Source organism: Cervus elaphus, unplaced genomic scaffold (assembly GCF_910594005.1).
Source record: "Cervus elaphus unplaced genomic scaffold, mCerEla1.1, whole genome shotgun sequence".
NCBI classification, from domain to species: domain Eukaryota; kingdom Metazoa; phylum Chordata; class Mammalia; order Artiodactyla; family Cervidae; genus Cervus; species Cervus elaphus.
The window spans coordinates 1040222-1111605 of record NW_025316691.1 but is presented as its reverse complement, the minus strand read 5'-3'; the positions used below and the strand labels follow the sequence as shown (position 1 = coordinate 1111605).

The 71384-nt window shown below is 48.7% G+C and overlaps 2 protein-coding genes and 1 non-coding gene across 3 annotated transcripts; 2 read left to right on the top strand and 1 right to left on the bottom strand.

Moving 5' to 3' along the window:
• The first annotated feature begins 54997 nt into the window (after window positions 1–54997).
• On the top strand, window positions 54998–55450 carry LOC122691264 (14-3-3 protein beta/alpha-like). The gene has a single exon (XM_043897917.1). It carries the CDS (start codon window positions 54998–55000, stop codon window positions 55448–55450), a length of 453 nt encoding a protein of 150 aa, XP_043753852.1.
• Window positions 55451–55554: 104 nt separating this feature from the next.
• On the top strand, window positions 55555–57626 carry LOC122691258 (14-3-3 protein zeta/delta-like). The gene is made up of 2 exons (XM_043897912.1): window positions 55555–56148; window positions 57486–57626. The coding sequence occupies exons 1-2, from the start codon at window positions 55555–55557 to the stop codon at window positions 57624–57626; spliced, it is 735 nt and encodes a 244-aa protein (XP_043753847.1).
• Window positions 57627–63856: 6230 nt separating this feature from the next.
• Window positions 63857–63928, bottom strand: TRNAC-GCA. Its single transcript has one exon. It is a non-coding gene; the product is annotated as a tRNA-Cys (tRNA).
• Window positions 63929–71384: the final 7456 nt, after the last annotated feature.

Below are 71384 nucleotides of genomic sequence, written 5' to 3'. Positions count from 1 at the left end.
CGCCCCAACTCGAGAACATACCCAGGTTCCTGCCGCAACTCCAGAAAAACAATGAGACTTTCCCCTCGCCGGGAGATGAGGCCCGATTCCCCAGCCATGCATGCAGAGTAAGTCCGTGTTCTTCATCAATCACAAAAGGAGCCTTGACTTCCTTGATGGAACTCCAGAGAGACCCCAAGAACACTGTCACAAGTCTAGAGGGACCCTTAGGTACCCGCAGCAAAAAGGAAGGACTCCGTGTACTTGAAATTAACTTGAGATGAGGCCCGATTCCCTGCATTGTCTCCAGAGCCATCATGCATTCCCCATCAAACAAGATAAGTGTCTTGGCTTCCTTTATGCAACTCCCGAGATGATCTGAAATAACCGTCTCAAGTCTAGAGGAACACCAAGTTAGGCACAGCAACTCGAGAAAAGGTCACTGTAACCCAAATCATCTCGAGATGAGAGCTGATTCCCTGGTTTCGACTCAAGAGGAATGCCAACTTTCCACAAGCCCCTCAAGAGGAAGCTTCTCTCAGCTATAGGTATGTGAGAGGGACCCTGAGTTTGCTGCCTCAAGTGGAATGGTCACCGAGATGCTGTGACTCGAGATAAGGTCAGATCTCCCTGCAGTGACTTGAATGCAAGCTTGTCTTTCATCACACAGGATGAAGGAATGTCTGAATCCCATGGAAATACACAAGAGAAAGCCCTAGTTCCCCGGCTCATCTAGACAGGAGGCCGCACAACCTTTTGAAACCTCCAGAGGTATGCAAGTTAAATGCTTCAAAAAGAGAGGATGGCTGCCTCCTATTGAAAATTGATAGGAATCCCAAAATTCTTGTGTCAACTGGCATGGACCCTGGGTCTCCCCCTCACTTTGAGAGGGGTCCCTATTTTCCTCCCAAGCCTCGAGGAGAATTCCAAGGTGTCCCTCGCAAGTAGACAGGAGTCCACACATCGCTGAACAAACACGAGTTTTGAAGGGCCATCCCCGCCGTAACTCGAGAACAAAAGCAGGTTCTCGCCGCAACTCCACAAAAACAGTGAGACTTTCCCCTCACCGCGAGATGAGGCCCAATTCCCCTGCAATGCATGCAGGGTAAGTTCGTGTTCCCCATCAAACAGGAAAGGAGACATGACTTCCTTGATGGAACTCCAGAGAGACCCCAAGAACACTGTCACAAGTCTAGAGGGACCCAGAGTTCCCGCAGCAACATGAAAAGTCTCCCTGTATTTGAAATCAACTCGAGATGAGGCCCAATTCCGCAGCACTGCGTTCAGAGCAAGTGTGTGTACACCATCAAACACGAAAGGAGCCTTGACTTCCTTGATGGAACTCCAGAGAGACCCCAAGAACACTGTCACAAGTCTAGAGGGACCCTGAGGTTCCTGCAGCAACAAGAAAGGGCTCTGTGTACACCACATCAACTCGAGATGAGGCCCAATTCCCCTGCACTGCATTGAGAGCAAGTCCGTGTTCCCCATCAAACAGGAAATGACCCTTTACTTCCTTGATGAAACTCGATAGCGTCCACAGGAACACTGTCACAAGTCTAGAAGGACCGTGAGGTCCCCGCAGCAACATGATAATGCACCGTGTACTTGAAATCAACTTGAGAAGAGGCCCGATTCCCCTGCACTGCATGCAGAGCAAGTCCATGTTCCCCATCAAACACGAAAGGAGCCTTGACTTCCTTGATGAAACACCACAGAGTCTCCAGGAGCACTGTCACAAGTCTAGAGGGACCCTCAGTTCCCCGCAGCAACATGAAAGCGCACCGTGTACTTCAAATCAACTCGAGATGAGACCCAATTCCCCTGCATTGTCTCCAGAGCCATCACTCGTTCCCCATCAAACACGACAAGTGGCTTGACTTCCTTTAGGCAACTCCAGAGATTACCTGAAAATACCGTCTCAAGTCTAGAGGAACAGCAAGTTCAGCACAGCAACTCGAGAAGAGCTCCGTCTACCCGAAATCACCTCGAGATGAGAGCTGATTCACCGACTTCGACTCAAGAGGAATGCCAATTTTCTACAAGCCCCTCAAGAGGAGGCTTCTCTCAGCTATAGGTGTGTGAGAGGGACCCTGAGTTTGCTGCATCAAGTGGAATGGTCTCTGAGATGCCGTGACTCGAAATAAGGTCGTATCTCTCTGAAGTGACTTGAATGCAGTCTCGTCTTTCATCACACAAGATGAAGGGATGTCTGTATCCCCTGTGGAGATCGTAGAGAATACCCTAATGCCCCGCCACATCTCGACAAGCGGCCTCACATCCCTTTGACAACTCGAGAGGCACGTGGAGTTCAATGCTTCAAAAGGAGACGAAGCCTGACTCCTCTTGAAAACTGACAAGAGTCACAGTATCACTCTGGCAAGTGCAAAGGGAATCTTGGTCTCCCGTCTCACCTTGAGAGGCATCCTTATTTTCCTGCCAAGCGTCGAGGAGAATCCCATGGTGTACCTTGCAACTAGATAGGCGTCCTGACGTTGATGAACAAGCACTAGTTTTGAAGGGCCATCCCCGCCCTAACTCGAGAACATTTCCAGGTTCCCACCGCAACTCCAGAAAAACAATGAGACTTTCCCCTTGCCGGGAGATGAGGCCCGATTCCCCTGCCATGCATGCAGAGTAAGTCCGTGTTCCCCATCAATCACAAAAGAAGCCTTGACTTCCTTGATGGAACTCCAGAGAGACCCCAAGAACACTGTCACAAGTCTTGCGGGACCCTTAGGTACCCACAGCAACAAGGAAGGGCTCCGTGTACTGAAATCAAATTGAGATGAGGCCCGATTCCGTTGCACTGTCTCCAGAACCATCATGCGTTCCCCATCAAACACGACAAGTGTCTTGACTTCCTTTAGGCAACTCCCGAGATTACCTGAAAAAACCGTCTCAAGTCTAGAGGAACACCACGTTCAGCACAGCAACTCGAGAAAAGCTCACGGTAACACAAATCATCACAAGATGAGAGCTGATTCCATTGCTTAGACTCAAGGGAATGTCAACTTTCCACAAGCCCCTCAAGAGGAGGCTTCTCTCAGCTATAGATATGTGAGAGGGACCCTGAGTTTGCTGCCTCAAGTGGAATGGTCACCGAGATGCTGTGACTCGAGATAAGGTCAGATCTCCCTGCAGTGACTTGAATGCAAGCTTGTCTTTCATCACACAAGATGAAGGGATGTCTGAAGCCCATGGGTATGCCCAAGAGAAAGCCTTAGTTCCCTGGGTCATCTCTGCAGGAGGCCGCACAACCTTTTGAAACCTCCAGAGGCATGCGGAGTTAAATGCTTCAAAAAGAGAGGATGGCTGCCTCCTATTGAATATTGATACGAATCCCAAAATTCCTGTGGCAACTGGCATGAACCCTGGGTCTCCCCCCTCACTTCGAGAGGGGTCCCTATTTTCCTCCCAAGCCTCGAGGAGAATTCCAAGGTGTCCCTCACAACTAGACAGGAGTCCACACATCGCTGAACAAACACGAGTTTTGAAGGGCCATCCCCACCGTAATTCGAGAACATACCCAGGTTCCCGCCGCAACTCCACAAAAACAGTGAGACTTTCCCTCGCCGCGAGATGAGGCCCAATTCCCCTGCAATGCATGCAGGGTAAGTTCGTGTTCCCCATCAAACAGGAAAGGAGACATGACTTCCTTGATGGAACTCCAGAGAGACCCCAAGAACACTGTCACAAGTCTAGAGGGACGGTGAGGTCCCGCAGTAACATGAAAGGGCTCCGTGTACTCCAAATCAACTCGAGATGAGGCCCGATTCCGCTGCAATGTGTTCAGAGCAAGTGTATGTACCCCATCAAACACGAAAGGAGCCTTGACTTCCTTGATGGAACACCAGAGAGTCCCCAGGAACACTCTCACAAGTTTAGAGGGACCCTGAGGTCCCCGTAGCAATATGAAAGTGCACCGTGTACTTGAAATCAACTCGAGATGAGGCCCCATTCCCCTGCACGGCACGCAGAGCAAGTCCGTGTTCCCCATTAAACACGAAAAGAACCTTGACTTCCTTGGTGGAACTCCACAGAGTCCCCAGGAACACTGTCACAAGTCTAGAGGGACCCTGAGGTCCCAGCAACAACATGAAAGCACACCGTCTACTTGAAATCAACTCGACATGAGGCACAATTCTCCTGCATTGTCTGCAGAGCAATCACTCGTTCCCCATCAAACACGACAAGTGGCTTGACTTCCTTTAGGCAACTCCTAAGATTATCCGTGAATACCGTCTCAAGTCTAGAGGAACACCAAGTTCAGCACAGCAACTTTAGAAAAGCTTCGTCTACCCCAAATCATCTCGAGATGAGAGCTGATTCCCTGACTTCGACTCAAGAGGAATGCCAACTTTCCACAAGCCCCTCAAGAGGAGGCTTCTCTCAGCTATATGTATGTGAGAGGGATCCTGTGTTTGCTGAGTCAAGTGGAGTGGTATCCGAGATGACGTGACTCGAAATAAGGTCGTATCTCCCTGCAGTGACTTGAATGCAAGCTTGTCTTTCATCACACAAGATGAAGGGATGTCTGAATCCCCTGTGGACACCCTAGAAAAAGCCCTATTTCTCAGGCTCATCTCGACAGGAGGCCTCACAACCTTTTGAAACCTCCAGATGCACACGGAGTTAAATGCTTCAAAAGGAGAGGATGGCTGCCTCCTATTGAAAATTGATAGGAATCCCAAAATTCCTGTGGCAACAGGAATGGAAGCTGGGTCTCCCCCCTCACCTCGAGAGGCTTCCCTATTGTCCTGCCAAGCCTCGAGGAGAATCCCGATGTATCCCTCGCACTAGAAAGCTTTCCTGACGTCGCTGAACAAACACGAGTTTTGAAGGGCCATCCCCGTTGTCACTCGAGAATATAACCCAGGTTCCCTCCGCAACTCGAGAAAAACCATGAGACATACCGCTCGATGACAGATGAGATCAGATTCCCCTGCATTGTGTGCAGAGCAATTCCGTGTTCCCCATCAAACCATAAAGGAGTCTTGACTTCCTTGATGGAACTCCAGAGAGTCCCCAAGAACACTGATACAAGTCTAGAGGGAGCCTGAGGTCACCGCAGCAACACGAAAGAGCTCGGTGTACCCCAAATCAACTCGAGATGAGGCCAGATTCCCCTACATTGGCTCCAGAGCCATCCGGCATTCCCCATCAAACAAGACAAGAGGCTTGACTTCCTTTAGGCAACTCCAGAGATTCCCCGAGAACACCGTCCTAAGAATAGAGGAACACCATGTTCAGCACAGCAACTGGAAAACAGCTCCGTGTACCTCAAATCATCTCAAGATGAGAGCTGATTCCCTGACTTTGACTCAAGAGGAATGCCAGCTTTAAACAACACCTAAAGAGGAGGCTTCTCTCAGCTATGGGTATGTGAGAGGGACCCTGAGTTTGCTGTCTGAAGTGGAATGGACACCGAGATAAGGCTGACTCGAAATAAGGCTGGAATTCCCTGCAGTGACTTGAATGCAGGCTTGTCTTTCATTTCACAAGATGAAGGGATGTCTGAATCCCCTGTGGAGACCCTAGAGAATACCCTCGTTCCCCGCCTCATCTCAACAGGAGGCCTCACATCCCTTTCCAAAACGAGAGGCATGCGCAGTTCAATGCTTCAAAAGGAGACGAAGCCTGACTCCTCTTGAAAACTGACAGGAGTCACAGTATCGCTCTGGCAACTGCAAAGGGAAACTTGGTCTCCCGCCTCACTGCAAGAGGCGTCCCTATTGTCCTGCCAAGCCTTGAGGAGAATACCTAGGTGTCCCTCGCAACTAGACAGGAGTCCTGAGGTCACTGAACCAACACGAGTTTTGAAGGGCCATTCACACCATAACTCGAGAACATACCGAGGTTCCCACCACAACTCCAGAATAAAAATGAGACTTTCCCTCGCCGTGAGATGAGGCCCAATTTCCCTAAAATGCATGCAAGGTAAGTCCGTGATCCCCATGAAACAGGAAAGGAAGCATGACTTCCTTGATGGAACTCCAGAGAGACCCCAAGAACACTGTCACATGTCTAGAGGGACCCAGTGTTCTCGCAGGTACATGAAAAGGCTCCGTGTATTTGAAATAAACTCGAGATGAGGCCCGATTCCATAGCACTGCGCTCAGAGCAAGTGTATGTAAAACATCAAACATGAAAGGAGCCTTGACTTCCTTGATGGAACTCGAGAGCGTCCACAGGAACACTGTCACAAGTCTAGAGGGACCGTGAGGTCCCCGCAGCAACATGATAACACACTGTGTACTTGAAATCAACTCGAGAAGAGGCCCGATTCCCCTGCACTGCGTGCAGAGCAAGTCCAGGTTCCCCATCAAACAGGAAAGGAACTTTGACTTCCTTGATGAAATGCCAGAGAGTCCCCAGGAGCACTGTCACAAGTCTAGAGGGATCCTGAGGTCAACGCAGCAACATGAAAGTGCACCATCTACTTCAAATCAACTCGAGATGAGACTCGATTCCCCTGCATTGTCTCCAGAGACATCACTCATTCCTCATCAAACACGACAAGTGGCTTGACTTCCTTTAGGCAACTCCAGAGATTACCTGAAAATACCGTCTCAAGTCTAGAGGAACAGCAAGTTCAGCACAGCAAGTCGAGAAAAGCTCCATGTACCCCAAATCACCTCGAGATGAGAGCTGATTCCCTGGCTTTGACTCAAGAGGAATGCCAACTTTCCACAAGCCCCTCAAGAGGAGGCTTCTCTCAGCTATAGGTATGTGAGAGGGACCCTGAGTTTGCTGCATCAAGTGGAATGGTCTCCGAGATGCCGTGACTCGAAATAAGGTCATAAATCCCTGCAGTGACTTGAATGCAGGCTCGTCTTTCATCACACAAGATGAAGGGATGTCTGCATCCCCTGTGGAAACACTAGAGAATATCCTAGTTCTCCGCCACATCTCGACATGGGGCCTCAAATTCCTTTGACAACACGAGAGGCACATGGAGTTCAATGCTTCAAAAGGAGACGAAGCCTGACTCCTCTTGAAAACTGACAAGAGTCACAGTATCGCTGTGGCAAGTGCAAAGGGAATCTTGGTCTCCCGTCTCACCTTGAGAGGCATCCCTATTGTCCTGCCAAGCTTCGAGGAGAATCCCAAGGTGTACCTCGCAACTAGACAGGAGTCCTGATGTCGATGAACAAACTCGAGGTTTTAAGGGCCGTCCGCGCCGTAACTCGAGAACATACCCAGGTTCCCGCCGCAACTCTAGAAAAACAATGAGACTTTCCCCTCGCCGGGAGATGAGGCCCAATTCCCCTGCCATGCATGCAGAGTACGTCCGTGTTCCCCATCAATCACAAACGGAGCCTTGACTTCCTTGATGGAACTCCAGAGAGACCCCAAGAACACTTTCACAAGTCTGGAGGGACCCTCAGGTACCCGCAGCAACAAGGAAAGGCTCCGTGTACTTGAAATCAAATTGAGATGAGGTCCGATTCCACTGCATTGTCTCCAGAGCCATCATGCATTCCCCATCAAACACGACAAGTGTCTTGACTTCCTTTAGGCAACTCCCAAGATTACCTAAAAAAAACCGTCTCAAGTCTAGAGGAATACCAAGTTTAGCACAGCAACTCGAGAAAAGCTCCCTGTAACCCAAATCATCTCGAAATGAGAGCTGATTCCATGGCTTCAATTCTAGAGGAATGCCAGCTTTCCAGAAGCCCATCAAGAGAATTCTTCTCTCACTTATAGGTATGTTAGAGGGTCCCTGAATATCCGGCATGAAATGGAATGGTCACCGAGATGCCGTAACTCGAAATAAGGCCAGTTGTCCCTGCAGTGACTTGAATGCAGGCTTGTCTTTCATCACAAAAGATGAAGGGATGTCTGAATCCCCTGAGGAAACCCTAGAAAAAGCCCTAGTTCCCCGGCTCATCTCAAAAGGAGGCCTCACATCCTATTGAAACCTCGAGAGGCATGCGGAGTTAAATGCTTTAAAACGAGAGGATGACTGCCTCCTCTTGAAAATTGATAGGAATCCCAAAATTCCTGTGGCAAATGGAATGGACCCTGGGTCTCCCCCGTCATATCAAGAGGCATCCCTACTGTCCTGCCAAGCCTCGAGGAGAATCCCGATTTGTCCCTCGCAACTAGACTGGAGTCCTGATGTCGCTGAACCAACACGAGTTTTGAAGGGCCATCCCCACCGTAACTCGAGAACATAACGCAGGTTCCCGCCACAACTTGAGAAAACCATGAGAATTCCTCCTCGCCACGAGATGAGGCCCGATTCCACTGCATTGCATGCAGAGCAAGTCCGTGTTCCCCATCAAATACGAAAGGAGCCTTGACTTACTAGATGAAACTTTACATATTCCCCAAGAACTCTGTCACAAGTCTTGAGGGATCCTGAGGTCAACGCAGCAACATGAAAAAGCCCCGTGTACCGCAAATCAACTCGAGAAGAGGCCCGATTCCCCTGCATTGTCTCCAGAGCCATCATTCGTTCCCCATCAAACACGACAAGTGGTTTGACTTTCTTTAGGGAACTTGACAGATTACCTGAGAATTCTGTCTCAAGTCTAGAGGAACACCAAGTTCAGCACGGTAACTCGAGAAAAGCTCCGTGTACCCCAAATCACCTTGAGAGGAGAGCTGATTCCCTGGCTTCAACTCACGAGGAATGCAAACTTTCCACAAGCCCCTCAAGAGGAGGCTTCTTTCAGCTATAGGTATGTGAGAGGGACCCTGAGTTTGCTGCATCAAGTGGAATGGTCTCCGAGATGCCGTGACTTGAAATAACGTCGTATCTCCCGGCAGTGACTTGAATGCAGGCTCGTCTTTCATCACACAAGATGAAGGGATGTCTGTATCCCCTGTGGAGACCCTAGAGAATACCCTAGTTCCCCGCCACATCTCGACAAGGGGCCTCAGATCCCTTTGACAACACGAGAGGAACGTGGAGTTCAATGCTTCAAAAGGAGACGAAGCCTGACTCCTCTTGAAAACTGACAGGAGTTACAGTATCACTCTGGCAAGTGCACAGGGAAACTTGGTCTCCCGCCTCACCTGAGAGGCATCCCTATTGTCCTGCCAAGCCTCGAGGAGAATCCCAACATGTACCTCGCAACTAGACAGGAGTCCTGACGTCGATGAACAAACACGTGTTTTGAAGGGCCATTCCCGGCGTAACTCGAGAACATACCCAGGTTCCCACCGCAATTCCAGAAAAACAATGAGACTTTCCCCTTGCCGAGAGATGAGGCCCGATTCCCCTGCCATGCATGCAGAGTAAGTCCGTGTTCCCCATCAATCACAAAAGGAGCCTTGACTTCCTTGATGGAGCTCCAGAGAGACCCCAAGAACACTGTCACAAGTCTAGAGGGACCCTTAGGTACCCACAGCAACAAGGAAGGGCTCCGTGTACTTGAAATCAACTTGAGATGAGGCCCGATTCCCTGCATTGTCTCCAGAGCCATCATGCATTCCCCATCAAACACGACAAGTGTCTTGACTTCCTTTAGGCAACTCCCGAGATTACCTGAAAAAACCGTCTCAAGTCTAGAGGAACACCACGTTCAGCACAGCAACTCGAGAAAAGCTACCTGTAACTCAAATCATCTTGAGATGAGAGCTGATTCCCTGGATTCAACTCAAGAGGAATGCCAACTTTTCACAAGCCCCTCAAGAGGAGGCTTCTCTCAGCTATAGGTATGTGAGAGGGACCCTGAGGTTGCTGCCTCAAGTGGAATGGTCACCGAGATGCTGTGACTCGAGATAAGGTCAGATCTCCCTGCAGTGACTTGAATGCAAGCTTGTCTTTCATCACACAGGATGAAGGGGTGTCTAAATCCCATGGAGATACCCAAGAGAAAGCCCTAGTTCCCTGGCTCATCTCGACAGGAGGCCGCACAGCCTTTTGAAACCTCCAGAGGCATGCGGAGTTAAATGTTTCAAAAAGAGAGGATGGCTGCCTCCTATTGAAAATTGATACTAATCCCAAAATTCTTGTGGCAACTGGCATGGACCCTGGGTCTCCCCCCTCACTTCGAGAGGCGTCCCTATTGTCCTCCCAAGACTTGAGGAGAATTCCAAGGTGTCCCTCGCAAGTAGACAGGAGTCCACACATCGCTGAACAAACACGAGTTTTGAAGGGCCATCCCCACCGTAACTCGAGAACATACCCAGGTTTCTGCCGCAACTCCAGAAAAACAATGAGACTTTCCCCTTGCCGCGAGATGAGGCCCAATTCCCCTGCAACGCATGCAGGGTAAGTCCGTGTTCCCCATCAAACAGGAAAGGAGACATGACTTCCTTGATGGAACTTCAGAGAGACCCCAAGAACACTGTCACAAGTCTAGAGGGACCTTGATGTCCCACAGCAAAATGAAACGGCTCTGTGTACTCCCAATCAACTCGAGATGAAGCCCGATTCCGCTGCAATGTGTTCAGAGCAAGTGTATGTACCCCATCAAACACGAAAGGAGCCTTGACTTCCTTGATGTAACTCCAGAGAGTCCCCAGGAACACTGTCACAAGTCTAGAGGGACCCTGAGGTCACCACAGCAAAAGGAAAGCGCACCATGTGCTTGAAATCAACTCGAGATGAGGCCCCATTCCCCTGCACTGCATGCAGAGCAAATCCGTGTTCCCCATCAAACATGAAAGGAACCTTGACTTCCTTGATGGAACTCCACAGAGTCCCCAGGAACACTGTCACAAGTCTAGAGGGACCCTGAGGTCCCCGCTACAACATGAAAGCACACTGTCTACATGAAATCAACTCGAGATGAGGCCCGATTCCCCTGCATTGTCTGCAGAGCAATCACTCGTTCCCTATCAAACACGACAAGTGGCTTGACTTCCTTTAGGCAACTCCTGAGATTATCCAAGAATACCGTCTCAAGTCTAGAGGAATACCAAGTTCAGCACAGCAACTTTAGAAAAGCTTCGTCTACCCCAAATCATCTCGAGATGAGAGCTGATTCCCTGACTTCGACTCAAGAGGAATGCCAACTTTCCACAAGCCCCTCAAGAGGAGGCTTCTCTCAGCTATATGTATGTGAGAGGGATCCTGTGTTTGCTGAGTCAAGTGGAGTGGTATCCGAGATGACGTGACTCGAAATAAGGTCGTATCTCCCTGCAGTGACTTGAATGCAGGCTCGTCTTTCATCACACAAGATGAAGGGATGTCTGTATCCCCTGTGGAGACCCTAGAGAATACCCTAGTTCCCCGCCACATCTCGACAAGGGGTCTCACATCCCTTTGACAACACGAGAGGTACGTGGAGTTCAATGCTTCAAAAGGAGACGAAGCCTGACTCCTCTTGAAAACTGACAGGAGTTACAGTATCACTCTGGCAAGTGCACAGGGAAACTTGGTCTCCCGCCTCACCTGAGAGGCATCCCTATTGTCCTGCCAAGCCTCGAGGAGAATCCCAACATGTACCTCGCAACTAGACAGGAGTCCTGACGTCGATGAACAAACACGTGTTTTGAAGGGCCATTCCCGGCGTAACTCGAGAACATACCCAGGTTCCCACCGCAATTCCAGAAAAACAATGAGACTTTCCCCTTGCCGGGAGATGAGGCCCGATTCCCCTGCCATGCATGCAGAGTAAGTCCGTGTTCCCCATCAATCACAAAAGGAGCCTTGACTTCCTTGATGGAACTCCAGAGAGACCCCAAGAACACTGTCACAAGTCTAGAGGGACCCTTAGGTACCCACAGCAACAAGGAAGGGCTCCGTGTACTTGAAATCAACTTGAGATGAGGCCCGATTCCCTGCATTGTCTCCAGAGCCATCATGCATTCCCCATCAAACACGACAAGTGTCTTGACTTCCTTTAGGCAACTCCCGAGATTACCTGAAAAAACCGTCTCAAGTCTAGAGGAACACCACGTTCAGCACAGCAACTCGAGAAAAGCTACCTGTAACTCAAATCATCTTGAGATGAGAGCTGATTCCCTGGCTTCAACTCAAGAGGAATGCCAACTTTCCACAAGCCCCTCAAGAGGAGGCTTCTCTCAGCTATAGGTATGTGAGAGGGACCCTGAGGTTGCTGCCTCAAGTGGAATGGTCACCGAGATGCTGTGACTCGAGATAAGGTCAGATCTCCCTGCAGTGACTTGAATGCAAGCTTGTCTTTCATCACACAGGATGAAGGGGTGTCTGAATCCCATGGAGATACCCAAGAGAAAGCCCTAGTTCCCTGGCTCATCTCGACAGGAGGCCGCACAGCCTTTTGAAACCTCCAGAGGCATGCGGAGTTAAATGCTTCAAAAAGAGAGGATGGCTGCCTCCTATTGAAAATTGATACTAATCCCAAAATTCTTGTGGCAACTGGCATGGACCCTGGGTCTCCCCCCTCACTTCGAGAGGCGTCCCTATTGTCCTCCCAAGACTTGAGGAGAATTCCAAGGTGTCCCTCGCAAGTAGACAGGAGTCCACACATCGCTGAACAAACACGAGTTTTGAAGGGCCATCCCCACCGTAACTCGAGAACATACCCAGGTTTCTGCCGCAACTCCAGAAAAACAATGAGACTTTCCCCTTGCCGCGAGATGAGGCCCAATTCCCCTGCAACGCATGCAGGGTAAGTCCGTGTTCCCCATCAAACAGGAAAGGAGACATGACTTCCTTGATGGAACTTCAGAGAGACCCCAAGAACACTGTCACAAGTCTAGAGGGACCTTGATGTCCCACAGCAAAATGAAACGGCTCTGTGTACTCCCAATCAACTCGAGATGAAGCCCGATTCCGCTGCAATGTGTTCAGAGCAAGTGTATGTACCCCATCAAACACGAAAGGAGCCTTGACTTCCTTGATGTAACTCCAGAGAGTCCCCAGGAACACTGTCACAAGTCTAGAGGGACCCTGAGGTCACCACAGCAAAAGGAAAGCGCACCATGTGCTTGAAATCAACTCGAGATGAGGCCCCATTCCCCTGCACTGCATGCAGAGCAAATCCGTGTTCCCCATCAAACATGAAAGGAACCTTGACTTCCTTGATGGAACTCCACAGAGTCCCCAGGAACACTGTCACAAGTCTAGAGGGACCCTGAGGTCCCCGCTACAACATGAAAGCACACTGTCTACATGAAATCAACTCGAGATGAGGCCCGATTCCCCTGCATTGTCTGCAGAGCAATCACTCGTTCCCCATCAAACACGACAAGTGGCTTGACTTCCTTTAGGCAACTCCTGAGATTATCCAAGAATACCGTCTCAAGTCTAGAGGAATACCAAGTTCAGCACAGCAACTTTAGAAAAGCTTCGTCTACCCCAAATCATCTCGAGATGAGAGCTGATTCCCTGACTTCGACTCAAGAGGAATGTCAACTTTCCACAAGCCCCTCAAGAGGAGGCTTCTCTCAGCTATATGTATGTGAGAGGGATCCTGTGTTTGCTGAGTCAAGTGGAGTGGTATCCGAGATGACGTGACTCGAAATAAGGTCGTATCTCCCTGCAGTGACTTGAATGCAGGCTCGTCTTTCATCACACAAGATGAAGGGATGTCTGAATCCCCTGTGAAGACCCTAGAAAAAGCCCTATTTCCCAGGCTCATCTCGACAGGAGGCCTCACAACCCTCTGAAACCTCCAGATGCACACGGAGTTAAATGCTTCAAAAGGAGAGGATGGCTGCCTCCTATTGAAAATTGATAGGAATCCCAAAATTCCTGTGGCAACAGGAATGGAAGCTGGGTCTCCCCCCTCACCTCAAGAGGCTTCCCTCTTGTCCTGCCAAGCCTCGAGGAAAATCTCTACATGTCCCTCGCACTAGAAAGCAGTCCTGACGTCGCTGAACAAACACGAGTTTTGAAGGGCCATCCCCGTTGTCACTCGAGAATATAACCCAGGTTCCCTCCGCAACTCGAGAAAAACCATGAGACATACCGCTCGATGACAGATGAGATCAGATTCCCCTGCATTGTGTGCAGAGCAATTCCGTGTTCCCCATCAAACCATAAAGGAGTCTTGACTTCCTTGATGGAACTCCAGAGAGTCCCCAAGAACACTGATACAAGTCTAGAGGGAGCCTGAGGTCACCGCAGCAACACGAAAGAGCTTGGTGTACCCCAAATCAACTCGAGATGAGGCCAGATTCCCCTACATTGGCTCCAGAGCCATCCGGCATTCCCCATCAAACAAGACAAGAGGCTTGACTTCCTTTAGGCAACTCCAGAGATTCCCCGAGAACACCGTCCTAAGAATAGAGGAACACCATGTTCAGCACAGCAACTGGAAAACAGCTCCGTGTACCTCAAATCATCTCAAGATGAGAGCTGATTCCCTGACTTTGACTCAAGAGGAATGCCAGCTTTAAACAACACCTAAAGAGGAGGCTTCTCTCAGCTATGGGTATGTGAGAGGGACCCTGAGTTTGCTGTCTGAAGTGGAATGGACACCGAGATAAGGCTGACTCGAAATAAGGCTGGAATTCCCTGCAGTGACTTGAATGCAGGCTTGTCTTTCATTTCACAAGATGAAGGGATGTCTGAATCCCCTGTGGAGACCCTAGAGAATACCCTCGTTCCCCGCCTCATCTCAACAGGAGGCCTCACATCCCTTTCCAAAACGAGAGGCACGCGCAGTTCAATGCTTCAAAAGGAGACGAAGCCTGACTCCTCTTGAAAACTGACAGGAGTCACAGTATCGCTCTGGCAACTGCAAAGGGAAACTTGGTCTCCCGCCTCACCGCAAGAGGCGTCCCTATTGTCCTGCCAAGCCTCGAGGAGAATACCAAGGTGTCCCTCGCAACTAGACAGGAGTCCTGAGGTCACTGAACCAACACGAGTTTTGAAGGTCCATTCGGGCTCTAACTCGAGAACATACACATGTTGCCGCCGCAGCTTCAGAAAAACAATGAGACTATCCCCTTGCCGCAAGATGAGGCACGATTCCCCGGCATTGTATTCAGAGCAAGTCCGTGCTCCCCATCCGACATGAAAGGAGACTTGACGTCCTAGATGAAACACCACATATTGCCCAAGAACTCTGTCACAAGTCTAGTGGGACCCTGAGGGCCCCGTAGCAATATGAAAGGGCCCCAAGTACTCCAAATCAACTCGAGATGAGGCCCGATTCCCCTGCCCTGTGAACAGAGCAAGTCCGTGTTCCCCATCACACCCGAATGGAGCCTTGACTTCCTTGATGGAACTCCAGAGAGACCCCAGAAACACTGTCACAAGTCTAGAGGAACCCTGAGTTCCCCGCAGCAATATGAAAGTGCACCATGTACTTCAAATCAACTCGAGAAGAGCCCGATTCCCCTGCATTGTCTCCAGAGCCATCACTCATTCCCCATCAAACACGACAAGTGGCTTGACTTCCTTTAGGCAACTCCAGAGATTATCCGAGAATATCGTCTCAAGTCTAGAGGAACACCAAGTTCCACACAGCAACTGGAGAAAAGCTCCGTGTATCCAAAATCATCTCGAGATGAGAGCTGATTCCCTGGCTTTGTCTCAAGAGGCATGCCAGCTTTAAACAACACCTAAAGAGGAGGCATCTCTCAGCTATATGTATGTGAGAGGGACCCTGAGTTTGCTGCCTCATGTGGAATGGACCCCAAGATGCTCTTACTTGAAATAAGACCGGAATTCCCTGCAGTTACATAAATGCAGGCTTGTCTTTCATCTCACAAGATGAAGGGAGGTCTGAATCCCCTGTGGAGACCCTAGAGAATACCCCAGTTCCCCGCCTCATCTCGACAGGAGGCCTCTCATCCCTTTGACAACATGAGAGGCACGCGGAGTTCAATGCTTCAAAAGGAGACAAAGCCTGACTCTTCTGGACAATTGACAGGAGTCATAGTATCGCTCTGGAAACTGCAAAGGAAAACTTGGTCTCCCGCCTCACCTTGAGAGGCGTCCGTAATGTCCTGCCGAGCCTCGAGGAGAATCACAAGGTGTCCCTCGCAACTAGACAGGAGTCCACACATTGCTGAACAAACACGAGTTTTGTAGTGCCTTCCCCACTGTAACTCGAGAACATTCCCAGGTTCCCACCGCAACTCCAGAAAAACAATGAGACATTCCCCTCGCCGTGAGATGTGGCCCAATTCCCCTGAAATGCATGCAGGGTAAGTCCGCATTCCCCATCAAACAGGAAAGGAGATTGACTTCCTTGTTGGAACTCCAGAGAGACCCCAAGAACACTGTCACAAGTCTAGAGGGAGCCTGAGGTCCACGCAGCAACAAGAAAAGGCTCTGTGTACACCAAATCAAATCGAGATGAGGCCCGATACCACTGTACTGCATTGAGAGCAAGTCCGTGTTCCCCATCAAACAAGATAGGAGCCTTGACTTCCTTGATGGAACTCGAGAGCGTCCACAGGAACACTGTCACAAGTCTGGAGGGACCCTGAGGTCTCCACAGCAATATGAAAGCGCACCGTGTACTTGAAATCAACTCGAGAAGAGGCCCGATTCCCCTGCACTGCGTGCAGAGCAAGTCCATGTTCCCCATCAAACACGAAAGGAGCCTTGATTTCCTTGATGGAACTCCAGAGAGTCGCCAGGAACACTGTCACAAGTCTAGAGGAACAATGAGGTCTGCGTAGCAACAGGAAAGCGCTCATTGTACTTGAAATCAACTCGAAATGAGGCCCGATTCCCTACACTGAATGCAAAGCAAGTCCGTGTTCCCCATGGAACATTAAAGGAGCCTTGACTTCCTTGATGGAACTCCAGAGAGTCCCCAGAAACACTGTCACAAGTCTAGAATGACCCTGAGATCCCCACAGCAACATGAAAGCACACCGTATTCTTCAAATCACCTCGAGATGAGGCCCGATTCCCCTGTATTGTCTCCAGAGCCATCACTCGTTCCCCATCAAACACGACAAGTGGCTTGACTTCCTTTAAGCAACTCCAGAGATTACCTGAGAATACTGTCTCAAGTCTAGAGGAACACCAAGTTCCACACAGCAACTCCAGAAAAGCTCCATGTATTCAAATTCATCTCGATATGAGGGCTGATTCCCTGGCTTTGACTCAAGAGGCATGCCAGCTTTAAACAACACCTAAAGAGGAGGCATCTCTCAGCTATAGGTACGTGAGAGGGACCCTGAGTTTGCTGCCTCATGTGGAATGGACCCCAAGATGCCCTTACTCGAAATAAGGCCGGGATTCCCTAAAGTGACATGAATGCAGGCTTGTCTTTCATCTCACAAGATGAAGGGATGTCTGAATCCCCTGTGGAGACCCTAGAGAATACCCTAGTTCTCTGCCTCATCTCAAAGGCGGCCTCACATCCCTTTGACTACATGAGAGGTATGCGGAGTTTAATGCTTCAAAAGGAGCCGAAGGCTGAATCTTTTGGAAAACTCACGTGAGTCACAGTATCGCACTGGCAACTGCAAAGGGAAACTTGGTCTCCCGCCTCAAATCGAGAGGCATACCCATTGTCCTGCCAAGCCTCGAGGAGAATCACAAGGTGTCCCTCACAACTAGACAGGAGTCCTGAGGTTGCTGAACCAACACGAGTTTTGAAGGGCCATTCTGGCTCTAACTCGAGAACATACACAGGTTGGCGCCACAGCTTCAGAAAAACAATGTGACTTTCTTTCGCTGTGAGATGAGGCCCAATACCCCTGAAATGCATGCAAGGTAAGACCGTGTTCCCCATCAAACAGGAAAGGAGACTTGACTTCCTTGTTGGTACTCTATAGAGACCGCAAGAACACTGTCACAAGTCTAGAGGGACCCTGAGGTCCCTGCAGCAATAAGAAAGGGTTCCGTGTACACCAAATCAACTCGAGATGAGGCCCGATTCCCCTGCACTGCAAAGAGAGCAAGTCCGTGTTCCCCATCAAACATGAAAGGATCCTTGACTTCCTTGATGAAACACCAGAGAGTCCCCAGAAACACTGTCACAAGTCTAGAGGGACCCTGAGTTCCCCGCAGCAACATGAAAGCACACAGTGTACTTCAAATCAACTCAAGATGAGGCCCAATTCCCCTGTATTGTCTCCAGAGCCATCACTCGTTCCCCATCAAACACGACAAGTGGCTTGACTTCCATTAGGCAACTCCAGAGATTACCGGAGAACACCGTCTCAAGTCTAGAGGAACACCAAGTTCCGCACAGCAACTGGAGAAAAGCTCCGTGTATCCAAAATCATCTAGAGATGAGGGCTGATTCCCTGGCTTTGACTCAAGAGGCATGCCAGCTTTAAACAAGACCTAAAGAGGAGGCATCACTCAGCTATAGGTACGTGAGAGGGACCCTGAGTTTGCTGCATAATGTGGAATGGACCCCAAAATGCCCTTACTCGAAATAAGGCCGGAATTCCCTGCAGTGACATGAATGCAGGCTTGTCTTTCATTTCACAAGATGAAGGGATGTCTGAATCCCCTGTGGAGACCCTAGAGAATACTCGAGTTCCCCACCTCATCTCGAATGAGGACTCACATCCCTTTGACTACACGAGAGGTATGTGGAGTTTAATGCTTCAAAAGGAGTCGAAGGCTGACTCCTTTGGAAAGCTGACATGAGTCACAGTATCGCACTGGCAACTGCTAAGGGAAACTTGGTCTCCCACCTCAAATCGAGAGGCATCCCTATTGTCCTGCCAAGCCTTGAGGAGAATCACAAGGTGTCCCTCGCAACTAGACAGGAGTCATGAGGTCACTGAACCAACACGAGCTTGGAAGGGCCATTCCAGCTCTAACTTGAGAACATACACAAGTTGCCGCTGCAGCTTCAGAAAAACAATGAGACTATCCCCTCGCCACAAGATGAGGCATGATTCCCCGGCATTGCATTCAGACCAAGTCCGTGTTCCCCATTCAACATGAAAGGAGCCTTGACGTCCTAGATGAAACTCCACTTAGTCCCCAAGAACTCTGTCACAAGTCTAGTGGGACCCTGAGGGCCCCGCAGCAAGATAAAAGTGCCCCGAGTACTCCAAATCAACACGAGATTGGGCCCGATTCCCCTGCACTTCGAACAGAGCAAGTCCGTGTTCCCCATCAAACCCGAATGGAGCCTTGACTTCCTTGATGGAACTCCAGAGAGTCCCCAGAAACACTGTCACAAGTTTAGAGGGACCCTGAGTTCCCTGCAGCAACATGAAAGCACACCATGTACTTCAAATCAACTAGAGAAGAGGCTCGATTCCCCTGTATTGTCTCCAGAGCCATCACTCATTCCCCATCAAACACGACAAGTGGCTTGACTTCTTTTAGGCAACTCCAGAGATTACCCGAGAATACCGTCTCAAGTCTAGAGGAACACCAAGTTCCGCACAGCAACTCCAGAAAAGCTCCGTGTATCCAAAATCATCTCAAGATGAGGGCTGATTCCCTGGCTTTGACTCAAGAAGAATGCCAGCTTTAAACAACACCTAAAGAGGAGGCATCTCTCAGCTATAGGTACGTGAGAGGGACCCTGAGCTTGCTGCCTCATGTGGAATGGACACCGAGATGTCCTGACTGGAAATAAGGCTGGAATTCCCTGCAGTGACATGAATGCAGGCTTGTCTTTCATCTCACAAGATGAAGGGATGTCTGAATCCCCTGTGGAGACCCTAGAGAATACCCCAGTTCCCCGCCTCATCTCGACAGGAGACCTCACATCCCTTTGACAACATGAGAGGCACGCGGAGTTCAATGCTTCAAAAGGAGACAAAGCCTGACTCTTCTGGAAAATTGACAGGAGTTACAGTATCGCTCTGGAAACTGCAAAGGGAAACTTGGTCTCCCGCCTCAACTCAAGAGGCGTCACTAATGTTCTGCCAAGCCTCGAGGAGAATCACAAGGTGTACCTCGCAACTAGACAGGAGTCCACACATTGCTGAGCAAACCCGAGTTTTGAAGTGCCATCCCCACCGTAACTCGAGAACGTTTCGAGGCTCCCGCCGCAACTCCAGAAAAACAATGAGACTTTCCCCTCACCGTGTGATGAGGCCCAATTCCCCTGAAATGCATGCAGGGTAAATCCATGTTCCCGATCAAACAGGAATGGAGACTTGACTTCCTTGTTGGAACTCCAGAGAGACCCCAAGAACACTGTAACAAGTCTAGAGGGACCCTGAGGTCCCCGCAGCAAAAAAAAAGTGCTCCATGAACACCAAATCAACTCGAGATGAGGTTCGATTCCCCTGAACTGCATTGAGAGCAAGTCTGTGTTCCACATCAAATAAGAAAGGAGCCTTGACTTCCTTGATGGAACTCGAGAGCGTCCACAGGAACACTGTCACAAGTCTAGAGGGACCGTGAGGTCCCCACAGCAGCATGCTAACGCACTGTGTACTTGAAATCAACTCGAGAAGAGGCCTGATTCCCCGGCACTGAGTGCAGAGCAAGTCCATGTTCCCCATTAAACACTAAGGGAGCCTTTATTTCCTTGATGCAACTCCAGAGAGACGCCAGGAACACTGTCACAAGTCTAGAGGGACCCTGAGGTCCGCGCAGCAACAGGAACGTGCACCGTGTTCTTGAAATCAACTCGAGTAGAGGCCCCATTCCTCTGCACTTCGTTCCAAGCATGTCTGGGTTCACGATCCAACACGAAAGGAGCCTTGATTTCCTTGATGGACCTCCAGAGAGTCCCCAGGAACACTGTCACAAGTCTAGAGGGACCCTGAGTTCCCCACAGCAACATGAAAGCGCACCGTGTATTTCAAATCAACTCGAGAAGAGGCCCGATTCCCCTGCATTGTCTCCAGAGCCATCACTCATTCCCCATCAAACACGACAAGTGGTTTTACTTCCTTTTGGCAACTCCAGAGATTACCCGAGAATACCGTCTCAAGTCTAGAGAAATACCACGTTCCGCACAGCAACTCCAGAAAAGCTTGGTGTATTCAAAATCATCTCGAGATGAGGGCTGATTCCCTGGCTTTGACTCAAGAGGAATGCAGCTTTAAACAACACCTAAAGAGGAGGCATCACTCAGCTATAGGTACGTGAGAGGGACCCTGAGTTTGCTGCCTCATGTGGAATGGACCCCAAGATGCCCTTACTCGAAATAAGTTCGGAATTCCCTGCAGTGACATGAATGCAGGCTTGTCTTTCATCTCACAAATGAAGGGATGTGTGAATCCCCTGTGGAGACCCTAGAGAATACCCTAGTTCCCTGCCTCATCTCGAAGGAGGCCTCACATGCCTTTGACTACACGAGAGGTATGCGGAGTTTAATGCTTCAAGAGGAGTCGAAGGCTGACTCTTTTAGGAAAGTGACAGGAGTCACAGTATTGCACTGGCAATTGAAAAGGGAAACTTGGTCTCTCACCTCAAATCGAGAGACATCCCTATTGTCCTGCCAAGCCTCGAGGAGAATCACAAGGTGTCCCTCGCCACTAGACAGGAGTCCTGAGGTTGCTGAACCAACACGAGTTTTGAAGGGCCATTCTGGCTCTAGCTCGAGAAAATACATAGGTTGCCGCCGCAGCTTCAGAAAAACAATGAGACTTTCCCCTCGCCACAAGATGAGGCACGATTCCCCAGCATTGCATTCAGAGCAAGTCTGTGTTCCCCTTCCAACATGAAAGGAGACTTGACGTCCTAGATGAAACTTCACATAGCCCGCAAGAACTCTGTCACAAGTCTAGTGGGACCCTCAAGTCCCCGCAGCAACATGAAAGGGCTCCAAGTACTCCAAATCAACTCGAGATGAGGCCCAATTCCCCTGCACTTCGAACAGAGAAAGTAAGTGTTCCCCATTAAACCCGAATGGAGCCTTGACTTCCTTGATGGAACTCCAGAGAGTCCCCAGAAACACTGTCACAAGTCTAGAGGGACCCTGAGTTCCCCGCAGCAATATGAAAGTGCACCATGTACTTCAAATCAACTCGAGAAGAGGCCCGATTCCCCTGCATTGTCTCCAGAGCCATCACTCGTTCCCCATCAAACACGACAAGTGGTTTTACTTCCGTTAGGCCACTCCAGAGATTACCCAAGAATAACGTCTCAAGTCTAGAGGAACACCAAGTTCCGCACAGCAACTCGAGAAAAGCTCCATGTATCCAAAATCATCTCAAGATGAGGGCTGATTCCCTGGCTTTGACTCAAGAGGCATGCCAGCTTTAAACAACACCTAAAGAGGAGGCATCTCTCAGCTATATGTATGTGAGAGGGACCCTGAGTTTGCTGCCTCATGTGGAATGGACCCCAAGATGCCCTTACTCGAAATAAGGCTGGAATTCCCTGCAGTGACATGAATGCAGGCTTGTCTTTCATCTCACAAGATGAAGGGATGTCTGAATCCCCTGTGGAGACCCTAGAGAATACCCTAGTTCCCCGCCTCATCTCGAAGGAGTCCTCACATCCCTTTGACTTCACGAGAGGTATGCGGAGTTTAATGCTTCAAAAGGAGTCGAAAGCTGACTTTTGGAAAACAGACAGGAGTCACAGTATCGTACTGGCAACTGCAAATGGAAACTTGGTCTCCCACCTCAATTCGAGAAGCATCCCTATTGTCCTGCCAAACCTCGAGGAGAATCACAAGGTGTCCCTCGCAACTAGACAGGAGTCCTGAGGTCGCTTAACCAACACGAGTTTTGAAGGGCCATTGCGGTTCTAACTCGAGAACATACACAGGCTGCCACGGCAGCTTCATAAAATCAATGAGACTTTCCCCTCGCCACAAGATCAGGCACAATTCCCCGGCATTGCATGCCTAGCAAGTCCGTGTTCCCCATCCAGCATGAAAGGAGACTTGACGTCCTAGATGAAACTCCACATAGTCCCCAAGAACACTGTGACAAGTCTAGAGGGACCCTGAGGTCCTGCAGCAACAAGAAAAGGCTCTGTGAACACCAAATCAATTCGAGATGAGGCTCGATTCACCTGTACTGCATTGAGAGCAAGTCCGTGTTCCACATCAAACAAGAAAGGAGCCTTGACTTCCTTAATGGAACTCGAGAGCGTCAACAGGAAATTGTCACAAGTCTAGAGGGACCGTGAGGTCGCAGCAGCAACATGATAACGAACCGTGTAATTGAAATCAACTCAAGAAGAGGCCCGGTTCCCCTGCATTGCATGCAGAGCAATTCCGTGTTCCACATCAAAATGAAAGGCTCCTTGTTTTCCTTGATGGCACTCCAGAGAAACCCCAAGAACACTGTCTGAAGACTAGAGGGATCCTGAGGTCACTGTAGCAACATGAGAGAGCTCTGCATACCTGAAATCAACAAGAGATGAGAGCCTAGTCACTGGCTTCAACTCAAGAGGAATACCAATATTCACAAGCACCTCAAGAGGAGGCTTCTCTCAGCTATAGTTATGTGAGAGGGACCCTCAGCTTGTGGCCTCAAGTGGAATGGACACTGAGATGCCCTGACTCGAAATAAGGCCGAATATCCCTGCAGTGACTTGAATGCAGGCTCGTCTTGCATCTTCCAAGACGAAGGGATGTCTGAACCCCTGTGGAGACCACAGAGTAAGACCTAGTTACTCGCCTCATCCCGACAGGAGGCCTCATATCCTTTGAAAACTCGAGAGGTACGCGGAGATCAATGCTTCAAAAGCAGACGATTCCTGACTCCTCCTGAAAATTCATAGGAGTTCCAGGATCCCTGTGGCACGTGGAAAGGGAGCCTGGGTCTCCCGCCTCAGCTGGAGAGGCGTCCCAATTGCCCTGCCAAGCCTCGAGGAGAATCCTGAGGTGTCCCTCGCAACTAGGCAGGAGTCCTGACGTCGCTGAACAAACATGTGTTTGGAAGGGCAATCCTCGTCGTAATTCGAGAATATATCCCAGGTTCCCTCCGCAACACTAGAAAAACCATGAGTCTTCCCCCTCGCCGAGAGATGAGGCCTGATTACCCTGCATTGCGTGCAGAGCAATTCCGTGTTCCACATCACACAGGAAAGGCGCCTTGATTTCCTTTATGCTCTCCAGAGAAACCCCAAGAACACTGTCTCAATTCTAGAGGGATCCTGAGGTCACTGTAGCAAAGAAAAGAGCTCAGTAGACCCCAAATCAACTCGAGATGAGAGCTTAGTCCCTGGCTTCAACTCAAGAGGAATACCAACTTTCCACAAGCACCTCAGGAGGAGGCTTCTCTCAGCTGTAGGTATGTGAGACGGTCCCTGAGTTTGCAGCCTCAAGTGGAATGGACACCGAGATGACCTGACTCGAAATAAGGCCGGATATCCCTGCAGTTACTTGAATGCAGGCTCGTCTTGCAACTCCTAAGACGAAAGGATGTCTGAATCCCCTGTGGAGACTACAGAGAAAGACTTAATTCCCCGCCTTATCGGAACTGGAGGCCTCACATACTTTGAAAACTGGACAGGTACGCAGAGATCAATGTTTCAAAAAGAGACGATGAATAACTCCTCTTGAAAATTGATAGAAGTCCCAGGATTCCTGGGGCACGTGGAAAGGGACCCTTGGTCTCCCGCCTCAGCTGGAGAGGCGTCCCAATTGCCCTGCGAAGGCTCGAGGAGAATCCCGAGTTGTCCCTCGCAACTAGGCAGGAGTCCTGACGTCGCTGAACAAACCCGTGTTTGGAAGGGCCATCCCCGTCATCACTCGAGAATATACCCCAGGTTCCCGCCGCAACTCGAGAAAAACCATGAGACTTCCCCCTCGCCGCGAGATGAGGCCCGATTCCCCTGCATTGCATGCAGAGCAATTCCGTGTTGCATGTCACACATGAAAGGAGCCTTGATTTCCTTGATTGCACTCCAGAGAATCCCCAAGAACACTGTTTCAAGGCTCGAGGGTTCCTGAGGTCACTATAGCAACACGAAAGAGCTCTGTGGACCCCAAATCAACTCGAGATGAGAGGTTAGTCCCTGGCTTCGACTCCAGAGGAATACCAACTTACCACAAGCACCTCAAGAGGAGGCTTCTCTCAGCTCTAGGTATGTGATAGGGACCCTGAGTTTGTGGCCTCAAGTGGAATGGACACCGAGATGCCCTGACTCGAAATAAGGCCGGATATCCCTGCAGTGACTTAAATGCAGGCTCGTCTTTCATTTCCCAAGACGAAAGGATGTCTGGATCCCCTGTGGAGACCACAGAGAAAAACCTAGTTCCCCACCTCATCGCGACCGGAGGCCTCACATCCTTTGAAAACTCCAGAGGTACGTGGAGATCAGTGCCTCAAAAAAAGACGATGCCTGACTCCTCTTGAAACTTGATAGAAGTCCCAGGATTCCTGGGGCACGTGGAAAGGGACCCTAGGTCTCCCGCCTCAGCTGGAGAGGCGTCCCAATTGCCCTGCCAAGCCTCGAGGAGAATCCCGAGTTGTCCCTCGCAACTAGGCAGGAGTCCTGACATCGCTGAACAAACCCGTGTTTGGAAGGGCCATCCCCGTCGAAACTCGAGAATATACCCCAGGTTCCCGCCGCAACTCGAGAAAAACCATGAGACTTCCCCCTCGCCACGAGATGAGGCCCGATTCCCCTGCACTGCGTGCAGAGCAATTCCGTGTTGCACATCAAACATGAAAGGAGCCTTGATTTCCTTGATGGCACTCCAGAGAAACCCCAAGAACACTGTTTCAAGGCTAGAGGGATCCTGAGGTCACTGTAGCAACACGAAAGAGCTCCGTGGACCAAAAATCAACTCGAGATGAGAGGTTAGTCGCTGGTTCGACTGAGAGGAATACCACCTTACCACAAGCACCTCAAGAGGAGGCTTCTCTCAGCTCTAGGTATGTGAGAGGGACCCTGAGTTTGCAGCATCCAATGGAATGGACACCGAGATTCCCTGACTCGAAATAAGGCCGGATATCCCTGCAGTGACTTGAATGCAGGCTCGTCTTGCATCTCCCAAGACGAAAGGATGTCTGAATCCCCTGTGGAGACCACAGAGAAAGACCTAGTTCCCCTCCTCATCGCGACAGGAGGCCTCACATCCTTTGAAAACTCCAGAGGTAAGCGGAGATCAATGCCTCAAAAGAAGACGATGCCTGACTCCTCTTGAAACTTGATAGAAGTCCCAGGATTCCTGGGGCACGTGGAAAGGGACCCTTGGTCTCCCGCCTCAGCTGGAGAGGCGTCCCAATTGCCCTGCGAAGGCTCGAGGAGAATCCCGAGTTGTCCCTCGCAACTAGGCAGGAGTCCTGACGTCGCTGAACAAACCCGTGTTTGGAAGGGCCATCCCCGTCGTAACTCGAGAATATACCCCAGGTTCCCGCCGCAACTCGAGAAAAACCATGAGACTTCCCCCTCGCCACGAGATGAGGCCCGATTCCCCTGCATTGCGTGCAGAGCAATTCCGTGTTGCACATCAAACATGAAAGGAGCCTTGATTTCCTTGATGGCACTCCAGAGAATCCCCAAGAACACTGTTTCAAGGCTCGAGGGTTCCTGAGGTCACTATAGCAACACGAAAGAGCTCCGTGGACCCCAAATCAACTCGAGATGAGAGGTTAGTCCCTGGCTTCGATTCCAGAGGAATAGCAACTTACCGCAAGCACCTCAAGAGGAGGCTTCTCTCAGCTCTAGGTATGTGACAGGGATCCTGAGTTTGCGGCCTCAAGTGGAATGGACACCGAGATGCCCTGACTCGAAATAAGGCCGGATATCCCTGCAGTGACTTAAATGCAGGCTCGTCTTGCATCTCCCAAGACGAAAGGATGTCTGAATCCCCTGTACAGACCACAGAGAAAGACCTAGTACCCCACCTCATCGCAACCGGAGGCCTCACATCCTTTGAAAACTCCAGAGGTACGTGGAGATCAGTGCCTCAAAAGAAGACGATGCCTGACTCCTCTTGAAACTTGATAGGAGTCCCAGGATTCCTGTGGCATGTGGAAAGGGACACTTGGTCTCCCGCTTCAGCTGGAGAGGTGTCCCAATTGCCCTGCCAAACCTCGAGGAGAATCCCGAGTTGTCCCTCGCAACTAGGCAGGAGTCCTGATGTCGCTGAACAAACACGTGGGTGGAAGGGCCATCCCCTTCGAAACTCGAGAATATACCCCAGGTTCCCGCCGCAACTCGAGAAAAACCATGAGACTTCCCCCTCACCGCGAGATGATGCCCGATTCCCCTGCATTGCGGGCAGAGCAATTCCGTGTTGCACATCAAACATGAAAGGAGCCTTGATTTCCTTGATGGCACTCCAGAGAAACCCCAAGAACACTGTTTCAAGGCTAGAGGGATCCTGAGGTCACTGTAGCAACACGAAAGAGCTCCGTGGACCAAAAATCAACTCGAGATGAGAGGTTTGTCCCTGGCTTCGACTCCAGAGGAATACCAACTTACCACAAGCACCTAAAGAGGAGGCTTCTCTCAGCTCTAGGTATGTGAGAGGGAACCTGAGTTTGTGGCCTCAAGTGGAATGGACAGCGAGATGCCCTGACTCGAAATAAAGCCGGATATCCCTGCAGTGACTTGAATGCAGGTTCGTGTTGCATCTCCCAAGACGAAAGGATGTCTGAATCCCCTGTGGAGACCACAGAGAAAGACCTAGTTCCCCTCCTCATCGCGACAGGAGGCCTCACATTCTTTGAAAACTCCAGAGGTACGCGGAGTTCAATGCCTCAAAAGGAGACGATGCCTGACTCCTCTTGAAACTTGATAGAAGTCCCAGGATTCCTGGGGCACGTGGAAAGGGACCCTTGGTCTCCCGCCTCAGCTGGAGAGGCGTCCCAATTGCCCTGCGAAGGCTCGAGGAGAATCCCGAGTTGTCCCTCGCAACTAGGCAGGAGTCCTGACGTCGCTGAACAAACCCGTGTTTGGAAGGGCCATCCCCGTCATCACTCGAGAATATACCCCAGGTTCCCGCCGCAACTCGAGAAAAACCATGAGACTTCCCCCTCGCCGCGAGATGAGGCCCGATTCCCCTGCATTGCATGCAGAGCAATTCCGTGTTGCATGTCACACATGAAAGGAGCCTTGATTTCCTTGATTGCACTCCAGAGAATCCCCAAGAACACTGTTTCAAGGCTCGAGGGTTCCTGAGGTCACTATAGCAACACGAAAGAGCTCTGTGGACCCCAAATCAACTCGAGATGAGAGGTTAGTCCCTGGCTTCGACTCCAGAGGAATACCAACTTACCACAAGCACCTCAAGAGGAGGCTTCTCTCAGCTCTAGGTATGTGATAGGGACCCTGAGTTTGTGGCCTCAAGTGGAATGGACACCGAGATGCCCTGACTCGAAATAAGGCCGGATATCCCTGCAGTGACTTAAATGCAGGCTCGTCTTTCATTTCCCAAGACGAAAGGATGTCTGGATCCCCTGTGGAGACCACAGAGAAAAACCTAGTTCCCCACCTCATCGCGACCGGAGGCCTCACATCCTTTGAAAACTCCAGAGGTACGTGGAGATCAGTGCCTCAAAAAAAGACGATGCCTGACTCCTCTTGAAACTTGATAGAAGTCCCAGGATTCCTGGGGCACGTGGAAAGGGACCCTAGGTCTCCCGCCTCAGCTGGAGAGGCGTCCCAATTGCCCTGCCAAGCCTCGAGGAGAATCCCGAGTTGTCCCTCGCAACTAGGCAGGAGTCCTGACATCGCTGAACAAACCCGTGTTTGGAAGGGCCATCCCCGTCGAAACTCGAGAATATACCCCAGGTTCCCGCCGCAACTCGAGAAAAACCATGAGACTTCCCCCTCACCGCGAGATGAGGCCCGATTCCCATGCATTGCGGGCAGAGCAATTCCGTGTTGCACATCAAACATGAAAGGAGCCTTGATTTCCTTGATGGCACTCCAGAGAAACCCCAAGAACACTGTTTCAAGGCTAGAGGGATCCTGAGGTCACTATAGCAACACGAAAGAGCTCCGTGGACCAAAAATCAACTCGAGATGAGAGGTTAGTCCCTGGCTTCGACTCCAGAGGAATACCACCTTACCACAAGCACCTCAAGAGGAGGCTTCTCTCAGCCCTAGGTATGTGAGAGGGACCCTGAGTTTGCGGCCTCAAGTGGAATGGACACGGAGATGCCCTGACTGTAAATAAGGCCGGATATCCCTGCAGTGACTTGAATACAGGCTCGTCTTGCATCTCCCAAGACGAAAGGATGTCTGAATCCCCTGTGGAGACCACAGAGAAATACCTAGTTTCCCACCTCATCGCGACCGGAGGCCTCACATCCTTTGAAAACTCCAGAAGTAGGCGGAGATCAATGCCTCAAAAGGAGACGATGCCTGACTCCTCTTGAAACTTGATAGGAGTCGCAGGATTCCTGTGACACGTGGAAAGGGACCCTTGGTCTCACGCCTCAGCTGGAGAGGTGTCCGAATTGCCCTGCCAAGCCTCGAGGAGAATCCCGAGTTGTCCCTCGCAACTAGGCAGGAGTCCTGACCTCGCTGAACAAACACGTGTTTGATTCAGTTTCATTATCCTCATATTTTTCACACCTTTTCATCCTTCTCATATTTTTCACACCTTTTCATCCTCTTCATATTTTTCACACTGTTTCATGCTCTTGATATTTTTAAGACCTTTTCATGCTCCTCGTATTTTTCAGACATTTTCATGCTCTTCGTATTTTTCAGACATTTTCATGCTCTTCGTATTTTTCACACCTTTTCATGCTCTTCATATTTTTCACACCTTTTGATGCTCCTCATATTTTTGACACCTCTTCATGTTCTTCATATTTTTAGATCTTTTCATGCTCCTCGTATTTTTGAGACCTTTTCATGATCCTCATATTTCTCAGACCTTTTCATGCTCCTTGTGTTTTTCAGACCTTTTAATGCTTCTTGTATGTTTCACACATTTTCACGCTCCTCGTATTTTTCACACCATTTCATGTTCCTCCTATTTTCACACGTTTTCATTCGCCTGGTTTTTTTTCACACCTTTTCATGATCTTCGCATTTTTCACACCTTTTCATGCTCCTCGTATTATTCACTCCTTTTCATGCTCCTCATATTTTTCACACCTTTTTGTGCTCCTCCTATTTTTCACATTTTTTCGTGCTCTTCATATTTTTCGGAACTTTTCATGCTCTTCATATTTTTTACACCTTTTCTGGCACAGTAGCCTCATGGCAGCAGGGAGAGCAAGAGGCCCACTGTGCCCCTAGGTCGGCTCTGCCCCTTCCCGCACAGGCGCACAGCCCAGCAGCGGCCTGACAGATTCTGGCTCCCCCGAGCTCTCTGCCGGTGCAGGGTCAGGAACAGACCTGTGCATGTGGTTCTGCCGTGGCCTGGGACTGTGCACCCCCTGCCTGGCTCCCAGGCTCAGGGAAAAGGGCCCGGAGAGAGGACCACCCTGAAGCGCTTTTCTCCCGGGCCTGGGAGCATTGTGCGTGGCTTGGGGGAACAGCAGGCCAGAGTGCTTGCAAAGCGGCCTTTGGAGGCAGCCGGGGTGGTCTTCCAGTGGGAGAGGGCCGGTTGTGCTCAGAGACCCCACAGGACAGGGGCAGGACCCAGCAGGGCCCCTGGCCCTGGCCAGCTTTGCCCAGACCTTCCTGGCCTCCAGGGGTACTGCCCCACCAAGGGGCAGGCTGCGGGGACTGGGTCCAGATATGCCTGGGCGCCTTTCCCGGCTCATCCCTGCTGGCGCCTTTCCCCTGGGCCTAGGCCTCGGTTGAGGCCTCCTCGGAGGGGAGGTTGCTGGTAGGGGCTGTCTCCACACTGCAAGGTTCTGGAGCTCAGAGGGCCTCGTCAGAGGGAAGGGCCGAGCAAGGGGCTGGATGCCCAAAACCTCTTTGGCCCAGCAGCCTCAGGGCAAAAGGGAGAGCAAGAGGCCCACTGTGCCCCTAGGTTGGCTCTACCCCTTCCCACACAGGCGGCCAGCCCAGCAGCTGCTTTCCAGACTCTGGCTCCCCCGAGCTCTCTGCCGGTGCAGGCGGCAGGAACAGACGTGTGCATGTGGTTCTGCCTTCGCCAGGGAGTGTGGACCCCCTGGCTGGCCCCCAGGCTCAGGGGCAAGGGCCCGGAGAGAGGACCACCCCGAAGCGCTTTTCTCCCGGGCTTGGGAGCACTGTACGCGGCTTGCAGGAACAGCGGGCGAGAGTGCTTGCAAAGCGGCCTTTGGAGGCAGCCGGGGAGGTCTTCCAGCGGGAGTGGCCCGGTTGTGCTCAGAGGTCCCACAGGCCAGGGGCAGTTCCCAGCAGGGCCCCTGCCCCTGGCCAGCCTTGCCCAGACCTTCCTGGCCTCCGGGAGTGTACTGCCGCACCAAGGGGCAGGCTGTGGGGAGTGGGTCCAGACATTCCCGGGCGCCTCGCCAGGCTGATCCCCGTTAGCGCCTTTCCCATGGGCCTAGACCTCGCTGGAGGCCTAGGGTTAGGGTTAGGGTTAGGGTATGGTTACGTATAGTGTTAGGGTTAGAATTAGGGTTAGGGATAGGATTAGTGTTAGGGTTAGGGTTAGGGATAGGGTTAGGGTTAGGGATAGCGTTAGGGTTAGGGTTAGGGTTAGGGTTAGGGTTAGGGTTAGGGTTAGGAATAGTGTTAGGCTTAGGTTTATGCTTAGGGTTAGGGTTAGAGGACCACCCTGACGCGCTTTTCTCCCGGGTTTGGGAGCACTGTGCGCGGCTTGCGTGAACAGCAAGCGAGAGTGCATGCAAACCGGCATTTGGAGGCAGCCGGGGAGTTCTTCTAGCGGGAGAGGGTCGGTTGTGCTCAGAGGCCCCACAGGCCAGGGGCAGGACCCAGCAGGGCCCCTGTCCCTGGCCAGCCTTGCCCAAACCCTTCCTGGCCTCCGTGGGGGTACTGCCCCACCAAGGGGCAGGCTGCGGGGAGTGGGTCCAGACATGCCCGGGGCCTCCCCAGGCTCAGCCCCGCTAGCGCCTTTCCCCTGGGCCTAGGCCTCGCTGGAGGCCTAGGATTAGGGTTAGGTTTAGGGTTAGGGTTACGTATAGGGTTAGGGTTAAGTTTAGGGTTAGGGTTAGGGTTAGGGATAGGGTTACGCTTAGGGTTAGGGTTAGGTTTAGGGTTAGGGTTAGGGATAGGGTTACGCTTAGGGTTAGGGTTAGGGTTAGGGTTAGGGATAGGGTTAGGGTTAGGGATAGTATTAGGTTTAGGTTTAGGGTTAGGGTTAGGGATAGGGTTACGCTTAGGGTTAGTGTTAGGGTTAGGTTTAGGGACAGGGTTAGGGTTAGGGTTAGGCTTAGGTTTAGGCTTAGGTTTACCGTTAGGGCTAGGGTTAGATACCACCCCGAAGTGCTTTTCTCCTGGGCTTGGGAGCATTGTGTGCAGCTTGCGCGAACAGCGGGCCAGAGTTCTTGCAAACCAACCTTTGGAGGCAGCCGGTGAGGTCTTCAGCGGGAGAGGGCCGGTTGTGCTCAGAGGCCCCACAGGCCAGGGGCAGGAACCAGCAGCGCCCCTGCCCCTGCTCAGCCTTGCCCAGACATTCCTGGCCTCCTGGGGGGTACTTCCCCACCAGGTGGCAGGCTGCAGGAAGTGGGTCCAGACATGCTCGGTCGCCTCCCCAGGCTCTTCCCCGCTAGCACCTTTCCCCTAGGCCTAGGCCTCTCTGGAGGCCTCCTTGGAGGGGAGGTTTCCGGCAGGGGCTGTCTCCACACTGCAAGGTGCTGGAGCTCAGAGGGCCTCGTCAGAGGGAAGGGGAGAGCAAGGGGCTGGATTCCCAAGACCTCCTTGGCCCAGCAGCCTCAGGGCAGCAGGGAGAGCAAGAGGCCCACTGTGCCCCTAGGTCGGCTCTGACCCTTCCCACACAGGCGGCCAGCTCAGCATCTGCCTGACAGACTCTGGCTCCCCGAGCTCTCTGCCGGTACAGGGGGCAAGAACAGACGTGTGCATGTGGTTCTGCCTTGGCCTGGGTGTGTGGACCCCTTCCCTGGCCCCCACGCTTAGCGGCAAGGTCCCGGAGAGAGGACCACTCCGAAGCGCTTTTCTCCCGGGCTTTGGAGCATTGTGCGCGGCTTGCGGGAACAGCGTGCGAGAGTGCTTACAATCCGGCATTTGGAGGCAGCCAGTGATGTCTTCCAACGGGAGAGGGCCGGTTGTTCTCAGAGGCCCCACAGGCCCGGGGCAGGACCCAGCAGGGCCCCTGCCCCTGGCCAGCCTTGCCCAGACCTTCCTGGCCTCCGGGGGGGTTCTGCCCCACCTAGCGGCAGGCTGCGGGGAGTGTGTCCAGACATGCTCGGGCGCCTCTCCAGGCTCATCCCGCTAGCCCCTTTCCCCTGGGTCTACGCCTCGCTGGAGGCCTAGGGTTAGGGTTAGGGTTAGGGTTAAGGTTAGGGTTAGGGATAGGGTTAGGGTTTGGGTTAGGAATAGGGTTAGTGCTAGGCTTAGAGTTAGGGTTAGAGATAGGGTTAGGGTTAGGGTTAGGGTTAGGGATAGGGTTAGGTTATGTTTATGGTTAGGGTTAGGGTTAGAGGACCACCCCGGAGCGCTTTTCTCCCGGGCTCGGGAGCGTTGTGTGCGGCTTCCTGGAATAGCGGGCTAGAGTGCTTACAATCCGGCATTTGGAGGCAGCCAGGGAGGTCTTCCAGCGGGAGAGGGCCGGTTCTGCTCAGAGGTCCCCCTGGCCAGCCTTGCCCAGACCTTCCCGACCTTCGGGGGAGGTACTGCCCCACCAAGGGGCAGGATGTGGGAAGTGTGTCCAGACGTGCCCGGGCGCCTCCCCAAGCTTATCCCCGCTAGCGCCTTTCCCCTGGGCCTAGGCCTCGCTGGAGGACTTGGGTTAGGGTTAGGTTTACGGTTAGGTTTAGAGTTGGGGATAGGGTTAGGGTTAGGGATAGGGTTCGGTTTAGGGTTAGGGATAGGGTGAGGGATAGGCTTAGGCTTAGGGTTAGGGTTACGTACACGGTTAGGGTTAGGGTTAGGGTTAGGGATACGGTTAGGGTTAGGGTTAGGGACAGGGTTAGGGTTTGGGTTAGTGTTAGGGTTAAGGATAGGGTTAGGGTTAGGATTTGGGATAGGTTTAGGGTGAGATTTAGGGTTCGCGATAGGGTTAGGGTAATGGTTAGGGTTAGTGTTAGGGATTGGGTTAGGGCTAGGTTTAGGGTTAGGGATAGGGTTAGGGTTAGGGATAGGTTTAGGGTTAGGTTTACGGTTAGGGTTAGAGTTAGAGGACTACCCCGGAGCGCTTTTCTCCGGGCCTTGGAGCATTGTGTCGGCTGGCGGGAACAGCAGGCGAGAGTGTTTGCAAACCGGTCTTTGGAGACAGCCGGGGAGGTCTTCCAGCGGGAGAGGGCCGGTTGTGCTCAGAGGCCCCACAGGCCAGGGGCAGGAACCAGCAGGGCCCCTGCCCCTGGCCAGCCTTGCCCCGACCTTCCTGGCCTCCGGGGGTGTACAGCCCCACCAAGGGGTAGGCTGCGGGAAGTGGGTCCAGACATGCCCGGGCGCCTCCCCAGGCTCATCCCCGCTAGTGCCTTTCCCCTGGGCCTAGGCCTCGCTGGACGCTTCCTTAGAGGGGAGGTTTCTGGCAGGGGCTGTCTCCACACTGTACGGTGCTGGAGCCCAGAGGGCCTCGTCAGAGGGAAGGGGCGAGCAAGGGGCTGGATGCCCAAGACCTCTTTGGCCCAGCAGCCTCAGGGCAGCAGGGAGAGCAAGAGGCCCACTGTGCCCCTAGGTCAGCTCTGCCCCTTTCCACACAGGCGGCCAGCTCAGCATCTGCCTGACAGACTCTGGCTCCGCCGAGCTCTCTGCCGGTGCAGGCGGCAGGATCAGACGTATGCATGTGGTTCTGCCTTGGCCTGGGTGTGTGGACCCCCTCGCTGGCCCCTAGTCTCAGGGGCAAGGGCCCAGAGAGAAGACCACCCCGAAGCGCTTTTCTCCCGGGCTTGGGAGCATTGTGCGCTGCTTGCGGGACCAGCGGGCGAGAGTGCTAGCCAACCGGCCTTTGGAGGCAGTCGGCGAGCTCTTCCTGCGGGAGAGGGTCGGTTGTGCTCAGAGGCCCCACAGGCCAGGGGCAGAACCCAGCATGGCCCCTGCCCCTGGCCAGCCTTGCCCAGACCTTCCTGGCCTCTGGGGGGGTACTTCCCCACCAAGGGGCAGGCTGCGGGGAGCGGGTCCACACATGCCCGGGCTCCTCCCCAAGCTCATCCCCGCTAGTGTCTTCCCCTGGGCCTAGGCCTCACTGGAGGACTAGGGTTAGGGTTAGGGTTAGGGATAGGGTTAGGGTTAGGGTTAGGGTTAGGGATAGGGTTAGGGTTAGGTTTAGGGTTACGGTTAGGGTTAGGGATAGGGTTAGGGTTTGTGTTAGGGTTCAGGTTATGGTTAGAGGACCAATCTGATGCGCTTTTCTCCTGGGCTTGGGAGCATTGTGCGCGGCTGGTGGGAACAGCGGGCGAGAGTGCTTGCAAACCGGCCTTTGGAGGCAGCCGGGCAGGTCTTCCAGTGGGAAAGGGCCGGTTGTGCTCAGAGGCCCCACAGGCCAGGGGCAGGACCCAGCATGGCCCCTGCCCCTGGCCAGCCTTGCCCAGACCTTCCTGACCTCCGGGGGTACTGCCCCACCTAAGGGCAGGCTGCGGGGAATGGGTCCAGACATGCCCAGGCGCCTCCCCAGGCTCATCCCCGCTAGCACCTTTCCACTGGGCCTAGGCCTCGCTGGCGGCCTCCTTGGAGCGGAGGTTTCTGGCAGGGGCTGTCTCCACACTGCAATGGCCCGGGGGGGGGAGCGCTTTGGCAGAGGGAAGGGGGAGGAAACGTGGTGGATGCCGAATCCCTGTTTGGCTCAGCAGCCTTAGGGGAGCAGGGAGAGCACGAGGCCCACTGTGCCCCTACGTCGGCTCTGCTCTGCGGCCCCACAGACCAAAGGCAGAATCCAGCATGGCCCATGCAATTCGCCAGCCTTGCCCAGACCTTCCTGGCCTCCATGGGTATTGCCCCATGAAGGGGCAGGCTGCGGGGAGTGTGTCCAGATATGCCCGGGTGCCTCGCCAGGCTCATCCTTGCTAGCGCCTTTCCCCTGGTGCTGGGTTCCAGCCTCAGCAGGATCCAGGGGTACCCTCAGGATGAACGGCGTCGGCGAGAAAAGGTGAGAGAGAGAGACCATACTGGAGGGGTGTAGTAGAATCTGGCAAATCTTTATTTTTTTACCGTAAAGTTCTAAATTGTTTCTTATTTGGAAAGAAATCAGGGAAGGCCTGCTGACTGTGTCACAGGAATTAGAGAAGAGTCTATTGAAGCAAGCATCAGAACGACAGATATCATCTTTAAGGTGAGCACCGGGGGCAGCTTTTCGGAATCCCTGAAAACCTGATCCACCTTGCCCATCAGGCCTTCTCCTCATGACCTTGTCATAGGTGGGATCTCTTGTGCTGGCTCCCGGCACCATGGGCCTAGGCTTCATTTGAGGCCTACTTGGAGGGGAGGTGCTGGCAGGGGCTGTCTCCACACTGCAAAGGCCTAGAGGGCAGAGGCCCTGGTCAGAGGGAAGGGGAAGCCAGGGCGTGGTTGGCCAAGACCTCTTTGGCCCAGCAGCCTCAGGGAAGCAGGGAGAGCAAGAGGCCCAGTGTGCCCCTAGGTCGGCTCTGCCCCTTCACACACAGGCGGTGCTGCTGGGGGAGCCAAGGAGCTCTCTGGTAGACCTGGCTCACTGGAGCTCTCTGAAGGTGCAGTGTGCAGGAACAGACGTGTTCATGTGGTTCTGATATGGCCTGGGAGTGTGGGCCCCCTGGCTGGCCCCCAGACTCAGAGGCAAGGGCCCTGAAAGAGGGCCACCCTGAAGTGCTTTTCTCCCAGCCCTGGGAGCAGAGTCTTTGGGAGGCGGGGAAAGCGGGCCTCCCTTGGGAACGGTGCAGCAGCAAGCCTGCAAGAGTGCTTGCAAAGCGACCTTTGGGAGCAGCTGGGGAGGTCTTCCAGCAGGAGAGGGCCGGTTCTGCTCAGAGGCCCCACAGGCCAGAGGCAGAGCCCAGATGGCCCCTACCCTTGGCCAGCCTTTCCCAGACCTTCCTGGCCTCCGGGGGTACTGCTCCATGAAGGGGCAGGCTGCAAGGACTCTGTCAGACATGCCTGGAGCAATCCCTGGGGTCAGCCCTGCTAGGGCCTTTCATCTGGGCCTAGGCCTCTTTGAGGCCTACTTAGAGGGCAGGTGGGGGCAGGGGATGTCTCTACACTGCCAAGGCCTAGAGGGTGGAGGGTTAGGGTTAGGGTTAGGGCTGAGTGCAATGGATGGGGAGATGTGTGGAAAGCAGGCCTCCCTCGGGGAGGGAGTAGCAGCCAGCAGGCGAGAGTGCTTGCAAAGCGGCCTTTGGAAGCAGCCGGGGAGGTCTTCCAGCGGGAGAGGGCCGGTTCTGCTCAGAAGCCCCACAGGCAAGAGGCAGAGTCCAGCATGGCCCTTGCCCTTGGCCCACCTTGCCCAGACCTTCCCTTGTTTGTTTCACTGTCGTCTAGTTCATCGCCTTTCCTCTCTGGCTTTCGGGCCTCCAGCCATCACTCTTTCTTTACTGGTACCCAGTAACTGCCTGGCACTAGCTCTAGAAAATAAAGAGATACATAGCTTGTTCAAATCCTGTCTTTAACAAAAGCAAATAAACACACCCAAAGGAGCTCTCACACTAATACTAAGAAGTGTTTGTACAAGACTTGATAACTCAAAGATCTTCTTTAGTTACTAACCAATCTCATCAGACAGTTCCAAAGCAAGATACTGAATGACACAAACATCACTTTACTCTTCAAAACTGAGCACAAAAAAAAAAAAAAAAAAAAACTGAGCACAGACTTCCCAGCTAATGGGAATGAATTCACTCCCTGATGAAAGGAAACAGATACAGCAAGGTAATTTTTTTTTGTATTGTAAAAGAAATAAATGTTCACTGTAAAAACTCTGGGAATAGTTTCTATTTAAAAAAAAAAAGAATAAATAACAAAGATTCTTATACATAAATCTTTGAACAAATGTTTTATTTCCCAAGGACAATTTTCTGGAAATAAATTTTCTGAGAAAAAGGGTATATGTCATGAGATTTTTCATTATATTGCCTCATTGCCCTCCAGGAAGGTCTTGATATTATTATCATCAGGCAACCTAAGTTACCTTTTCTCAGTACCTCTTCTCAGTTTGGATATAATTTTCTAAAATTTTTTCTCATCATAAGTGTTAAATAGAGTTTCAGGGTTTTTTTAATGTCAATGCTTTAATTTGAATTTCTTTCTTAGGTTTAATATCTTTTCATGTAATTTGTTTTTTTTTTTTTTTTTTTGCATTAAGTCTTCAAAACTTTCTTGTTTTCTGCCCTTCATTTGTTTATTGGAATGTTTGTGCTTTTATCATTTTAACAGGTAAAGCTATTACATTTCATACATTTCATTGTGAAGTTATCAATTCTTTGTCATCTGTACTGGTAATATTTTCCCCATTTAATTCTTGTTTTTGGTGCTTTGTGAAGTCAAGAAGTATTACATTTTTATGTAGTCAGTTCCTTTTAAGCTTTCTTTACTAATGAGATATGCTTTTCCCACCCTGACCTGAAAACAGATAAATACTTAAATATATTTTTCTAGTTTTTTTTTAATAGTTTAGATTAAGTGTAACTCTTTATTCCATTTGGAATTTATTTTGATCTATGGTGTAAGGTAGAACTCAAACTTTATTTTTCTGCAAATAGTTATTAAGAGATTATCAGCCAGAATTTTAAAATATAATATCTTTTATTTATCCCCTTTTCCTACTGGATTTTTGTATTTTACAGTGTTTATGCTTTGGGCCTTCATAAAGTACCTCAAATTCGTTTTGAATGTAGGTAGGGAATAAATAAAATATAATTAATAAACTTTCCCCTGGAAAATTAGTTGTATTACTTTCTTGTGAATCAATCTAAAATCTCATATTGTGTCCACATTTTTCTTTGTTTTAGCAAGATTAACCCTTAACCAAGGTCACACTATGTAAGAAAGAATCAAATTAAAGAGGATTAAAATTGGATGACATTTTTCTCTTGGCCTTCTCTTCCATCTAGCCATAGAGAAGATTATCAGTAATAAAATTATCTCACCTCCACTTTTCTCAACCATAGCCAATTTTCTCGATATCTGATTCTTTGAAATCCCAACCAGAGGATATAAGAGAGCAGGGTAAAAATCACTTCTCCTGCATCAGGTTCACTTACCATCCTAAGTATGCTCCAGGAACTTCAAGTGCTAGCTGTCTGACTCTTGAACATCTCAAACCCCCCAAACCAATCAAGCTTTACAAAATCAGCTATGTTTAATTAACAGAAAGCATCTAGGAAGGAACTTATATGCAGAGTACATCATGAGAAATGCCAGGCTGGGTGAAGCACAAGTTGCAATCAAGATATTTGGGAGAAATATCAATAACCTCAGGTATGCATATGACACCACCCTTACGGCAGAAAGTGAAGAACAACTGAAGAGCCTCTTGATGAAACTGAAAGAGGAGAGTGAAAAAGTTGGCTTAAAACTGATTCAGAAAACTAACATCATGGCATCCAGTCCCATCACTTCATGGCAAATAGATGGGGAAACAATGGAAACAGTGACAGACTTTAATTTAGGGGGCTCCAAAATCACTGCAGATGGTGACTGTGGCCATGACATTAAAAGATGTTTGCTCCTTAGAAGTAAAGCTATGACCAACCTAGACAGCATATTAAAAAGCAAAGACATCACTTTTCCAACAAAGGTCCTTCTAGTTAAAGCCATGGTTTTTCCAGTCGTCATGTACAAATGTGTGAGTTGGACCATAAAGAAGGCTGAGTGCTGAAGAATTGATGCTTTTGAGCTGCGGTGCTGGAGAAGACTCTTGAGAGTCCCTTGGACTGCAAGGAAATCCAACCAATCCATCCTAAAGGAAATCAGTCCTAAATATTCATTGGAAGGACAGATGCTGAAGCTGAAACTCCAATACTTTGGCCACCTGATGCAAAGAACTGACTCATTCGAAAAGACCCTGATGCTGGGAAAGATTGAAGGTGGAAGGAGAAGGGGACAACAGAGGATGAGATGGTTGGATGGCATCACTGACTCGATGGACATGAGTTTGAGTAAGCTCTGGGAGTTGCTGATGGACAGGAAAGCCTGGTGTGCTGCAGTCCATGGGGTGGCAAAGAGTTGGACACGACTGAAAGACTGAACTGACAAAAAGAATAAGTGAAAACTAATAATGTGCCAAGAAGTATAAAGGAGGAAAAGCTATCATTAAAAAATCCCATCATCAAGACTTTTACCTTTAATATTTTACCATTTCCTCTTCCAGTGTTTCTGCCTTGATTTATTCACAGATTTATTTATAGCCCATTCAACTTTGTATTCAGTTTAATCTAAAATTATAACCACATTCCCATTTTATTAATAATTTCTTGGAAAAAATTGCTTAATGACTTCACAATAATCCATTATAAATATATAATATCTGTCTTACAGTTTTGAATTTTCTTAAACTGTGGTAAAATACATATCACATAAAATTTACCATCCTAACCAATTTTAAGTATACTATGCAAGACTGTAAGTATTTTCACATTGTTGTACAGACACTAGGCTTCCCTGGTGGCTCAGATGGTAAAGAATCTGCCTGCAATGCAGGACACCCAGGTTTGATCCCTGGGTGGGGAGGATCCCCTGGAGTAGGAAATGGCAATGCACTCTGGTATGCTTGCCTGGAGAAGCCCATGGACAGAGGAGCCTGGCAGGCTACAGTCCATGGGATTGCAAAGAGTCAGCACGACTGAGCAACTAATACACACACACACACACAGAGACATTACCTTTTGTGTGCACCTGTGCTATCTCTTCATTTTCTCTACCTTTAAAATTTACATACAGTAAAATTTGGTGGGGGGGGATGCTCAATTTCATGATATTTAACAAACCCATACAGTTGTGTAAGCACTACCACAATTAACATGTGAAACAGATCCATCATCCCATAAATGCCCTCAGGTTGCCCCTTGTAGCCAACTTCTCTCCACCCTCAGACCTTGGCAACTACTGACTTGTTTTCTGTGCCCATTAATATTGCCTTGTCCTGTAAATGGAATCATACAGTTCACAGTCTTTTGAGACTGACCCCTGTCACTTAAAATAATACATGTGAAATCCACTCATGTTGATGTGTGTACCCGTAGTTCATTCCTTAATTGCTGAACAGTATTCCCCTGTGTGTATCACACAGTTTATTTACCTATACACCAGCTAGATGTTTGGGTTGTTTCCAGCTTTTAGCAATTATAGACACAAATGCCGTGAACATTCACATATGGGTTTTGTGTGAACACAACCTTTCATTTCTCTTGGGTAAATACTCAGAAGAGGGATTGCTGAGTCTCCTTATTTTACATAACTTTTTGCTAAACATCTTCATGCTTTCATTTTTGTTCAAATTTAGGATACATATCTATAAATGGATAACAAATACCAGTCCGCAAGACTCCTCAGTCCATTGAATTCTTTAGGCAAGAATACTGGCGTGGGCTGTCATTTCCTTTTCCAGGAGATCTTCCCGACCCAGGGATTGAACCCGGGTCTCCCGTATTGCAGGCAGACTCTTTACCAACTGAGCCACCAGGGAACAGAAAGAGAAATAGAGTGCACAATAAATGGACTGCACTTGAAACATCCCCTAACCTTCCCCCAGCCCTGTCTGTCAAAAACTTGTCTTCAAAAAAAATTCCCAAGGTCAAGGAAGAAACTGCAAGTGTACTCATCTGTCCCAGGTTGCTGGCTTAGGGAGATGCTGAAGCAGGGGTGTCCCAAGAGGTAGACCCTCCCTTGTGTGGGGTCCTCAACAGACATCTGAAAGCCTTGGTGATGATCAGAGAGATTTATTTCATTTTTTTTAATATCCTTGTGGGATAAACTTAAAACTTAGCAATTCTGTTGCAGTCTTCCTAAGAAAGTTTTCTTTCTTTACTGATCCATGAAGTACCAACTGTGGTGATCACTGTTCTAATATACCTCACAGTGTTGCTGACACTATGGATATAATTGTGTGACATTGAACTTATTCAATAAAAATGATGAAGCATCTGCCCTGTGCCCACCATTTTCCAAGGGTTGGGGAGTACAATGAAAATACTCCATAAGATGCACAGCCAGTAGGCACATTCTTTAAAAAAGCCTTTTACACTTCCACCAATAGCTTATTCTCAATGTCAACACTTGCCAATTAATGACCATGCTGGGCAGAAAGCTCATTAAAAACCCAAGAGCCAGGGTTCCTGGAAGGATATCCCATTCTCCCTTGGACAGTCCTCCACCCTCTCTGGCTCTCAGTTTCCTCATCTGCAAAATCATGGACAACTAACTATAATTCATCCCTGGAACTCAAGTCTATTGAGAGATGGGAAATATTACTCCAAGGCCTGGATGATAGACCAGATTTAAAGAAAAATATGCCATTGCTGCTTTTCAGTCAAACAGACAAATACAATGAAGAAAGGAGTCCCTGGCCCTAAGGGATTTGCCTAGGGGTCTAGTCTGGGAAATTCTTACACATCAGGAGATGGCTCTGAGCTGGATTTTCACAAACAAGAACATCCATGCAAAGGACAGGCCCGCAGAGCTCTGTGCCCATCGGTCACAAGAGACTGCCTCCCGACGGCCAGCAGCATTTACAAGTGACCTCCTAAGACCTTCACCAAACTACAGGGGCACCTCTGGCTTTTCTGTTTCCCTCACTTTTCTGACTCTTTTCTTTAAAAAAAAAAAAAAGCAAATTTCTTCATAGAATGCCACAGTGGAAGGAAAATAGACCTTCAATTTTTAGACCTCAGGTTGCAAAAAACTTGGAGCTTTTTTTTTTAACTAAAGCATCACATAATTAAAAAACTTTACACGTTCTAATTATTCAGTTCCAAAACACCACACTTATTGCACAGGGTCCCTAAGGAAAGGCCCCCTTTCAGCAGGACAGCCACAGATTCCACCACGAAAGGGCAGCAAGGTGCCCTCCTCTTTCCTTTTCTGGCTGGGTGGCCACCAGGTTTTTAAATCCATGCACCCTACTAAGTTTCTAGGGTGCATTTCGTGGACCCTTCCCTTTCCCATTCCAGCAGGTGATTAAGGGCCCACTGGACTGCAAACTGCCGGTAGCAGGGCTGGGCCGGCCAGCCAGCCAGAGTAAGGGTTGTGGAGTGCCCAGCAGGTGAAAGAAATCACCAGGCAGGATAAATCCCTCGGACTTCCTTGGGACCTCGCTGCAGGCACTAGGCTGCTTGGAAAAATCACGAGGGTCTGAGCTTTATGCGAAGGGGTAAAGTGGTAAAGGCCTTGACCCCAATGGCAAGGCCTTTCTGCGACCTCCAGGTTAGGGGGCTCCGAGACTATGCCAACAGAGAGGGCAGAATACTTGGTTCCCTGCTCCACCCTACGCCACCGAGTCCCAGTTCCCTTACCTGTGGTCCGTACCCCTGCACTCTGCTCACTGGATGCTGATCGATGGGGATCCAGGAGCCAATGAAATGGGCAGTCCCAGTTGAAATGGTCCCTGAGACCTGGGACCCACTGCCTAGGAGCTCAGAGGAGGCACGCTCCATCCCCGACATGGGCCAAATGTGCTCCGCCGATACGCCCACTTCCAGGAGAGGCCCACGGGCCTCCCTACTGCCGCCAGGTGAAATCCATCCAGGAGCAAATCCACCCCAAGGAGACAACTCAAGCTTTCTCTCAGCTGTGAAGTGAAGTTGCTCAGTCGTGTCCGACTCTTTGAGACCCATGAACTGTAGCCTACCAGGCTCCTTCGTCCATGGAATTTTCCAGGCAAGGGTACTGAAGTGGGTTGCCATTTCCTTCTCCAGGGGATCTTCCCAAGCCAGGGATCAAACCTGGGTCTCCCGCACTGCAGGCAGATGCTTTCCCATCTGAGCCACCAGGGAAGCCCCTCAGTAGGTACCTGGAAAGGGGGAGGCAGGCGAGGCACAAGGCACGCCCTGCGGGCCACTGCCCGGATTTCGACCACCACTGCCGCGTCCCCACCCGGGGGCCTCGACCCTGCCGGGCCCTTGACGCATGGGGGCCCCCAGTGCGCCGGTCGACCACCGCCCGGAGGTCCCCGCCGACGCCAAAACACCACCCCCACATCCCCCCGAAACGGGCAGAGCCCTCCCCCACCACCTCCTACACCGGTACGGCCGCCCCCCCCCCCCCCCCGGGATCCCGTCCTCTCCCCTCAACCACCAGGGCCCCCTACCCGCGCCCGCGGCCCAGGCACCCTCCTCCCTCCACCACTAAGGGCAGAGAGGACGGGAAGCGTGGCGCCAAGCGGACAGGGACACGACAGAGGTGAGAGGGTGAGAGACAAGACAGAGGCCTGGGGAGGGGTGGCTGGGAGCAAGCCCGGAGGCTCGGAGGGCGTGAGGAGGCGTCTGGCGACCGCGCAGCAGGCCCAGAGCAGCGGACGACGACCGGCTGAGGCAAACAGGTTCAGGGCCAGCGGCGGGGCGCGTCGGGCAGGCAAGCGGCCCAGCGACGGGGAGCCGCCAGCCGTCACACCGCACAGCCCGCAAGACGCGACCGGAGGATCCGCGCTGTGCGGTCTGCTGCTGGGGGTAAGGCAGCCATGGCCGGCGCCGCGGGCAAGGCGCCTGCGGTGGGGTGGGGGCGCGCTGAGCACCTCCCACCACCCCCCCCACCCGCCCCCAACCCTCGGACCCAACCTCGAGGGAACTTGGCGGGGAGGTCGGGCGGAAGAGGGACACCGGAGACGCCGCCACCGGGCGCGGGGCAAGGGTGGCGGGGGCGCCCGGCCGAGGATGGAGGGGCGGGCGGGAAGGCGGAGGAGAGCCGTCTTTCCCACCCGACCCGCACTCTGCACGCCGCCCCCCCCACAGTCTCCCGCGGGGCCCCTCCTCCCAGATGGCTTTCCCTCCCTTACCTTCCAATCCGGCCACGTTAATGATCCTTCCCCAGGTTCAACTATGGAAAACTTGTCAGCTGATCTGTCTATAATTCAGGGATAAAACTATGACTACAGAAAGGAAAGATGACCTGACCTAGGATGGCCATGATGTTCTATAGAACCAGAGAAAACTGGTTAAAATAAAAAAAAACAAAACAAAACTTTTTTTCTTGGAAACTGTAAAGCTGGTTCTTTTGCGTATCAATTAAAAACAGAGCTTGTTACAAAGGCCTGCCTAGGGCAGAGCTTGAAGTTAACCATTTCCTTAGAAAACAATGCCCACTTTCCCTGAGACCTCAGCCTTGGGCAAATGAGAACTTCAACACCCCCCTCCCCCCAAAAAAGGGGAAGTCAAAGAGATATTTTCAATCTTAGGCGGAAAACTAGAAGACCTCTGTGGGGATTTCTGTATGTCTCAGTGTGAGTCTTCTGTTTTTTGATAATATTGCTGAAGCTGTGAGTGAGTTCTTATTTAAATAATCTAAAGAAAAGGAAGCCCTCAAGAAATGCAAAGAAATACTCTAATATTTCTAAATACAAGAAAAAAAAAGCTCTAAATATAAGCAAAAAATGGACCTAAATGAATTTTGGATTCCTGTGAATTGGGAACTAGTCAATAGTAAATATCTAATATTTTATTTTTTTCACTACTCTAATATAGACATGTTTAAGAGTCATTAACATTAAGCATAAACTTTTCACAGTGCCTAGGTTTACTATAACTTAAATATTGCTATATTGTTATCTCTCTCACAGACTGGTCAACAAAGAAAGTACCTCTAAAAACAAACCAAAACCACTCCTAAAAAATGGAAATGCGATATGAGCTTTTAGGTAAGCTATTAAAAATAATTATACTTTAAAATATCTGTCTATAGTAGTCTCGATTGAAGGCAGAGGAGAAGGGGACAACAGAGGATAAGATGGTTGGATGGCATCGCTGACTCGATGGACAGGAGGTTGAGCAAGCCCCGGGAGTTGGTGATGGACAGGGAAGCCTGGCAGCCTGCAGTCCATGGGGTCGCAAAGAGTCAGACGCAACTGAACTGAACTGAATTTACAATAGTTTCTCCAGATCTTGGCTACCTGAATGTCTATGGTTGTGCTAAACTAAGTGATGACAGTGTATTGAATAGCTAGGTCATTTCATAAATTAAGGTTCTGAAACATTCACCACTTGACAGGGCCTTCGTCTTACACAGCAACTAAAGAGATTTTGGCTATCCATGAATAGTGTCTGGTGCCATGCTGAGATGTGCAGTGTAAGAAAGCTTTTTTTTTTTTTAGATAGTATCACTGATACGTATGTTCACCAATCTGTAAAATGCCAATATAAAAGTCAGCTCTCGGTTGCTTAAGGAAAAATGTATGACTTGTAATTAAAGAAGGTACGAGGAATGAAATCGCATTTGATGAAGGAAAAAGAAGTAGTTCTGACTTACAGGTGGCAGTTTCAGGATGGGGGAAGCAAAGGAATGGGTACAGAATGGCATAGGGAGGTTTTATGGAAAGTGGACCCCCAGAAAAGAGTTTTGTGCCTAGTACAAGGTTTCTTGAGATGTTGAACTGCCTTTGCTAGTGGATTTTAAGTTTCTTTACCTCTTAAATGATCCGTCCTAGGTTTACCTTTGAAATCTTTTGTTAACTTTGGCTAAGTGGATAAGTATTCTTTCACAGCCTACCTGACTGTCATAAACCCTTTTGATATTTGTGAACAAACCTTCCTAAATAACTGACTTCTAGCTAACTTTGGGATGCTTCAGAGGGCCCCTGAGACCTCCCAAAGAGAGATATTTATTAAACAACCTGAGTTCATTTGGCATGTTAAACTACATGGGAAGTGTTGTTCAGAAGGAGTGATTGAATCTTCTCAAGTTATATTGTATGGTTGATGCTACTAATATAGATATCCTAGAAGTTATGTGACATTCATGAAAATCTGATATGTTCTGATAAAATGCTGTCAGTTATAATTTGAGTTATCATATTAAAGTGTTTCAAATCACAGCAATGACCAGATTTACTTTGTCAATTTCAATTTAATCAGATTTTCAACATGCCTTCTGTGGTTTCACACTGATGCCTTTGCAAAAATACTGCTACTTCCAGATATACGGAAAAGCCGCAGCCGCCGATTCCGGAGCTGGGGTAGCTGCCGCCGCCGCCACCTCTGCAGCCGCCGCCGCCGCCGCCGGAGGAGTGGGCTTGGGAAGGAGGTGGTCACCACGCCCGGAGCTCCGCTCGCAAGGTTCTCTGCTCCCTGCAGTCCTCCCACGGGAATGACTGAGAGGGTAACAGGCAGGAAGGCCAGGGGTCTCCAAATGGAGGAAAGAGGCTGTAAGTGCCAGACATTTTTATCTCTCTTAAATGGCAAGAAGAAACAAACCAGCGATCTGTTTTTCATTCTCTATACAAATTTAAAAGGAGGTTTCTCTTAACATTCTGTGTTGCCATGACACCTGGTCTCACCTAAAGCTAACCACTCTCAAACTTTGAGTTAACCAATACATGCCTTTTTCGTATGGAAATGTGGTCTTAAGCTATGTTAATGAACCCCAGACTCAATCTTCAAGTTGGTTCCGCTAAACGGCCTAACTTACTTCCTCAGGTATTGTTCTCCTAATCTATGTAAACGGAACTATTTGTTGGTATTCTGCCCTTCTAAAAGATTCAAGTCAATCGTTTTATGGCCTGGGATGAATTATCTGATGCCATTCTAAATTTTATGACATTCCTTTCATTTCATTAACAGACTGTGAGTGACTATATAACATACAGCTAAAGACTAGGAGGGGGGTACTCTTTTGCCCCCTTTTGATGCCTATGTCAGAAGCTTTCTCTATACTTTAATAAAACTTTATAACACAAAAGCTCTGAGCGATCCAGCCTCGTCTCTGGCCCCGGATTGAATTCGTCTCCTCCGGAGGCCAAGAATCCCGCGTCTTATCGTTCAGCAACAACCTTTCATCTTGGGGGCTCGTCCGGGATCCTTCAGGGCAAGGTAAGGATGCTTGGAGCTCTAGTTCTTTGTTCTCCTAGCGAACACGTTTTCCGCTGTACTTTACTAACTCTATGGTGTGCTTGTGTAAATGAATGAAATGCCCTGCGCGAAGCAAGTGAGGAGCCCTGCTCTGTGGTCCCGCGGTGACCTCATAAGGCTATGGCAAAAACCTGTCGGGGGTTTACACCGACCTGCCAATGCCAAGAGGCAACCAATGTCTCCTTCGGGAACTGACCAGAAACGGGCAAAGCGTGTGGACCGAACTCTCCTTTCTCGGTCAAACTTTTCGGTCTCTTTGACCATTTCATAGCTCCTTGGGAATTAGAAGTACTAACCTTATCTATCGGATCATAGACTTTCAAGGGGCTTGTGGCCTATGTTGCTACTCTACTGTGGTATAGGTCTCAAACTTGGATTGGTGGTCAGGAAGCGCCTAGCCTCGCTAGGCATGGAAAGTTCGGAAGCTAGATGGAGCTCTAACTCCCAGAGCATCTCTGAGGTTAAAGGTTACTCGGATTGGAACTGCAATGGTTTTTTCCTTTGGTAACACTGGCTCTTAGTGGACCAGAGGAGGCTCTTATACCGGTGTGGTGACGCTTGGAAGGAACATCTCAGTTTCATGTTTGTATCGGTCTTATTGCGGTCAGGAATGTACTCAGGGTCGTGCACAGGTACTCAGGTGATGAATGTGTCCCCCAGAGGTCTTAGCTTGGGAAGCATTCCGGAAGGTTACTCTGATTGCGCCCCGGGTGGCATCAGAGGCAAGCAAGGTGAAGGGCTGGACGTCAGTCAGGGATGCCATCAGGTCTACTCCTGGTGCATCCCCACCCCGTCTCGGTGGTAGAACCGGGAGGGACGAATGTGACGCCTGCGTCGGTAAGAGACAGACTAAGTCCGACCAGAAAGGAAAAGCTTTTGGTGTAACGTCTGTCTACACCCCCATCTAGAGCAGGGAGGGACGCCTCCGGTAGAAAAAATGGCGCTGGTCGCTTTTTTTCTCTCTTACAGATGGGAGCTAACAATTCCAGCCTCACTCCTTTGAACTGTATCCTGAAAAACTGGGATAGATTTGATCCCCAGGGCTTAAAGAAGACACACCTGGTCTTCCTATGTGATACTGCATGGCCGCGGTACCCACTGGAGGACGGCGAACGGTGGCCAGTTGGAGGGTCTCTTAAGTATAACACTGTTTTACAATTAGACCGGTTCTGTAAAAAGCAAGGGAAATGGGTAGAAGTAGCGTATGTGTTGCCCTTTTTCTCTCTGCGAAATATGCCAGACTTATGTCCTAAGGGTGTAGATTTGGGTGTGAAACCTTCCGCTCCCCCCTGTCCTCCTACTTTGCCCCCGTATCCGGGTCTCCAAGATGAGGTTCAAACTGCTTTGGTCTCAGTAGAAACACAAACTGAGATTCAAACTGCCTCGGTCTCAGTGGGAACCCAAATTGAGATTCGAATTGCTCATGTAGAGGTCCAAACAACTCCTGTCTCAGTACGACTTCAGACTACTCTGGTTTCAGTAGAAACTCAGACCATCGAAGTAAGAGATGAGATAGAGAACAGGAGGCAAAGAGACAAAGAAAAGCAGGTTTTTCCAATCTATCCCTGGGATATGTGCAGAGCAGCCAGAGAGACTGAGGGACAGCCACTCATGCTGTTGCCTCTTCACGAAGTACCCACCGGGAGAAATTATCAGTCTATGAGAGTTAATAAGCCTTTTTCTTATCAAGAGATACAAAGAATTAAAGAGGACCTGGGAGACTATTTAGAGGACCCAGAAAAATATATTAGAGCTTTTAAAGGTGTTACTCTGCATTATGACCTCACTTGGAAGGATGTGATGTATATCTTGGGACAAACGCTGACTCCCGACTCAAAGGCTCGAGTTTTGGGGAAAGCGGTTGCTTATGGTGATGAGTGGCTTGGTAATGAATCAGTGGGAAAGAGGGAGGACGAGATAACTGCCCTCCCCACTGGGAGTCAGGCGGTCCCAGCTACAGAACCAGACTGGGACTATAACACTGCTAAAGGAAGATGGGATCAGAGTCATTTTGTCAGATGTATTCTTGAAGGACTCAGACAGGCGCGTTCTAAGCCTTTAAACTATGGCAAACTGGCAGACATAGAACAGGAGGAGAAGGAAGCTCCTGGTAAATTCCTAGATAGATTGAGAGAAGCCCTTCGCAGATTCACTGAAATTGATCCTGAAAGTGAAGAAGGGAAAGTGATCTTAAAAGATAAATTTCTCACTCAGTCGGCTCCAGATATTCGCCGTAAGTTATCAAAATGGGTGTATGGACCAAATCAGTCTTTAGATAATCTGTTACAACTGGCTCAGACAGTCTATTATGGTAGGGAATATGAGGAAAAAAAAGAAAGGCAGAGAAAGACGAAGGAAAAGGCGGAAGCCCTCGCAATGGCTATGAAAACCGTTCTTAAGCAGCCTGAGAAAAATGCCCAGAGGGACCCAGGTGAAAAGGGATGGGCTTGCTATTGCTGTGGAAAGGAGGGGCATCTCAAGCGGGATTGCCCTCAGGCATCTAAGCCGCCCCTGGCTCCATGTCCGGTCTGCAAGGGACCACACTGGAGGAGAGACTGCCCCCAGAGGCGTAGGTCTCAGGGGTCTGACTCTCAAGACAATCAGGACTGAAGGTGCCCGGGGGTCCCCACACAAGCTCCCGTCCTAATTACACCTGAGGAACCCCGGGTATTAATAACAGTGGGAGGCCAATCCGTCAATTTCCTTTTAGATACTGGGGCAACTTACTCCGTGCTTACTGAAGCCCCTGGCCCACTTTCTTCCCGATCCGCTTCCGTAATGGGACTGTCTGGACGAGCCAAAAGGTATTACTTCAGTTATTCTCTATCATGCAACTGGGATTCTGTGCTATTTTCACACGAGTTTCTTATCGTGCCAGAATCACCCTCACCCCTTTTGGGGAGGGATATACTGAGCAAAGTCCATGCCTCTGTTTTCATGAATATGGAGCCTTCCCTTTCTCTCCCTTTAGTTGAACAAAATGTGAATCCTAGAGTATGGGCTGATGGAAAATCTGTGCAGGTCGTGCTATTCCTGTAGTTGTCAAGCTCAAGGACCCACACTTATTCCCACATAAGAAGCAGTATCCACTGAAACCTGAGGTTAAGGAAGGGTTAAAACCCATCATTGAGAATTTAAAGGAACAGGGACTATTAGTTCCCTGTAACAGTCCATGCAACACTCCTATTTTGGGTGTAAAAAAATCAAATGATAAATGGAGATTAGTTCAAGATTTACGAATAATAAATGAGGCTGTGGTTCCTTTACACCCTGTGGTGCCTAATCCTTATACTCTATTGTCTGAAATTCCTGAACGAGCCAAATATTTTTCAGTAATTGATTTGAAAGATGCCTTCTATTCAGTGCCTTTGGCAGAGGAAAGTCAATTTCTATTTGCCTTTGAAGACCCCACACAGCCAGCTTCCCAGTTAACCTGGACAGTTTTGCCCCAGGGATTTCGTGACAGTCCTCACTTATTTGGACAAAGTTTGTCACGAGATCTACAAAACTTTAATAGCTCTGAAGCGGTAATGTTACAATATGTAGATGATATTTTGCTCTGTGCTGAGACAGAGGAAGCTTGTTCACGAGCCTCAGAAGATTTCTTAAACTTTCTGGCAGGCTGCGGTTACAAGGCATCAAGAGAAAAGGCTCAGCTTTGTCAACAATCTGTTAGATATCTGGGCCTAATCATCTCAGAAGGGACTAGGGCCATAGGCCCTGAGAGAATTAAACCTATACTAAACCATCCCCTACCTATGACTTTAAGACAATTGAGAGGATTTTTGGGAATCACAGGCTACTGTCGTATTTGGATTCCGAGCTATGGGGAACTTGCCCGGCCTTTATATAAACTTATAGCTGAAACTCAGCAGGCCCAAACCGACAAACTGGTTTGGTCTCCAGATACTCAAAAGGCTTTTAAGGTTCTTCAGACTGCTCTCCTGCAAGCTCCGCCTTTGAGTTTGCCCACAGGGTCAGAATTTAACCTGTTTGTCACTGAAAGAAAAGGTATGGCCTTGGGAGTTTTGACACAACCCCGGGGACCTCACCAGCAACCTATTGCTTATCTAAGCAAAGAATTAGATGTAATTGCACGTGGGTGGCCCCACTGCCTAAGAGTAATTGGGGCAACGGTTTTATTAGCACCTGAACCTTTAAAAATAATGGGCGAAACCTTACCGTACTGACTTCTCATGATGTGAGTGGAATCTTAAATTCTAAGGTTAATATTTGGATGACAGACAGTAGACTTCTTAAATATCAGTCACTGTTGTTAGAAGGACCAGTAACTAAGCTTAAAGTTTGTGGAAATTTAAATCCTGCCACTTTCCTTCCTAAGAAGGAAGATGAAACACCTGATCACGATTGTTCCCAATTCCTAACCTTAAACTATGCAGCTCGGGAGGATCTAATGGATACCCCATTAGACAATCCTGACATGGAAATATTTACAGACGGCAGTTCTTTTGTTCGGGATGGAAAGCGCAAAGCAGGTTATGCGGTGGTGACTGCTGAACAGGTTTTAGAAGCAAAATCTCTTCCCCAGGGAACCAGTGCCCAGTTAGCGGAGCTTGTGGCTCTGACCCGAGCTCTAGAGTTAAGCAAAGGGCAGCGAGTGAATATCTACACTGATTCTAAGTATGCTTATTTGATTTTACATGCTCATGCTGCAATATGGAAAGAAAGACAGTTTAAAACAGCAACAGGAGAACCTATTAAGCATTTCAGAGAGATTGAGAGACTTTTAACTGCTATCTATTGTCCTAAAGAAGTAGCGGTTATGCATTGCAAAGGGCACAACAGGGATGGGAGTAAAGTAGCTGCCGGTAACCTGCTGGCTGATTCTCAAGCCAAAAAAGCGGCACTTTACGAAACCCCCTCCCTACAGACGCCTTTGATCTGGACAGGTCCTGTGGAACAGGAAAAACCACAATATACTGAGGAAGAATTAGAAAGATATGAGAAAAGAGGAGCAAAGATTACTGATAAAGGATGGTTACAGTCCGAGGATGGACGATTAATAATTCCTGAAAATGCTCAGTGGAAAATTCTTAAGGGTTTTCATTTGGGTGTAGAAAGTACTTACCAGATGGCTTCTCGTTTGTTTGAAGGTAAAAATATAATGAAAACTTTAAAGAACATTATCAAACGGTGTGAGGTATGTCAGAAAAATAACCCAAAGACTGAAAAGCTAGCAAAATCTGGATTATAACGAAAGGGAAAGTATCCTGGAGAAGACTGGGAAATTGATTTTACTCATATGCCAAAAGCTAATGGATATTCTTGCTTACAAGTTTGGGTGGATACTTTTACTGGATGGATTGAGGCGTTCCCCTGTCGTAGTGAACAGGCTAAGGAGGTTATAAAGATTTTAATCCATGAAATTATCCCCAGGTTTGGGCTGCCACGGAGCCTTCAGAGCGACAATGGTTCTGCCTTTAAAGCTGCTGTAACTCAGGGGGTGTCTAAAGCTCTAGGAATAGAGTATCACTTACACTGTTCCTGGAGACCCCAATCCTCAGGAAAGGTTGAAAAAGCTAATGACATTATCAAAAGACATCTGCGCAAATTAACTCAAGAAACGCAAGACAACTGGATTAAAGTCCTACCCATAGCTTTAATGAGGGCTCGAACTGCCCCAAAAAAGGAGGGACTGCCCCCCTTTGAATGTATTTATGGAAGGCCTTTCTTACGCACAGACATTGTTATAGATCCTGAGGCCGTAGAGTTAACTAATTATGTAACTCAACTCTCAGCTTTTCAACAGGCATTAAAAGAACTCCGGGAGACGACTCCTGACCCAGCCTCTGAATCCAGCAAGCCTCTATTTGAGCCAGGAACCGAGGTCCTCATAAAAACATTGGGATCTGGGGGCTCATCCCTCGAGCCCCTCTGGGAAGGCCCTTACCAGGTTATTCTTTCTTCTCCCACAGCTGTCAAAGTCCCAGGAATTGATTCGTGGGTACATCACACTCGAGTCAAGAGGTGGCACCCTGACCAGAACTAAGTGATGTCATTTTATGTTTTTACTTTCTATGCTCTGACTTTGTATGTTTCAGATGGGCCTGATAATCTATGTGAGCCTACTTCTGCTGACTCCAGAAATCCTGAGTCTGCCCTTTGATCCTCAAGACAATGCCTTCCTGTCCTGGGCTCACTCCTATGCTGCATTCCACAATCGGTCTAACTGCTGGGTCTGCGGAGCACTCCCCTCTTCATCAGTGGAAGGCTTCCCGTGGTGGACATCTCCACTTCAAGGAAAAGACTTTCTCCAAGTCTGCGAATACCTTCGACAACAATCACATGTGATGCCTCTTCTTCGTCTGATGACATCTAACAACCCTAGAATAGACTGGTGCAATACTTTGTACCTTAACTATGGACATAACGTGACTTTTAATACAGATTGTTTTGTTTTTGCTGTTTGCTCCCTGCATCTGTAACTGTGTAACTGGATTTGTTTCTAGTCGCGTGAAAGCTTTTAAGTTACAAATGGTTGTTCAAACTCCTGCTATCACTGCAGCTTCTTCCGACTACTATTTGGGGCCCCTGGATCAGACATCCTCATTATGAGGATTAGGAGAATATGTTGCCTCACCAATTTAGGGACAACGCCCCTTGTCAGCTCGGAAGCAGTTATGAAATGGAAACGACGCCCCTTTTCCCTAGGCAACATAATTCTCCTAAAAGAAAAGGGGAGAATGAGAGGGTAACAGGCAGGAAGGCCAGGGGTCTCCAAATGGAGGAAAGAGGCTGTAAGTGCCAGACATTTTTATCTCTCTTAAATGGCAAGAAGAAACAAACCAGCGATCTGTTTTTCATTCTCTATACAAATTTAAAAGGAGGTTTCTCTTAACATTCTGTGTTGCCATGACACCTGGTCTCACCTAAAGCTAACCACTCTCAAACTTTGAGTTAACCAATACATGCCTTTTTCGTATGGAAATGTGGTCTTAAGCTATGTTAATGAACCCCAGACTCAATCTTCAAGTTGGTTCCGCTAAACGGCCTAACTTACTTCCTCAGGTATTGTTCTCCTAATCTATGTAAACGGAACTATTTGTTGGTATTCTGCCCTTCTAAAAGATTCAAGTCAATCGTTTTATGGCCTGGGATGAATTATCTGATGCCATTCTAAATTTTATGACATTCCTTTCATTTCATTAACAGACTGTGAGTGACTATATAACATACAGCTAAAGACTAGGAGGGGGGTACTCTTTTGCCCCCTTCTGATGCCTATGTCAGAAGCTTTCTCTATACTTTAATAAAACTTTATAACACAAAAGCTCTGAGCGATCCAGCCTCGTCTCTGGCCCCGGATTGAATTCGTCTCCTCCGGAGGCCAAGAATCCCGCGTCTTATCGTTCAGCAACAACCTTTCATGACCATGGATAAAAGTGAACTGGTACAGAAAGCCAAGCTCGCCGAGCAGGCCGAGCGCTACGATGACATGGCTGCGGCCATGAAGGCGGTCACGGAGCAGGGGCATGAGCTTTCCAACGAGGAGAGAAACCTGCTGTCGGTCGCCTACAAGAATGTGGTCGGTGCCCGCCGTTCGTCCTGGCGTGTCATCTCCAGCATCGAACAGAAAACTGAGCGGAACGAGAAGAAGCAGCAGATGGGCAAAGAGTACCGCGAGAAGATCGAGGCCGAGCTGCAGGACATCTGCAACGACGTGCTGGAGCTGTTGGATAAATACCTTATTCCCAATGCTACACAGCCAGAAAGTAAGGTGTTCTACTTGAAAATGAAAGGCGATTATTTTAGATATCTTTCTGAGGTGGCATCTGGAGACAATAAACAAACCACTGGGCGGAGCGGCTGTAGCCTGTGAGCTGCGAGATCCAGGGACAGAGTCTCAGCCTCGCCGTTGCCGCCCAGAGACTGCTGATCCCCGTCCGTCCGTCGCCACCTACTCCGGACACAGAACATCCAGTCATGGATAAAAACGAGCTGGTACAGAAGGCCAAACTGGCTGAGCAGGCTGAGCGATATGATGACATGGCAGCCTGCATGAAGTCTGTAACTGAGCAAGGAGCTGAATTATCCAATGAGGAGAGGAATCTTCTCTCAGTTGCTTATAAAAATGTTGTAGGAGCCCGTAGGTCATCTTGGAAGGTCGTCTCCAGTATTGAGCAAAAGACGGAAGGTGCTGAGAAAAAACAGCAGATGGCTCGAGAATACAGAGAGAAAATAGAGACCGAGCTAAGAGATATCTGCAATGATGTACTGTCTCTTTTGGAAAAGTTCTTGATCCCCAATGCTTCACAAGCAGAGAGCAAAGTCTTCTACTTGAAAATGAAAGGAGACTACTACCGCTACTTGGCTGAGGTTGCGGCTGGTGATGACAAGAAAGGGATTGTGGATCAGTCACAGCAAGCATACCAAGAAGCTTTTGAAATCAGCAAAAAGGAAATGCAACCAACACATCCTATCAGACTGGGTCTGGCCCTTAACTTCTCTGTGTTCTATTATGAGATTCTGAACTCCCCTGAGAAAGCCTGCTCTCTTGCAAAGACAGCATTTGATGAAGCCATTGCTGAACTTGATACATTAAGTGAAGAGTCATACAAAGACAGCACGCTAATAATGCAGTTACTGAGAGATAATTTGACATTGTGGACATCGGATACCCAAGGAGACGAAGCTGAAGCAGGAGAAGGAGGGGAAAATTAACCGGCCTTCCAACTTTTGTCTGCCTCATTCTAAAATTTACACAGTAGACCATTTGTCATCCATGCTGTCCCACAAATAGTTTTTTGTTTACGATTTATGACAGGTTTATGTTACTTCTATTTGAATTTCTATATTTCCCATGTGGTTTTTATGTTTAATATTAGGGGAGTAGAGCCAGTTAACATTTAGGGAGTTATCTGTTTTCATCTTGAGGTGGCCAATATGGGGATGTGGAATTTTTATACAAGTTATAAAGGTTTGGCATAGTACTTTTGGTACATTGTGGCTTCACAAGGGCCAGTGTTAAAACTGCTTCCATGTCTAAGCAAAGAAAACTGCCTGCATATTGGTATGTCCTGGTGGGGAATAAAAGGGATAATTGGTTCCAGTCACAGGTGGTGTTGTGGGTACTTCTTAGGTTTGGAGCACTTACAAAGCTGTAGTAGAAATGGATATCCCATGGATATTGCATGTTAAACCATGTGTTATCTGTGGAATACTCAGACGCAGTGTGCACACTGTTGACTGCAGCTACAGAAGTGTTCCTTTAGTTGTGACCCAATTTACTCTGGATAAGGGCAGAAACGGTTCACATTCCATTATTTGTAAAGTTACCTGCTGTTTGCTTTCATTATTTTTGCTACACTCATTTTATTTGTATTTAAATGTTTTAGGCAACCTAAGAACAAATGTACAAGTAAAGATGCAGTAAAAATGAATTGCTTGATATTCATTACTTCATGTATATCAAGCACAGCAGTAAAACAAAAACCCATGTATTTAACTTTTTTTAGTTTTTTTTTTGCTTTTGTGATTTTTTTTTTTTGATACTTGCCTAACATGCATGTGCTGTAAAAAATAGTTAACAGGGAAATAACTTGAGATGATGGCTAGCTTTGTTTAATGTCTTATGAGATTTTCATGAACAATCCAAGCATAATTGTTAAGAACACGTGTATTAAGTTCATGTAAGTGGAATAAAAGTTTTATGAATGGACTTTTCAAAAAATAAAAATAAACAAACCACTGTGTCCCAGCAGGCTTACCAAGAAGCATTTGAAATTAATAAGAAAGAAATGCAGCCTACACACCCCATTCGACTGGGCCTGGCACTTAATTTCTCCGTCTTTTATTATGAGATTCTAAACTCTCCTGAAAAGGCTTGCAGCCTGGCAAAAATGGCGTTTGATGAGGCGATTGCTGAGTTGGACACGCTGAATGAAGAGTCCTACAAAGACAGCACCCTGATCATGCAGCTGCTGAGGGACAATCTCACTCTGTGGACGTCGGAAAACCAGGGAGACGAAGGAGATGCTGGGGAGGGAGAGAACTAATGTCTACCATGCTTCGTGATCTCTTCAGTGTCACTCTGTACCCTCCACATATATCCCTTTGTGCGATAAAAAAAAAAAAAAAAGAAACGTACGTCGACTTTCAATTTTTCACAGCCTCAGCCTAGCAAAAATGGTCCATGGGATGAACAGCTGGTATTTGTATCTAAAATTCAGATTGGTCACATAAATGCCACGGCATTCTGAAGTTTTGATTTTGATTAACATTGACAGGATTACTATGTGTTTCATTTTTAAAAAAAAATAACAAAACTGAACACTGTGATTATGGGGTTTTGTAATTCAGCAGAACTCTTACTGCTAGAAAAAAAAATAGACCTGAATTATGTGTAACTTTTTGGAAAGTTAAATTTGATTCAAAACAGTTGTCCCTGAAATACAGTTCCATTGTAAAGTTGTACAGAAAGTTATAGATTCTATTGTGACACTGGGACTTGGAGTGGGTCACCTCTCGTTTGGCATTCGAGTTTTACAGTAATTTCTAGTGATTCTGCCCATTCTGATCAGGGCTTTTAGACACTTGGTATGTTGGGGCTTGTTGCCACTGAAAAGTTCGTGACCACAGATGGCCACAGTGTCTTCCTCCATGGAAACTCGAAGCCAGAAATGAACATTCCTGGCGGCAGATAACTGGGTTATGACAGCATGCAAAGGTCCAGTGCTCATAGACCACCTGTGACTCCAGCCCCTTCCCCTATATAGCAGCATGTTTGCTGATTGGCAGCTTGTGCTTAGGTAGTGGAATCTGTTTTCCCTGTAACCATGAGCTCAAGATGGGAAAAAAAAAAGCCGTGTATCTTATGAATGGCCTTATCTGTTTCCTGGGTAATACCTTTAAGAATAATGTTCTGCAGAGATTGTCTTTCACTTGAGGAGTTAAGTACTCAGTGTTTGGGTTCTTCCTAGCTCGGGGCTTTAAAATTTTGAAATCTAAACATTCTTTCCCACAGTCCTTTTTGACTGTTAACTTTAGTCTTCTCTAAATTTCTGTCCTGCTTCCGTACATTTTTTTCTTTGTGCATTCTCTCTCTTTGCCTTTTGTTCATGATTTAGTACTAGATGGGCAGGGACAGGGGGCCCATAGGGGGGGTGAGGGATGTTGGCGAGCACTTTGGTGAGCCAGCCTTGCTTCAGAGAGTTGAAAAGAGCTTCCCACGTTTCAGCTCTGTCTTCTTCCAGTTCTCAGCACGGTGGTTGCTCTTCAGTCACACCAAGATCTGACTCCAAAAAGTATTTTTAAATACCCATGGTTTCTCTTTATATTGCAGCCAACCCTGATAATGCTTGTTAGCACCTGTCACCAGCTCTCCCAAGGGTACCCATCCCGTCAAGTTCACAGACAAATGTCAGGGAAGTTGCATGAACACAGCGATGGGGAGAGTCAGGAATAGCCCGGCCTACCAGTCTCAGTCTCCACCTTCCTCCCCAAACATTCCACGTAGCCGTAGTGTCCCATCTGTTTGTCCATCTGCTGAAATAAGAAAAGAAACATTCATGCACTGATTTCAAACAAACCAAAAGGAAAAAAAGAAAAAAAAAAAAAAACCTCTCTCCTTTCTAGCTGAACAAAAATGTGCAGTTAATACTTGCCGCTTGAAAATGCAGTAGTGAATGTGGAACGAGCCTGTCTGTATATCTGGTAGCTCTCTTGCTTTGTTTTTCCTCACCAGTATTCTGCCTCACGTTTGCTTCTGTGATGGTTATATTGCCTAGCAAGCACACCCGTGGTTGTGAAAATAGTATAGCAAAAAAGAAAAAAACCCGGTTATTGATGTACTAGATTTGTGTATGTCTTTTAAACAGTTCTAGTTTCCACCTTACACGGAATAATCAGGAAAAGTGTAAAAACTTAAAAGTGAAATAAAAATTTTATCAGTTAGTTGGCTGATGCAAAAAAAAAAAAAAAAAAAAAGATAAACGGAAAAGACTTTTCTAAGCTTACCCATAAACAATTTTTTTGTTTGTTTGTTATCTGGTAAGCTGGTACCAGATTGGAATTTAGTCTCCTCTCTAGGTTAAGAGAACACACTTTTCTTAGAATGCAGCTTTCAATCACAGATTATTAATTTCTTTACCTTTCAGTGATTTATCTTTGTTTTTATAATTTTCTTTTTTTTTTTTTTACTTCGGTAAAGTAAATAACCATTGTTTAAGATTATGGTACATGTAGGATGGACCAAGCTTTCCCCACTCCTACAAATTCTCTTAACCCCTCCTATTCTTCTGATGGGACCAAGGTCTCACTTCCCTCCAGAGGGACAATCCAAGCTTTTTTATCAGCTGATCTGCCCCTGATATCACAGTCAATTTGAGCACTGTTTGGTCTATAATTTAGGCATGAAACTATGACTACCTAAAGGAAAGATGACTTTTTGATGCAGGATGGCCATGATAGTCCTTGGACTTCAGAGAAAATTGGTTAAAATGAAACTTTTCTTCCCCCCCCCTTGGAAACTGCAAAGCTGGTTCTTTTAGCATATGCAATTGAAAATATCTAGGTTGTTAGGTCAGTTTTCATTCCAGTCCCAAAGAAAGGCAATGACAAAGAATGTTCAAACTGCTGCACAGTTGCACTCATCTCACACACTAGTAAAGTAATGCTCAAAATTCTCCAAGCCAGGCTTCAACAATACATGTGCTGTGAGCTTCCAGATGTTCAAGCTGGATTTAGAAAAGGCAGGGGAACCAGAGATCAAATTGCCAACATCCACTGGATCAAGGAAAAAGCAAGAGAGTACCAGAGAAACACCTATTTCTGCTTTATTGACTGTGCCAAAGCCTTTGACTGCATGTATCACAATAAACTGGGGAAAATTCTGAAAGAGATGGGAATACCAGCCCACCTGACCTGCCTCTTGAGAAACCTGTATGCAGCTCAGGAAGAAACAGAACTGGACCTGGAACAACAGACTGGTTCCAAACAGGAAAAGGAGTATGTCAAGGCTGCATACTGTCACCTTGCTTATTTAACTTATATGCAGAGTACATCGTGAGAAATGCCGGGCTGGATGAAGCACAAGCTGGAATCAAAACTGCCAGGAGAAATATCAATAACGTCAGATAGGCAGATGACACCACCCTTATGGCAGAAAGGGAAGAAGAACTATAGAGCCTCTTGACGAGAGGGAAAGCGGAGAGTGTAAAAGCTACCTTAAAGCTCAACATTCAGAAAACGAAGATCATTGTATCTGGCCTCATCACTTCATGGCAAATAGATGGGCAAGCAGTGGAAACAGTGGCAGACTTTATTTTGGGGGGGCTCGGACATCACTGCAGATGGTGACTGCAGGCATGAAATTAAAAGATGCTTGCTACTGCTGCTGCTAAGTCACTTCAGTCATGTCTGACTCTGTGCGACCCCACAGGTGGCAGCCCACCTGGCTCCCCCATCCCTGGGATTCTCCAGGCAAGAAGACTGGAGTGGGTTGCCATTTCCTTCTCCACTGCAGGAAGGTGAAAAGTGAAAGTGAAGTTGGTCAGTCGTGTCCGACTCTTAGCGACCCCATGGACTGCAACCTACCAGGCTAGTCTCTCCATGGGATTTTCCAGGCAAGAGTACTGGAGTGGGTTGGCATTGCCCTCTCCGAAAAGATGCTTTACGGCTTGTGCCTTAGCCAGACTACTTTGGGTTAGAGGGCATTTTTGAGGAGATCGAGTGGGGAGCAAATCAGAAGGCTGTTGTAGGTGTCCTGGTATACGATCTCAGGACCTGAACAAGGATGGCCGTGGGGATGGAGAGAAGGAGCTGCAACGGAGAAAGATTTTAGTGGATATGACTTCACAGCTCAGTAGTTAATTACAGACAGGGGAAATATGAGCAAGAGGCAAAGAATGACGGCAGGCTTCTAGTCTAAGGAACTGACAGCAAAGCCTGGAACCATACTTGCGTGGTTGAGATTCAATCAATGAGTAACTTGTGCTCAAGCAACTTTCTCCAAGGGGAGTAATTCCACCATTAAACTGTAGAAATACTGTTCCTGGGCCCTCACACGTGCAAGTCCCTGAGCACTTGGCATTTCATGAGAATGACGATCGCTCTTTATCTGGTCATCCACGAAGGCTGTGGGCTTAGGAGCGAGGATGGGCGTGTTTTAAATAAAGGGTGTTGAGAGCCTTGCAGGATCTTGGGCAATCAAATAGCTTCCTGAGCACTGACATTTATTTCTTAATTTTTAAATTTACAATTCATCCAAATCTTGCAGTCCAAAACAAACAAACAAAACATGTGAAAACATCACAGAAAAATAATATCTGAAAATATCTGATCGCCCTGTGATTCGTAGGGGATAAGCCTAAACTGCCCTTGAAATTGAGGGACTAGTGAATATTGGCCCTCAGATCTCATCATAATCAACGATGAGCAACTTTTTAAGAATTGCCAGAAGTATTTTCAAGTTCGCTGACTTCTCCTGAAGTCAAGATTGCTAGCTGTGATGATTTAAAAATCACTAATTGATAAACACCAATACAATTAATTAACATCCACATAACCAATGTCTACGGAGCCAGGCATAACAGAGTCTAAATTAATCAGATGGGATTCCTATTTTGCAGTGCAGTTGATGAGACAAGTTACACAAGATAGGAGATAATATAAATGAAAAGTGAAGCTATATGAGCAGTGCTTTGGGGAATAAACACTGATATGTAAATCGTCACTTCTGTGAAGGATTATTTCATAGATCCAGCCTATGATTTCCTAATCTGTTCATAGACGTCAGTGTTTAAGTAAGGGATTTTACTCCAGATGGAGCAAAGTGTGAATTTTCCAGATCAGTCAAATTGAATCCTTCAAGAAACAAATAATTTTTTGAGTCAACTTCTCTTAGAGATCTCTGAAAATTGAATTCTACATTACAAACACTTCCAACATTTCTGCCTGGAAAAATCAGAGTAGATGGAGCTGTGGTAGCCATTAGGAATATTCATAAGTATCCAGCCCATGGAGGACTGCACTTCCCCACTCCCTTGGAAATGAAGTGTGATCACTGACTATCTTTGGCCGGCGAAATATGCATCTAAGTGTCTCTGTCACTTCTGTTAGACGCTTCAAGGGTCAGCGTGTAAGCCACACATTCCCCTCCTGGCCACTGTACTTATTATGCAAAATGTCTGTGCAAATAAAGCCTCCCTCAGACTGGGTCTCTGAGACAGGAAAGGGCAGAGACCCCTGCTGTCCCACACTGACCACGTAAGTAGCATGAGCTAAAAGTTAGCTTTAATTGTTTTAAGCTCAGAGTGTTGGGGGTGGGGGGGTGGGGGGGTGGATTCATTCCTGAAGGGATACCTAGCCTGTATTACATTGGAATTCTATCTAACCATTAACGGACAGAGCAAGGTCATTAACATCATGGCGTTGTTTGAAAGTGGACACTTCACATTAAAATCTAGATTTCTGGCGCCTGTTGGCAAAAACCCTGACATGTTTGTACATGGTTGATCCCTTGAGCACATCAACAAGCAGGTATATATTCTCCAGCTCATGACAGCCCTCGTGACTCACTATGACCATACCTGAGCAGTCTTCCTCCCTGAGGGGGGGTGTAGATATTTGACTTTCATCCTCTATCCTAAACAGTCTAAGCATCATACACGTACTGTGCTGACTGTGGTCCACTAGATTGCATCTCATTTCCAGTTACAAACTTCAGTGACAGTTGTAGCAACACAAAAAAGTACAAATATCCTCAATACAGCACAACGAAATCTCTTAAGAAAAGAGATTTTGGAATTCAGTTTCCTAGGTTCAAATACCGGCTCTACCATTTTCTATCTGTATCTGGATGGCCTTGCCAGAAGAGCACTCAGCTTTCAGCAAGGTACCACCTGCCCCAAACATCCACTTGTCCAGCAGACTAACAAAAACATGTTAGGAAGCACACATTCTTCCTTTTATTTATTTATTTATTTATTTATTTTTTTACCTTTTGGATCCTAGCTCGCCAACCAAGAACGAAACCTGCGCCCCGCCCTCTGCATTGGAAGCATGGAGTCTTAACCCCTGAACTGCCCGCGAAGTCCAAGGAAGCACACATTCTAGAGGGACAAATTCAGCATTGAAAACAACCTTTATCCTGTGCTCCTGCTCAGTCGCTCAGTCGTGTCCAACTCTTTGTGACCCCCATGGACTGTAGCCCACAAAGTTCCTCTGTCCATGGCATTTCACAGGCAAAAATACTGGAGTGGATTGCCAAGTCCTACTCCAGGGGATCTTCCCAAGCCAGGGATCGAACCTGGGTCTCCCGCACTGCAGGCAGACGCTTTCCCATCTGAGCCACCAGGGAAGCCCCTCGCTAGGTACCTGGAGAGGGGGAGGCGGGCGAGGCGCAAGGCACGCCCTGCGGGCCACCGGCCGGATTTCGACCACCACCACCGCCGCCGCGTCCCCGCCCGCGGGCCTCGACCCTGCCGGGCCGTGACGCATGGGGGCCCCCAGTGCGCCGGTCGACCGCCGCCCGGAGGTCCCCGCCGACGCCAAAAGACCACCCCCACATCCCCCCGAAACGGGCAGAGCCCTCCCCCACCACCTCCTACACCGGTACGGCCGCCCCCCAGGGACCCCGTCCTCTCCCCTCAACCACCGGGGCCCCCTACCCGCGCCCGCGGCCCAGGCACCCTCCTCCCTCCACCACCAAGGGCAGAGAGGACGGGAAGCGTGGCGCCAAGCGGGCAGGGACACGACAGAGGTGACAGGGCGAGAGACAAGACAGCCGCGCGAGGCGTGGGGAGGGGTGGCCGGGAGCAAGCCCGGAGGCTCGGAGGGCGTGAGGAGGCGTCTGGCGACCGCGCGGCAGGCCCAGAGCAGCGGACGACGACCGGCTGAGGCAAACAGGTCCAGGGCCAGCGGCGGGACGCGTCGGGCAGGCAAGCGGCCCAGCGACGGGGAGCCGCCAGCCGTCACGCCGCACAGCCCGCAAGACGCGACCGGAGGATCCGCGCCGTGCGGTCTGCGGCTGGGGGGAAGGCAGCCATGGCCGGCGCCGCGGGCATGGCGCCTGCGGTGGGGTGGCGGCGAGCTGAGCACCTCCCACCACCCCCCCACCCCACCCCACCCCACCCCAACCCTCGGACCCAACCTCGAGGGAACTTGGCGGGGAGGTCGGGCGGAAGAGGGACACCGGAGACGCCGCCACCGGGCGCGGGGCAAGGGTGGCGGGGCGCCCGGCCGAGGATGGAGGTGGGGGCGGGAAGGCGGAGGAGAGCTGTCTTTCCCACCAGACCCGCACTCTGCACGCCGCCCCCCACCTTCTCCCGCGGCCCTTCTTCCCCTACCACCAGAAATGCCACCGGACCCGACAGCCCGCCCGGCGCGCGGCGCCTTCCAGACGTCTTTCCCTCCCTTACCTTCCCATCCGGCGCCTCTGGGGTGGAGGAGAGGCTCAGGAGCCAAGCAGGGCGAGGAGAGACCACCGCGCCGCTCTCAGAATCGACCACATTAATGATCCTTCCGCAAGTTCAACTACGGAAAACTTGTCAGCTGATCTGTCTATAATTCAGGGATAAAACTATGACTACAGAAAGGAAAGATGACCTGACCTAGGATGGCCATGATGTTCTATAGAACCAGAGAAAACTGGTTAAAATAAAAAAAAAAATTATCTTGGAAACTGTAAAGCTGGTTCTTTTGCATATCAATTAAAAACAGAGCTTGTTAAAAAGGCCTGCCTAGGGCAAAGCTTGAAGTTAACCATTTTCTTAGAAAACAATGCCCACTTTGCCTGAGACCTCAGCCTTGGGCAAATGAGAACTTCAACACCCCCCTCCTCCCCAAATAAAGGGAAGTCAAAGAGATATTTTCAATCTTAGGCGGAAAACTAGAAGATCTCTGTGTGGATTTCTGTATGTCTCAGTGTGAGTCTTCTGTTTTTTGATAATATTGCTGAAGCTGTGAGTGAGTTCTTATTTAAATAATCTAAAGAAAAAGAAGCCCTCACAAGTCAAATAGCTCTAAATACAAGAAAAAAATTGACCTAAATGAATTTTGCATTCATGTGAATTGGGAAATAGTCAATATTAAATATCTAGTATTTTATTTTTTTCACTACTCTAATATAGACATGTCTAAGAGTCATTAACATTAAGCATAAACTTTTCATAGTGCCTAGGTTTATTATAAGTTAAATATTGCTATATTGTTATATCTCTCACAAACTGGTCAACAAAGAAAGTACCTCTAAAAACAAACAAACAAAAAAACTCCTAAAAAATGTAAATGAGATATGAGCTTTTAGATAAACTATTACAAATAATTATACTTTAAAATATCTGTCTATAGTAGTCTCGATTGAAGGCAGAGGAGAAGGGGACAACAGAGGATAAGATGGTTGGATATCATCACTGACTCGATGGACAGGAGGTTGAGCAAGCCCCGGGAGTTGGTGATGGACAGGGAAGCCTGGCAGCCTGCAGTCCATGGGGTCGCAAAGAGTCAGACGCAACTGAACTGAACTGAACTTACAATAGTTTCTCCAGATTTTGGTTACCTGAATTTCTATGGTTGTGCTAAAAACAAGTGATGACAGTGTATTGAATAGCTAGGTCATTTCATAAATTAAGGTTCTGAAACATTCACTACTTGATAGGACCTTCCTCTTACACAGAAACTCTAAAGAGATTTTGACTATCCATGAATAGTGTCTGGTGCCATGCTGAGATGTGCAGTGTAAGAAAGCTTTTTTTTTTTTTAGATAGTATCACTGATACCAATCAGTTCACCAATGTGTAAAATGCCAATATGAAAGTCAGTTCTTTGTTGCTTAAGGAAAAATGTATGACTTGTTATTAAAGAAGGTACAAGGAATGAAATCGCATTTTATGAAGGAAAAAGAAGTAGTTCTGACTTACAGGTGGCAGTTTCAGGATGGGAGAAGCAAAGGAATGGGTACAGAATGGGATAAGGAGGTTTTATGGAAAGTGGACCCCCAGAAAAGAGTTTGTGCCTAGTACAAGGTTTCTTGAGATGTTGAACTGCCTTTGCTAGTGGATTTTAAGTTTCTTTACCTCTTAAATGATCTGTCCTAGATTTACCTTTGAAATCTTTTGTTAACTTTGGCTAAGTGGATAAATATTCTTTCACAGCCTACCTGACTGTCATAAACCCTTTTGATATTTATGAACAAACCTTCCTAAATAATTGACTTCTAGCTAACTTTGGGATGCTTCAGAGGGCCCCTGAGACCTCCCAAAGAGAGATATTAAACAACCTGAGTTCGTTTGGCATGTTAAACTACATGGGAAGTGCTGTCAGAAGGAGTGATGAATCTTCCCAAGTTATATGGTGGATGTTACTGTAAGGTATAGTTTGGGCTGAGGCAGAAAAGAAGGAGAGAGAGATAGCATTTGTAGTTGGTCAGGGGGTGATAAGTCCCCTGGGCAGGGGGTAATAAGTTCCAGATAGATACAACTGGCCTGGAGCCTCAGGGTGGGACCTAAAGTTCGATTTTGTTTTCTCTGAAGTTAAATGATACAAGCAAGGGCCTTTGAGACTGTTGTTTTCTTTCCTTAGCCCAAAGACTCCTTCAGTTACTAATGTAGATATCCTAGAAACTATGTGACATCCATGAAAATCTGATATGTCCTGGTAAAACGCTGTCAGTTATAATTCTAGTTATCATATTAAAGTGTTTCAAGTCACAGCAGTGACCAGATTTACTTTGTCAATTTCTATCTAATCAGGTTTTAAACATGCCTTCCATGGTTTCACACTGATGCATTTGCAAAAATACTGCTACTTCAAGATACATGGAAAAGACTTTCCTAAGCTTACCCATAAACAACGGTTTTTGTTTGTTATCTGGTAAGCTGGTACCAGACTGGAATTTAGTCTCCTTACTAGGTTAAGAGAACAAATTTTTCTTAGAATGCAGCTTTCAATCACAGGTGATGAATTTATTTACCTTTCAGTGATTTATATTTGTTTTTATCATCTGTTTTTACTTCTGTAAAGTAAATAAGCATTATTTAAGATTATGGTACATGTAGGATGGACCAAGCTTTCCCCACTCCTGCAAATTCCCTTAAGCCCTCAGATTCTTCTCATGGGACCAAGGTCTCACTTTCCTCCAGAGGGGCAATCCAAGCTTTTTATCAGCTAGCTGATCTGCCCCTGATATCAGAGCCAATTTGAGCATGAGTTGGTCTATAATTTAGGCATGAAACTATGATTACATAAAAGAAAGATGACTTTTTGATGGAGGATGGCCATGATATTCCTTGGACTTCAGAAAAAATTGGTTAAAATGAAACTTTTTTCCTTGGAAACTGCAAAGGCAGTTCTTTTAGCATATGCAATTGAAAACATCTAGGTTGTTAGGTCAGTTTTCATTCCAGTCTCAAAGAAAGGCAATGACAAAGAATGTTCAAACTGTCACACAACTGGACTCATCTCACAGGCTAGTAAAGTAATGCTCAAAATTCTCCAAGCCAGGCTTCAGCAATACGTCAGCCGTGAAATTCCAAATGTTCAAGATGGATTTAGAAAAGGCAGAGGAACCAGAGATCAAATTGCCAACATCCACTGGATCATTGAAAAAGCAAGAGAGTTCCAGAAAAACACTTATTTCTGCTTTATTGATTATGCCAAAGCCTTTGACTACATGTATCACAATAAACTGGGGAAAATTCTGAAAGAGATGGGAATACCAGACCACCTGACCTGCCTCTTGAAAGACCTATATGCAGGTCAGGAAGAAACAGAACTGGACCTGGACCAACAGACTGGTTCTAAATAGGAAAAGGAATATGTCAAGGCTGTATATTGGCACCCTGCTTATTTAACTTATATGCAGAGTGCATTGTGAGAAATGCTGGGCTGGATGAAGCACAAACTGGAATCAAGATTGCTGGGAGAAATATCAATAACCTCAGATATGCAGATGACACCACCCTGATGGCAGAAAGTGAAGAACTAAAGAGTCTCTTGATGAAAGAGAAAGAGGAGAGTGAAAAAGTTAGCTTAACGCTCAGCATTCAGAAAACTAAGATCATTGCATCCAGTCTCATCACTTCTCGTCAAATAGATGGGAAAACAGTGGAAACAGCGGCAGACTTTATTTTTCGGGGCTCGGAAATCATTGCAGATGGTGACTGCAGCCATGAAATTAAAAGATGCTTACGATTTGGAAGGAACGTGATAACCAAGCTAGACAGCATATTAAAAAGCTGAGACGTTGCTTTGCCAACAAAGATCCGTCTAGTCAAGGCTAAGGTTTTTCCATGTCATGTATGGATGTGAAAGATGGACTATAAAGAAAGTTGACAGCCAAAGATATGATGCTTTTGCACTGTGGTGCTGAAGAGGATGCTTGAAGGTCGCTTAGACTATAAGAAGACCCAACCACTCCATCCTAAAGGAAATCAAGTCTGAATATACATTGGAAAGACTAATATTGAACCTGAAACTCCAATACTTTGGCCACTAGATGCGAAGAGCTGACTCTTTTGGAAGTTGCTTTGATTTGCCTGTGAGTGTGGGAGCCCTACCTGGGCACAGGGCCTCAGGGGCCATTGCCGCTGAATCATGACCTCCACGCAAGTGCATTCCAGCTGTGTGACACTCAGCACGCAGGAGACTGGGAAAGCTATCTTCCTTGGAGGAAGGAAAGGCATACACAGAGAGTGTGTTTTCAGGCCTCTATTTGCAGCAAGTGTTTTGCTTCTCAGATGTCAGACCTGCAGGCCTACCCCGAGGACCTCAATTCCAGAGTCAGGGCCGTGTGTCTCCCTGCACATTCCGAGCCTTGCAAACACATTCTTGGGTCAGAGAGGTGCTGCCCATGAGGAAGAAGGCTGCGGGAGTGTGTCTGAGGGGGCCAGGTGCCATGCTGGGGTCACCTGGTCGAGGGCACCTTGCACATCCATTGGGCCCCAGGCGAGCAGTTATGGACTTGCCCCTTGCTTGAGATATCCCAAAGCAAGGAGCAATGCTAGCTGTATCAGAAGGAGGAAAACAGCAATGGGATGGATTTTCAAGCAGTTGCTAGGTCACACTGTGTTAGGGCTCCCCAGGAGACATGTGAGAATTTTGGCCCCTAGGCCCGGTATCCAGGGGTGTGCACAGGGTGTTTTCCCCGCAGGACCCAAGAATGTTCCAGACAGACCTAGGCTCAACAGCTGTTGCTAGGCTGCACTGCTTCAGGCACACCGAGAGAAGCAGGCACACTGTGGCCCCGAGGTCCGGTATGCAGGTTCACATACGGGGTGTGTCCCCGTAGGAGCCAAGAATTTTCCTGACAGTCCTAGGCCCCCTAGAGCTCTCAGGTCTGCTCAGAGGACTGAAGTTCCAGAGGCAGGGTCATGTATCTCCCCTTCCCTTTGCGATCCTTGCAAAGACATTCCAAGCTGATAGTGGTACTGCCCATGAAGAAGCAAGCAGTGGGAGTATGTTTGACATGACTGGGTGCCTTGATGGGCTCAGCTCCTCAAGGGGCCTTTCCTTTCAAAGTAGGCCCCATGTCCGCTTGGGGAGGGGGTTGGGCCCTCTTCCCTCCACACTGCCAAAGGGTGGAGCAAAGCTAGCTGTCAGAGGTAAGAAAGGAGCAATTGGATGGATTTTCAAGCTCTCGCTAGGCTGTACTGCTTCAAGGCCCACTCGAGCAAAACAGGTGCTCTGTGGCCCCTAGGTCGGGTATGCAGGTTCACACACAGGGTGTGTTCCCGTCAAAGTCAAGAATTTTCTGACAGACCTAGGCTCACTAGAGTTGTCCTACAAAGCAAAGGGGACAGAAGAGATGTGTGGAGGTGGGTCTGCCTTTCCCTGTGAGTGTGGGGCTACTCCCTATGGCCCCAAGTTCAGGGATAACTGCCACTAAGAAAGGAACTCCAAGAAGGAACTCCAAGAAGCGCTTTTACAGGAGGCTGGGACAGGGAGTTCGCAGGCTGCAGGGAAAGGGAGCCTTCTTCCGGGAAGAAGAGGCAGCCACCCGGCGTGTGTTTGCAAGCCTCTTTGGAAGGCACAGTTTCACTGATACAATTGAATTCCAGTTCTGCTCAGAGGACTGAAGTTTCAGAGGCAGGGCCATGTATCTCTCCTTCCCTTTGCAATCCTTGCAAAGACATTCCTAGCTGATAGTGATACTGCCCATGAAGAAGCAAGCAGTGGGAGTATGTTTGACATGACTGGGTGCCTTCCTGGGCTCAGCTCCTCAAGGGGCCTTTCTACTCAAAGTAGGCCCATTGCCTACTTGGGAAGAGGGTATGAAGGGCTTGCTTCCAAATGGCGAAAAGGTGGAGCAAAACTAGCTTTGTCAGAGGTATGTAAAGTGCAATTTAATGGATTTTCAAGCTGTTGCCAGGCAACACCGCTTCAGGGTCCCCTCTCCCAGAAGGAAACAGGCGCCCTGTGGCCCCTAGGTCCGGTATGCAGATTCACACACAGGGTGTGTCCCCACAGGAGCCAAGAGTTTTCCTAACAGGCCTAGGCTTACTAGAGCTCTACTATAGAGCAAAGGGGATGGAACAGACTTGTGAATGTGACTCTGCCTTTACCTTTGACTGTGAGGCCCCTCCATAAGGTCCCAGGCGAAACTGCCTTCACCCTTGCCCTAACCCTAACCCCAACACGACACTCTAACCCTAACCAACACCATAACCCTATCCCAGAACCTAACACTAACCCGACCCCCTAACCTGACACCCTAACCCTAACGCATCACCCCAACCCTAACCTGACACCTTCACCCGTCAGCCCTCACCCTCACCCACACCCCTAACTTCTAACCCCTAAGCCGCAATGTAACCCAC

Coding starts and splice junctions, on each gene's coding strand:
- LOC122691264 (XM_043897917.1), top strand. CDS start 54,998: ATGACCATGGATAAAAGTGAACTGGTACAGAAAGCCAAGCTCGCCGAG.
- LOC122691258 (XM_043897912.1), top strand. CDS start 55,555: ATGGATAAAAACGAGCTGGTACAGAAGGCCAAACTGGCTGAGCAGGCT. Junction 56,149..57,485: donor CAAAGACAGCATTTGATGAA/GCCATTGCTGAA, acceptor GCGTTTGATGAG/GCGATTGCTGAGTTGGACAC.